The sequence below is a fragment of the Pan troglodytes genome, chromosome 16 (genome assembly GCF_028858775.2).
Source record: "Pan troglodytes isolate AG18354 chromosome 16, NHGRI_mPanTro3-v2.0_pri, whole genome shotgun sequence".
Taxonomy (NCBI): domain Eukaryota; kingdom Metazoa; phylum Chordata; class Mammalia; order Primates; family Hominidae; genus Pan; species Pan troglodytes.
This window is the reverse complement of record NC_072414.2, coordinates 18,706,055-18,778,143: the sequence shown is the minus strand read 5'-3', so window position 1 is coordinate 18,778,143 and position 72,089 is coordinate 18,706,055. Positions and strand designations below refer to the sequence as shown.

The window sequence follows — 72,089 nt, the reverse complement described above, 5'->3', positions numbered from 1 at the left end:
GCCTTGAAAAGTCTTATATCACCTGGGTGATAATTGCAGGGATATGTCACAAAGCACCCTGTAGGCAGATCCTAGAGAAGAGTTATATTACCTGGGTGATCAGTGCAGAGATATGTCAAAAGCCCCCTGTAGGCAGAGCCTAGACAAGAGTTATATCACCTGGGTCAGTAGTGCAGTGATATGTCAAAATGCCGTGTAGCCAGAGCCTAGAATAAAGTTACAGCACCTGTGAGATCAGTGCAGAGATAAGTCACAATGCCTCCATGGGCAGAGCCTAGACAAGTTACATAATACGGGTGATCCGTGAAGAGTGATGTCACAATGTCCTCTGTAGGCAGAGACTAGAAAAGAGTTACATCACCTGGGTGATCAGTGCAGAGATATGTCACAATGCCACTGTAGGCAGGGCCTAGACAAGAGTTACGTGACCTAGGTGATCAGTACAGAGATACATTGCAATGTCCCTGTAGGCAGAGCCTTGACAAGTGGTACATCACCTGGGTGATCATTGCTGGGATATGTCACAAAGAACCCCGTAGGCAGATCTTAGAAAAGAGTTACATCCCCTGGGTGATCAGTGCAGACATTTCCCAAATTCCCTATAGGCAGTGCTTATAAAAGTGTCACATCACCAAAGTGACCAGTGCAGACATATGTCACAAAGCTCCTGTACGCAGAACTTAGATTAGTTACATCACCTGCGTGATCAGTGCAAAGTTATGTCACAAAGCCCCCTGTAGGCAAAGCCTAGAGAATAGTTACATCACTTGGGTGATCAGTGGAGAGATCTCTCACAATTCCCCTGTAGGCAGAGCTTATACAACATTTACATCACCTGGGTTATCAGTGCAGAGATATGTCAGAATGCCCCCACAGGCTGACGCAAGACAAGAGTCCATCACCTGGGTGATCAGTGCAGAAATATGTAACAATGCCCCCTTAAGCAGAGCCTAGACAAAAGCCCCATCACGTGGATGATCATTGCAGAGTAATGTAAGAAAGTCCCCTTAGGCAGATCCTAGACAGGTGTTACATCAATTAGATGATCAGTGCTGAGTTATGTAACAGTGCCAGTGTAGGCAGAGCCCAGACAAGAGTTACATGACCTAGGAGATCAGTGCAGAGATACATCACAATGTCCCTGTAGGCAGAGCCTTGACAAGCGGTACATCAACTGGGTGATCATTGCAGAGATGTGTCACAAAGCACCCTGTAGGCAGATCCTAGAAAAATGTTACATCGCCTGGGTGATCAGTGCAGAGATACGTCAAAATGCCAGTGTAGGCAGAGACCAGGCATGAGTTGGATCACCTCGGGATCAGTGCAGAGATATGTCTCAATCCTCCTGTGGGCACAGCCTAGACAAGAGTTACATCACCTCTGATAACAGTGCAGAGATATGTCAAAATGCCCCTGTAGGCAGAGTCTACACAAGTGTTACATCCCTTAGGTGATCAGTGCTGAGATATGTCACAATGTCCCCTGTAGGCAGAGCATAGAGAAGAGTTGCATCACCTGGGTGATCAGTGCAGAGATATGTCACAATGTCCCCTCTAGGCAAAGCCTAGGCAAGAGTTACATCACCTTTGTCACCAGTACAGGGATATGTGAAAACGCACAAGTAGGGAGAGCCTAGACAAGAGTTACATCACCCAGTTGATCAGTGCAGCGATATTTCACAATACCCCCTGGACGCAGATCCTAGAGAAGAGTTGAATCACCTTGGTGATCAGTGCATAGATATTTCACAATGCCCCCTTTGGGCAGAGGGTAGACAAGAGTTACATCACCCAGGTGATCAGTGCTGACATTTATCAAAATTCCCTGTAGGCAGTGCTTATAAAAGTGTTACATCACCTAAGTGATCAGTGCAGAGGTATGTCACAAAGCTCCTGTAGGCAGAATTTAGATGAGTTATATCACCTGTGTGATCTGTGCAAAGGTATGTCACAAAGCCCCCTGTAGGCAAAGCCTAGACAATAGTTACATCACTTGGGTGATCAGTGGCGAGATCTCTCACAATTCCCCTGTCGGCAGAGCTTATACAACAGTTACATCACCTGGATGATCAGTGCAGAGATATGTCACAATATCCATGTAGGCAGATGTAAGACAAGAGTCCATCACCTGGGTGATCAGTGCAGAGATACGTACCAATGTCCCCTGTAGGCAGTGCCTAGACAACAGTTGCAGCACCTCAGAGATCAGTGCATAGATATGTCACAAAGCCTTCTGTAGGCAAAGCCCATACAAGGCTTACATCACCTAGGTAATTAGTGCAGTGATATGTCACAAAAATCCCTGTAGACAGAGCCTAGAAAAGAGTTACATCACCTGGGTGATCAGTGCAGATATTTGACACAATGCCCCCGTAGACAGAGCCTTGACAAGACTTCCATCACCTGGGTGATCAGTGCAGAGATATGTCACAAACCCCCCTCTCGGCCGAGTATGGAGAAGAGTCCCATCACCTGGGTGATCAGTGCAGAGATATTTCACAATGCGCCTGTAGGCAGAGAGTGGACAAGAGTTACATAACCTAGGTGATCTGTGCAGAGCTATGTCAAAACGCCCCTTTAGGCAGAGCCTAGATAAACGTTACATCACCTGGGTTATCAGTGCAGAGATACGTCACAATACCCCCTGTGGGTTGAGCCAAGACAAGAGTTACATCACCTGTGTGATCAGTGCACAGATACGTCATAATACCCCCTGTACTTGCGGCCTAGACAAGAGTTACATCACCTGGGTGATCAGTACAGAAATATGTCACAAAGCCCCTGTAGGCAGACCCTAGAAAAGAGTTACATGACCTAGTTGATCAGTGCAGAGATATTTCACAATGTCCCCTGTAGGCAATGCCTAGGCATGGGTTACATCACCTTTGTCATCAGTTCAGGGATATGTGAAAACACCTCTGTGGGGAGAGCCTAGACAAGAATTCCATCACCTAGGTGATCAGTGCAGAGATATTTCACAATACCTCCTGTAGGCAGATCCTAGACAAGAATTGAATAACCTGGGTGATCAGGGCAGAGATATTTCACAATGCCCCCTTTGGGCAGAGGGTAGACAAGATTCACATCACCTAGGTGATCAGTGCAGAAATTTGTCAATATTCCCTGTTGGCAGTGCTTATAAAATTCTTATATCACCTAAGCGATCAGTGCAGAGATATGTCACAAAGTTGCTGTAGGCAGAACTTACATGAGTTACATCACCTGGGTGATCAGTGCAAAGGTATGTCACAAAGCCCCCTGTAGGAAAAGCCTAGACAATAGTTACATCACTTGGGTGATCAGTGGCGAGATCTCTCACAATTCCCCTGTTGGCAGAGCTTATACAACAGTTACATCACCTGGATGATCAGTGCAGAGATATGTCACAATATCCATGTAGGCAGATGTAAGACGAGAGTCCATCACCTGGGTGATCAGTGCAGAGATACGTACCAATGTCCCCTGTAGGCAGTGCCTAGACAACAGTTGCAGCACCTCAGAGATCAGTGCATAGATATGTCACAAAGCCTTCTGTAGGCAAAGCCCATACAAGGCTTACATCACCTAGGTAAGTAGTGCAGTGATATGTCACAAAAATCCCTGTAGACAGAGCCTAGAAAAGAGTTACATCACCTGGGTGATCAGTGCAGATATTTGACACAATACCCCCATAGACAGAGCCTTGACAAGACTTCCATCACCTGGGTGATCCGTGCAGAGATATGTCACAAACCCCCCTCTCGGCCGAGTATGGAGAAGAGTCCCATCACCTGGGTGATCAGTGCAGAGATATTTCACAATGCGCCTGTAGGCAGAGAGTGGACAAGAGTTACATAACCTAGGTGATCTGCGCAGAGCTATGTCAAAACGCCCCTTTAGGCAGAGCCTAGATAAACGTTACATCACCTGGGTTATCAGTGCAGAGATACGTCACAATACCCCCTGTGGGTTGAGCCAAGACAAGAGTTATATCACCTGTGTGATCAGTGCAGAGATACGTCATAATACCCCCTGTACTTGCGGCCTAGACAAGAGTTACATCACCTGGGTGATCAGTACAGAAATATGTCACAAAGCCCCTGAAGGCAGAGCCTAGAAAAGAGTTACATGACCTAGTTGATCAGTGCAGAGATATTTCACAATGTCCCCTGTAGGCAATGCCTAGGCATGGGTTACATCACCTTTGTCATCAGTTCAGGGATATGTGAAAACACCTCTGTGGGGAGAGCCTAGACAAGAATTCCATCACCTAGGTGATCAGTGCAGAGATATTTCACAATACCTCCTGTAGGCAGATCCTAGACAAGAATTGAATAACCTGGGTGATCAGGGCAGAGATATTTCACAATGCCCCCTTTGGGCAGAGGGTAGACAAGATTCACATCACCTAGGTGATCAGTGCAGAAATTTGTCAATATTCCCTGTAGGCAGTGCTTATAAAATTCTTATATCACCTAAGTGATCAGTGCAGAGATATGTCACAAAGTTGCTGTAGGCAGAACTTACATGAGTTACATCACCTGGGTGATCAGTGCAAAGGTATGTCACAAAGCCCCCTGTAGGCAAAGCCTAGACAATATTTACATCACTTGGGTGATCAGTGGTGAGATCTCTCACAATTCCCCTGTAGGCAGAGCTTATAGAACAGTTACATCACCTGGGTGATCATTGCAGAGATATGTCACAATGCCCCCATAGACAGATCCAAGACAAGAGTCCGTCACCTGGATGATCAGTGCAGAAATATGTCACAATGCCCCCTTAAGCAGAGCCTAGACAAAAGCCCCATCACCTGGATGATCAGTGCATAATTATGTCACTAAGTCCCTTTAGGCAGATCCTAGACAAGAGTCGCATCACTTGGATGATCAGTGCAGAGATATGTCACAAAGACACTGTAGGCAGAGCCTAGACAAGAGTTACATGACCTAGGTGATCAGTGCAGAGATACAGCGCAATGTCCCTGTAGGCAGAGCCTTGACAAGTGGTATATCACCTGGGTGATCATTGCATGGATATGTCACAAAGCACCCTGTAGGCAGATCCTAGAGAAGATTTATATCACCTGGGTGATCAGTGCAGAGATATGTCACAAGCCCCTGTAGGCAGATCCTAGACAAGAGTTATATCACCTGGGTGATCAGTGCAATGATATGTCACAATGCCGTGTAGCCAGAACCTAGACTAACGTAACAGCACCTGGGAGATCAGTGCAGAGATATGTCACAATTTCCCCAGTGGGCAGAGACCAGGCAAGAGTTGGATCACCTCGGTATCAATGCAGAGATACGTCTCAATCCCCCTGTGGGCACAGCCTTGACAAGAGTTACATCACCTCGGGTAAAAGTGCAGAGACATGTCAAAATGCCCCTGTAGGCAGAGCATACACAATTGTTACATCACTTAGGTTATCAGTGCAGAGATGTGTCACAATATCCCCTGTAAGGAGAGCCTAGAAAAGAGTTACGTCACCTGGGTGATCAGTGTAGAGATATGTGACAAGGCCCCTTTAAGCAGAGACTAGACAATAGTTACGTCACCTGAGAGATCAGTGCAGAGATCTGTCACAATGCCCATTTAGGCAGAGCTGATACCAGAGTTACATCACCTGAGTGATCAGTGCAGAGATATGTCACAATGCCCCCATAGGCAAATCCAAGACAAGAGTCCGTCACCTGGGTGATCAGTGCAGAAATATGTGACAATGCCCCCAGTAGGCAGAGCCTAGAGAATAGTCCGATCACCTCTGTGATAAGTGCAGAGATATTTCACAATGCCTCTGCAGGCAGAGCATAAGCAAGCTTTACATCACCTAGATGATCAGTGCAGAGATATGTCACAAGCCCCACAATAGGCAGAGCCTGGACAAGAGTTACATCACCTCGGTGATCAATGCAGTGATATGTCACTATGCCCCCTAGGCAGAGCCTAGTCAAGCATTACATCACCTGGGTGATCCGTGCAGAGTGATGTCACAACGCCCTATGTAGGCAGAGACTAGAAAAGAGTTGAATCACCTTGGTGATCAATGCGGAGATATGTCACAATGTCTCCAGTAGGCAGAGCCTACACAAGAGTTATATCACCTGAGTGATCAGGGCAGAGATATGTCACAATGCCCCCTGTAAGCAGATCCCAGACAAGAGTTGCATCACCTCGGTGATAAGTGCAGAGATATGTCTCAATGCCCCCTGTTGGCGAAGCCTATACAAGAGTTACATCATCTCGGTGATCAGTGCAGCGATATGTTAAAATGCCCCTGTAGGCAGAGCCTAGACAAGAGTTACATCACCTGGGTGATCAGTGCAGATATATCTCACAATACCCCCTGTAAGCAGAGCCTAGAAATGAGTTACATCACCTGGGTGATCAGCGCAGAGATATGTCATAAATCCCACTGTAGGCAAAACCTAGACAACTTTTACATCACCTCAGGAATCAGTGCAGCGATATGTCCCAATGTCCCCCTAGGCAGAGGTTAGACAAGAGGCACATCTCCTGCGTGATCAGTGCAGTGCTAAGTCACAATGCCCCCATAGGCAGAACCTATTCAAGAGTTACATAACCCGGGTGACCCGTGCAGAGCAATATCACAACACCCTCTGTAGGCAGAGACTAGAAAGGAGTTACATCACCTGGGTGATCAGTGCAGAGATATGTCACAATTCCCCCTGTAGGCAGAGTATAGAGAAGAGTTGCATCACCTGGGTGATCAGTGCAGAGATATGTCACAATATCCCCTGTAGGCAGAGCATAGAGAAGAGTTACATCACCTCGGTGATCAGTGCAGAGGTATGTCACAATGTCCTCTGTAGGCAAAGCCTAGGCAAGAGTTACATCACATTTGTCATCAGTTCAGGGATATGTGAAAACGCCCTGTAGGCAGAGCCTAGACAAGAGTTACATTCCCTAGTTGATGATTGCAGAGATATTACACTATACCCTCTGTAGGCAGATCCTAGACAATAGTAGAGTCATCTCGGTGATCAGTGAAGAGACATTTCACAATGCCCACTTTGGGCAGAGGGTAGACAAGGGTTACATCACCTAGGTGATCAGTGCTGAAATTTGTCAAAATTCCCTGTAGGCAGTGCTTATAAAAGTGTTACATCACCTAAGTGATCAGTGCGGAGATATGTCACAAAGCTCCTGTAGGCAGAACTCAGATGAGTTACATCACCTGGGTGATCAGGGCAAATGTATGTCACAAAGCCCCCTGTAGGCAAAGCCTAAACAATAGTTACTTCTCTTGGGTGATCAGTGGCGAGATCTCTCACAGTTCCCCTGTAGGCCCAGCTTATACAACAGTAACATCACCTGGGTGATCAGTGCAGAAATGTGTTACAATGCCCCCATAGGGAGATCCAAGACAAGAGTCCGTCACCTGGGTGATCATTGCAGAAATATTTCACAATGCCACCTTAGGCAGAGCCTAGACAAAAGCCCCTTCACCTGGATGATGAGTGAAGAGTTATGTCACAAAGTCCCTTTAGGCAGATCCTAGACAAGAGTTACATCATTTGGATGATCAGTGCAGAGATATGTCACAATGCCACTGCAGGCAGAGCCTAGACAAGAGTTACACGGCTCAGGTGATCAGTGCAGAGATACATCGCAATGTCCCTGTAGGCCTAGCATTGACATGTGTTACATCACATGGGTGAACATTGCAGGGATATGTCACAAAGCAACCGGTAGGCAGATCCTAGAAAAGAGTTACATCACCTGGGTGATCACTGTAGAGATTTGTCAAAATTCCCTTTAGGCAGTGCTTATAAAATTGTTACATCACCCAAGTGAACAGTGCAGAGATATGTCACAAAGCTCCTGTAGGCAGAACTTAGATGAGTTACATCACCTGCCTGGTCAGTGCAAATTTATATCACAAAGCCCCCTGTAGGCAAAGCCTGGATATTTGTTACATCACCTGGGTGATCAGTGGCGAGATCTCTCACAATTCCCCTGTAGGCAGAGCTTAAACAACAGTTACATCACCTGGGTGATCATTGCAGAGATATGTCACAATGCCCCCATAGACAGATCCAAGACAAGAGTCCGTCACCTGGATGATCAGTGCAGAAATATGTCACAATGCCCCCTTAAGCAGAGCCTAGACAAAAGCCCCATCACCTGGATGATCAGTGCATAATTATGTCACTAAGTCCCTTTAGGCAGATCCTAGACAAGAGTTGCATCACTTGGATGATCAGTGCAGAGATATGTCACAAAGACACTGTAGGCAGAGCCTAGACAAGAGTTACATGACCTAGGTGATCAGTGCAGAGATACAGCGCAATGTCCCTGTAGGCAGAGCCTTGAGAAGTGGTACATCACCTGGGTGATCATTGCAGGGATATGTCATAAGCTCCCTGTAGGCAGAGCCTAGACAACGTTTATATCACCTGGGTTATCAGTGCAGTGATATGTCACAATGCCATGTAGCCAGAGCCTAGACTAAAGTTACAGCACCTGGGAGATCATTGCGGAGATATATCAAAATGTCCCCAGTAGGCAGAGACCAGGCAAGAGTTGGATCACTTCGGGATCAGCGCAGAGATATGTCTCAATCCCCCTGTGGGCACAGCCTAGACAAGAGTTACATCACCTCGCTTAACAGTGCAGAGATATGTCAAAATGCCCCTGTAGGCAGAGCCTACACAAGAGTTACCTCACTTAGGAGATCAATGAAGAGATATGTCACAATACCCCCTGTAAGCAGAGCGTAGGCAAGAGTTACATCACCTGGGTGATCAGTGCAGAGATTTGTGACAAGGACCCTTTAAGCAGAGCCTAGACAATAGTTACATCACCTGAGTGATCAGTGCAGAGATCTGTCACAATGCCCCTTTAGGCAGAGCTTAGACCAGACTTACATGACCAGCGTGATCAGTGCAGAGATGTGTCACAAAGCCCCTGTAATCAGAGCCTATACAAGAGTTTCATCACTTGGTTGATCAGTTCAGAGATGTGTCACAATGTCCACGTAGGCAGATCTAAGACTAGAGTCCATCACCTGGGTGATCACTGCAGAGATATGTACCATTGTCCCCTGTAGGCAGTGCCTAGAGAAGAGTTGCATCACCTCAGAGTTCAGTGAATAGATATGTCACAAAGCCTTCTGTAGGCAAAGCGCATACATGGCTTACATCACCTAGGTGATCAGTGCAGTTATATATCACAAAAATCCCTGTAGACAGAGCCTAGAAAAGAGTTACATCACCTGGGTTATCAGTGCAGATATTTGACACAATGCCCGCATAGACAGAGCCTAGACAAGACTTCCATAACCTGGGTGATCAGTGCAGAGATATGTCACAAATGCCCCTCTAGGCAGTGTATAGAGAAGAGTCCCATCACCTGGGTGATCAGTGCAGGGATATTTTACAATGTCCCTTGTAGGCAGAGAATGGGCAAGAGTTACATAACCTAGGTGATCTGTGCAGAGCTATGTCAAAACGCCACAGTAGGCAGAGCCTAGATAATTGTTACATCACCTGGGTGATCAGTGCAGAGATATGTTACAATGCCCCCATAGGCAAATCCAAGACAAGAGTCCGTCACCTGGGTGATCAGTGCAGAAATATGTGACAATGCCCCCAGGAGGCACAGCCTAGAGAAGAGTCCCATCACCTGGGTGATCAGTACAGAAATATTTCACAATGCCCCTGCAGACAGAGCGTAAGCAATAGTTACATCACCTACATGATCAGTGCAGAGATGTGTCACAAGGCCCCCTATAGGCAGAGCCTAGAAAAGAGTTACATCACCTCAGTGATCAATGCAGTGACATGTCACTATGTCCCGCAGGCAGAACATAGTCAAGCGTTACATCATGTGGGTGATCCGTGCAGAGATATGTCACAAATCCCCCATACACAGAGCCTAGACAGTAGTCCCATCTCCTGGGTGATCAGTGCAGAAATATGTCACAATGCCCCCATAGGCAGATCCACCACAAGTGTTACATCACCTGGGTGATCAGTGTAGAGATATGTCACAGTGCCCCCATAGGCAGAGGCTAGACAAAAGTCCCATCACCTGGGTGATCAGTGCAGAGATATGTCACAAAGCCCCTGTAGGCAGAGCCTAGACAAGGATTACATCACTTTGTTGATCAGTTCAGAGATGTGTCATGCTGACTGTTTGCTCCCGGAGCTCTGCGGGCACCCGGAAACGTGCAGGGAAGGGTGGAAGACCGGCATGGTGCCTTTACTCTCCTTACCAGTTTCCAAACCGGCCACACTGCAGACTCCCCATGTTGCCGCACACGGGAATCCATCGGCAGGCCATCACGCCGGGGAGGCATCTTCTCTATGGGGTCTTGCTCTGGTCTCCTACGTGGAAATGAATGAAAGCCACACGTCTGTGTGTGTGAGACTGTCCCGGCAATGGCGACACCCACAGGCACTGCCTCCTTCACGGAGAGAGGGCCTGGAACACTCAAGACTTCCACAGAGGTTCAGTTTCACACTCCCCTCCACCCTCCCAGACCGGTTTCTCACTGCTGAAGACGCGTAGGAGCCCAGAAAGTGGCTTCCAGTTCCCGAGGGATTCCTGGAGATGTCCAGAGAGCCAGCCCCCGAAACTAGCCCCCCTCACCCCTTCCCCCTCGCCCCCTTCCTCTTCGTCACTCCCGCCCCACCACCACCTTCACCACGCCCCCCCCCACCCCACCACCCCCTGGCCGCAGGCCTCGACGCCCTGGGAACCTTCCTGTATGGGGTGGGATGTCCCAGGACTCACCGCCATTCATGAAGGGGTGGAGTCTGCCTGCCTGCGGGCCTTTATAAGAGCCGCTGGCTGCCTGTCTGGGCAGGCCTCCTGGCTGCACCTGCTGCAGTGAACAGGCTGGCTGAGGTGTACGGGAGAATGCCGGCCTCTCTCTGCCCCTTTCCGTCTGTGAAATTCCGGCCGGGGCTCCCTGCGATGGCCCTCCCAACACCTTCGGACCGCACCCTCTTCGCGGAAGCCCGGGGACGGTGACGGCGAAGGAGACTCGTTTGGAACCCGAGCCTAAGAGAGGCTCTGAGAGCCTGCTTTGAGCGGAACCCGTACCCGGGCATCGCCACCAGAGAACGGCTGGCCCAGGCCATCGGCATTCTGGAGCCCAGTGTCTAGATTTGGTTTCAGAATGAGAGGTCACACCAGCTGAGGCAGCACCGGCGTAAATCTTGGCCCTGGCCCGGGAGACGCGGCCCACAAGAAAGCAGGCGAGAGCGGACCGCCGTCACCGGATCCCAGATCGCACTGCTCCTCCGAGCCTTTGAGAAGGATCGCATTCCAGGCATCGCCGCCAAGGAAGAGCTGGCCAGAGAGACGGGCCTCCTGGAGTCCAGGATTCAGATCTGGTTACAGAATCGAAAGGCCAGGCACCGGGGTCAGGCTGGCATGGTGCCCGGGCAGTCACGTGGCCTGTGCAACGTGGCCCCCGGCGGGTGTCACCCTGCTCACTCGTGGGTCACCTTCGCCCACATCGGCGCGTGGCGAACAGGTTGTGGGGGTGGGGAGGGGTTGTCAGGCTGTGGTGGGGTGGTGGAAAGGCAAGAGAGCTCTGCCCGGGCTGCTTCGACAGCCCAGGTGGCTGCCGGCAAACCCGCGCGTGCGCAGTAGGCGGCCAACCTCCTGGTACCTGGGCTGGCTCTGTGATCCCCGGGATGCCCAGGAAAGAATGGCAGTTTTCCGCTGTGTGGAGTCTCTCACCAGGCCTAGCCCTAGAAGGCAGGAATCCCAGGCCGGTGAGACCTGTGGAGGTGGCGGAGGGAAGACATGCCCCTCCATAGCCAGCCAGGTGTTCCCCGCGAAAGAGAGGCCACCGCATTGCCCCGACCCTACCCCGTCCCAACCCCGCCTCCTAAAGTTCCTCCAGCAGAGAACAGTATTCTTCCTCGCTGAGGGGTGCTTCCGGCGAGGCGGCCTCTTCCAATGCCTCCAGCTCCCCCGGGGCCTCCGTTTCTAGGAAAGGTTGCACCTGCTGCTGAAACTCCGGGCTCTCCAGGAGCTCATCCAGCAGCAGGCCGGAGGGGAGTGCAGACGAGCGCCCCGGCTGCTGGAGCGCCTGGGAGGGTGCCGGGATGCCTTGCATCTGCCCCTTCTTCGTGGAGGCCTCCGGGGGCAAGGGCTGGCGAGGTGGATCTGCCCCGGCTTGGGGTTCCCACGCCGCCCCGGCGACCTGGGGACCCCGGCCCCAGCCCAAACATGGACTCCCCTGGGACGCAGGTGGGGCAAGCACACCTTGGCCCTGTGGCCCCGCTTGAGCAGGCTCAGGCTGTCCCACCGTGCAAGGGCCTGGCAGGTTGTCGCGCTGCGCGTCCCAGTCCTCCTGGCTTTTGTCCGTGTGTGGAGGCCACTGAGGAGCCTGAGGCTGGGAGAGCGCCCCTTCCGGAGGAGCCGGGGCAGCGTAGGCAAAATCCCCGCCTGCCGCGGCAGTTTGGGAGATCCCCTCTGCCGGCATGGCCTGGCTGGGCTGGAGCATGGGGACGGCCTTCGCTCCCTGGCTCACAAAAGCCCCCTGTGGGAGAGCCCCAGTCGCGCAGGGCACTTGGGGCGCACGAAGCCCCGTTCCCCACGTGCTGTTGTGGGCGAAGGCTACCCACAAGGGAGCAGGGTGACACCCGCCGGGGGCCGCGTTGCACAGGCCGCCTGCCTGCTTGGGCGCCCTGCCAGCCTGTCCCGGGTGCCTGGCCCTTCGATTCTGAAACCAGATCTGAACCCTGGACTCCGGGAGGCCCGTCTCTGGCCAGCTCTTCCCTGGCGGTGATGCCTGGAAAGCGATCCTTCTCAAAGGCTCGGAGGAGAAGGGCCGTCTGGGATCAGGTGATGGGGTCCGATTTCACGGACGGTCACGGGCAGAGAGAGACTGGCAGGCTCCCATGCACCTCAGCCGGCCTGTGCACTGTGGCAGGTGCAACCAGGAGGCCTGCCAGGACAGCCAGCCAGCGGCTCTTATGAAGGCCCTCAGGCAGGCAGGCTCCACCACTTCATGAATGGCGGTGAGCCCTGAGACAGCGCGCCACACCCGGAAGGGTCCCAGGGCGTCCATGCCTGCGGCCAGTGGGTGGTGGGGTTGGTGGGAGGGCGTGGTGATGGTGGTGGTGGCGCCAGAGACACGAAGAGGAAGGGGGCGAGGGGGAAGGGGTGAGGGGGGCGCGTTTCAGGGGCTGGCTCTCCCGACCTATCCAGGAATCCCGCGGGAACTGGAGGCTGTTCTCTGGGCTCCCACGCGTCTTCAGCAGTGAGAAACTGGCCTGGGAGGGTGGAGGGGAGTTTGGAACTGAACCTCCGTGGAAGTCTTGAGTGTTCCAGGCCCTCTCTCCGTGAAGGAGGCAGTGCCTGTGGGTGTCGCCATTGCCAGGACAGTCTCACACAAGCAGGCGTGTGGCTCTCGTTCATTTCCACGTAGGAGACCAGAGTGAGACCCCAGAGAGAAGATGCCTGCCCGGTGTGATGGCCTGACGATGAATTCCCATGTGCGGCCACAGGGGGAGTCTGCAGTGTGGCCGGTTTGAAAACTGGCAAGGAGAGCAAAGGCACCATGGCGGTCTTCCTCCCTTCCCTGCATATTTCCGGGTGCCCGCAGAGCTCCGGGAGCAAACAGTCAGCATGACACATCTCTGAGCTGATCAACAAAGTGATATAAATCTTGTCTAGACTCTGCCTACAGGGGCCTAGTGACATATCTCTGCACTGATCACCCAGGTGATGGGACTTTTGTCTAGGCTCTGTGTATGGGGGCTTTGTGACATATCTCTGCACTGATCACCCAGGTGATGTAATGCTTGACTAGGCTCTGCCTACGGGGCGTATTGACATATCACTGCATTGATCACCGAGGTGATGTAACTCTTGTCCAGTCTCTGCCTATAGGGGGCCTTGTGACATATCTCTGCACTGATCATCTAGGTGATGTAACTCTTGATTACGGTCTGCCTGCAGGGCAGAGATATTGTGAAATATCTCTGCACTGATCACCTAGGTGATGGGACTCTTCTCTAGGCTCTGTCTAATGGGGGCATTGTCAAATATTTCTGCACTGATCACCCAGGTGATAGACTCTTGTCTTTGATTTGCCTGTGGGGGCATTGTGACATATCTCTGCACTGATCACCCAGTTGATGAAACTCTGGTCTAAACTCTGCCTAAAGGGGCATTGTGACAAATCTCTGCACTGATTACTCAGGTGATGTAAATAATGTCTAGGCTCTGCTTAAAGGGGCCTTGTCACATATCTCTGCACTGATCACCCAGGTGATGTAACACTTGTCTAGGCTCTGCTTACAGGTGTATTGTGACATATTTCTGCACTGATCACCCAGGTGATCTTGTCTTGTATCTGCCTATGGGTGCATTGTGACATATCTCTGCCATGATCACCCAGATGATGTAACTGTTGTATAAGCTCTGCCTTCGGGGGAATTGTGAGAGATCTCGCCACTGATCCCCCAAGTGTTGTAACTATTGTCTAGGCTTTGCCAACAGGGGACTTTGTGACATACCATTGCAATGATCACCTAGGGGATGTAACTCATCTAAGTTCTGCCTACAGGAACTTTGTGACATATCTCTGCACTGATCACTTAGGTGATGTAACAGTTTTATAAGCACTGCCTAAAGGGTATTTTGACAAATCTCTGCACTGATCACCTAGGTGATGTAAATCATGTCTACCCTCTGCACAAAGGGGGCATTGTGAAATATCTCTGCACCGATCACCCAGGTGATTCAACTCTTGCCTAGGATCTGCCTAAAGGGGGTATTGTGAAATATCTCTGCACTAATCAACTAGGTGATGTAACTCTTGTCTAAGCTCTGCCTACAGGTGCGTTTTCACATATCCCTGAACTGATGACAAAGATGATGTAACTCTTGCCAAGGCTTTCCCTACAGGGGACATTGTGTCATATGTCTGCACTGATCACCCAGGTGATGCAACTCTTCCCTATGCTTTGCCTACAGGAGACATTGTGACATATCTCAGCACTGATCACCCAGGTGATGCAACTCTTCTCTAGGCTCTGCCTACTGGGGGCATTGTGACATATCTCTGCACTGATCACCAAGGTGATGTAACTCTTTTCTAGTCTCTGCCTACAGAGGGCATTGTGACATCACTCTGCACTGATCACCCGGGTTATGTAACTCTTGTCTAGGCTCTGCCTACGGGGGCATTGTGAATTATCTCTGCACTGATCATCCAGGAGATGTGACTCTTGTCTAAGCTCTGCCTAGAGGGACTTTGGGACATATCTCTGCACTGATCGCTGAGGTGACGTAAAACTTTTCTATGCTTTGCCTACACTGGGATTTATGACATATCTGTGCACTAATCACCCAGGTGATGTAACTCTTGTCTAGACTGAACTTACAGGGCGTATTGTGAGATATCTCTGCACTAATCACCGAGGTGATGTAACTCTTGTCTAGGATCCACCTACAAGTGGTATTGAGACGTATCTCTGCACTGATCACCCAGGTGATGCAACTCTTCTCTATGCTCTGCCTACAGGGGACATTGTGACATATCTCTTCACTGATCACCCAGGTGATGTAACGCTTTTCTAGTCTCTGCCTAAAGAGGGCGTTGTGACATCACTCTGCACAGATCACCCGGTTATGTAATTCTTGTCTAGGGTCTGCCTACGGGGGCATTGTGACTTATCGCTGCACTGATGACCCAGTAGAATTGACTCTTGTCTAAGCTCTGCCTAGAGGGACATTGGGACATATCTCTGCACTGATCGCTGAGGTGATGTAAAACTTGTCTAGGCTCTGCTTACAGGGGGTATTGTGAGATATCTCTGCAATGATCACCCAGGTAGAGGTATGCCACCCTACATACATTCGAAGATCCCGTATACATAAAATCTAGACAAAAAAGGAAGGAATCGAACCCCCTAAAGCTGGTTTCAAGCCAACCCCATGGCCTCCATGACTTTTTCAAAAAGATATTAGAAAAAACATTTCATAACTTTGTCAAAGTTAAATTACAGGTTAAACCCCGTATATCTTAATGGCACATGCAGCACAAGTAGGTCTACAAGACGCTACTTCCCCTATCATAGAAGAACTTATCATCTTTCATGATCATGCCCTCATAATCATTTTTCTCATCTGCTTCCTAGTCCTGTATGCCCTTTTCCTAACACTCACAACAAAACTAACTAATACTAGTATTTCAGACGCCCAGGAAATAGAAACCGTCTGAACTTTCCTGCCCGCCATCATCCTAGTCCTTATCGCTCTCCCATCCCTACGTATCCTTTACATAACAGACGAGGTCAACGACCCCTCCTTTACTATCAAGTCAATCGGCCATCAATGATATTGAACCTACGAATACACCGACTATGGCGGACTAATCTTCAACTCCTACATACTCCCCCCATTATTCCTGGAACCAGGTGACCTATGACTCCTTGACTTTGACAATCGGGTGGTCCTCCCAGTTGAAGCCCCCGTTCGTATAATAATTACATCACAAGATTTCTTACACTCATGAGCTGTTCCCACATTAGGCCTAAAAAGAGACGCAATTCCCAGACGCCTAAACCAAACCACTTTTACCGCCACACGACCAGGGGTATACTATGGCCAATGCTCAGAAATCTGTGGAGCAAACCACAGTTTTATACCTATCGTCCTAGAATTAATCCCTCTAAAAATCTTTGAAATAGGACCCGTATTCACCCTATAGCACCTTCTTTACCCCTCTCCAGAGCTCACTGTAAAGCTAACCTAGCATTAACCTTTTAAGTTAAAGATTAAGAGAACCGACACCTCTTTACAGTGAAATGCCCCAACTAAATACCACCGTATGACCCACCATAATTACCCCAATACTCCTTGCACTATTTCGCATCACCCAGCTAAAAATATTAAATACAAATTACCATCTACCTCCCTCACCAAAACCCATAAAAATAAAAAACTACAATAAACCCTGAGAGCCAAAATGAACGAAAATCTATTTGCTTCATTCATTGCCCCCACAATCCTAGGTCTGCCCGCCGCAGTACTGATCATTCTATTCCCCCCTTTACTGGTCCCCACCTCTAAATACCTCATCAACAACCGACTACCACCCAACAATGACTAATTCAACTGACCTCAAAACAAATAATAACCATACACAACACTAAAGGATGAACCTGATCTCTTATACTAATATCCTTAATTACTTTTATTGCCACAACCAATATTCTCGGGCTTCTACCCCACTCATTCACACCAACCACCCAACTATCTATAAACCTAGCCATGGCCATCCCCTTATGAGCAGGCGCAGTAGCTATAGGCTTTCGCTCTAAGACTAAAAATGCCCTAGCCCACTTCCTACCACAAGGCACACCTACACCACTTATCCCCATACTAATCATTATCGAAACTATCAGCCTACTCATTCAGCCAATAGCCTTAGCCGTACGTCTAACCGCTAACATTACTGCAGGCCACCTACTCATGCACCTAATTGGAAGCGCCACACTAGCAATATCAACTATTAATCTACCCTCTACACTCATCATCTTCATAGTTCTAATTCTACTGACTATTCTGGAAATCGCCATCACCTTAATTCAAGCCTACGTCTTTACACTTCTAGTGAGCCTCTACCTGCACGACAACACATAATGGCCCACCAATCACATGCCTATCATATAGTAAAACCCAGCCCATGACCCCTAACAGGGGCCCTCTTAGCCCTTCTAATAACCTCCGGCCTAGCCATATGATTCCACTTCTACTCCACAACCCTACTCACACTAGGCCTACTAACTAACACACTAACCATGTACCAATGATGACGTGATGTAACACGAGAAAGCACATACCAAGGCCATCACACACCACCCGTCCAAAAAGTCCTCCGATATGGGATAATCCTATTTATTACCTCAGAAATTTTTTTCTTCGCAGAATTTTTCTGAGCTTTCTACCACTCCAGCCTAGCCCCCACCCCCCAACTGGGAGGGCATCAGTGCATCACCCCACTGAATCCTCTCGAAGTCCCACTCCTAAACACATCTGTATGACTCGCATCAGGAGTATCAATTACTTGAGCCCACCACAGCCTGATAGAAAATAACCGAAACCAAATAATTCAAGCACTGCTTATTACGATTTTACTGGGTCTCTACTTCACCCTCCTACAAGCCTCAGAGTACTTCGAATCCCCTTTTACCATTTCCGATGGCATCTACAGCTCAACATTTTTTGTAGCCACAGGCTTCCACGGACTCCACGTCATCATTGGGTCAACTTTCCTCACTATCTGCTTCATCCGCCAACTAATATTTCACTTTACATCTAAACATCACTTCGGCTTTGAAGCCGCTGCCTGGTACTGGCACTTCGTAGATGTGGTCTGACTATTTCTATACGTCTCCATCTACTGATGAGGGTCTTACTCTTTTAGTATAAATAGTACCGTTAACTTCCAATTAACTAGTTTTGACAACACTCAAGAAAGAGTAATAAACTTCGTCCTGATTTTAATAGTCAATACCCTTCTAGCCCTACTACTAATAATTATTACATTCTGACTACCACAACTCAACGGCTACATAGAAAAATCTAACCCTTACGAATGTGGTTTCGACCCTATATCCCCTGCCGGCATTCCTTTCTCCATAAAATTCTTCCTAGTAGCCATCACCTTCCTATTATTTGACCTAGAAATTGCTCTCCTATTGCCCTTGCCATGAGCCCTACAAACAACCAATTTACCACTAATAGTTACATCGTCCCTCTTATTAATCATTATCCTGGACCTAAGCCAGGCCTACGAATGATTACAAAAGGGGTTAGACTGAGCCGAATTGGTACATAGTTTAAATAAAAAGAATGATTTTGACTCATTAAATTATGATAATCATATTTACCAAATGCCTCTTATTTATATAAATATTATACTAGAATTTACCATCTCACTTCTAGGAATACTAGTATACTGCTCACATCTGATATCTTCCCTACTATGCCTAGAAGGAATCTGGACCCTGGGCTCTGGAATGCCGTTCTCTGGTGGCGATGTCCGGGTATGGGTTCCGCTCAAAGCAGGCTCCCAGGGCCATGCTTTGGCTCGGGGTCCAAAAGAGTCTCCTTCGCCGTCCCCATCCCCGGACTTCCGCAGGGAGGGTGCCGTCCGAAGGTTTCGGGAGGGCCATCGCGGGGAGCCCCGGCTGGAATTTCACGGACGGACATGGGCCGAGAGAGGCCAGCTGGCTCCCGTGCACCTCAGCCGGCATCTGCACTGCGTCAGGTGCAGCCAGGAGGCCTGCCTGGAAAGCCAGCCAGAGGCTCTTATAAAGGCCCACAGGGAGGCAGGCTCCACCCCTTCATGAATGGCAGTGAGTCCTGGGACAGCCAGCCCCACCCTGGAAGGGTGCCAGGGCTTCAAGGCCTGCGGACGGGTGGAGGAGGGGTGGGGTGGAAGGGCATGGTGATGGTGGTGATGGGGCCGGAGAGACGAAAAGGAAGGGGGCGCGGGGGAAGGGGTGAGGGGGTCGCGTTTCGGGGGCTGGCTCACCGGACCTCTCCAGGAATCCTGCGGGAACTGGAAGCTGCTCTCCGGGCTCCCACGCGTATTCAGCACAGAGAAACCGCCCTGGCAGAGTGGAGGGGAGTGTGGAACTGAACCTCCGTGGGAGTCTTGAGAGTTCCAGACCATCTCTCAGTGAAGGAGGCAGTGCCTGTGGGGGTCGCCGTTGCCAGGACAGTCTCACACGTGCAGGCGTGTGGCTCTCATTCATTTCCACGTAGGAGACCAGAGCGAGACCCCAGAGAGAAGATGCCTCCCAGGCGTGACGATGGATTCCCGTGTGCGGCAACATGGGGAGTCTGCAGTGTGGCCGGTTTGGAAACTGACAAGGACAGCGAAGGGACCACGCCGGTATTCCACCCTTCCCTGCATGTTTCCCGGTGCCCGCAGAGCTCCGGGAGCAAACAGTCAGCCTGACACATCTCTGAACTGATCAACAAAGAGATGTAACCCTTGTCTAGGCTCTGCCTACAGGGAATTTGTGACATATCTCTACACTGATCACCCACGTGATGGGACTTTTGTCTAGGCTCTGCCTATGGGGGCATTGTGACATATCTCTACACTGATCACCCAGGTGATGAAACTCGTGTTGGATCTGCCTATGGGGGAATTGTGACATATTTCTGCACTGATCATCTAGGTGATGGGACTCCTGTCTAGGCTCTGTGTATGGGGGCTTTGTGACATAACTCTGCACTGATTACCCAGCTGATGTAACGCTTGACTAGGCTCTACCTACGAGGCATAGTGACATATCACTGCATAGATCACCGAGGTGATGTAACACTTCTCCAGGCTCTGCGTATAGGGGGTCTTGTGACATATCTCTGCACTGATCATCTAGGTGATGTAACTCTTGCTTACACTCTGCCTGAAAGGGCACTGAGAAATATCTCTGCACTGATCACCCAGGTGTGGGACTCTTCTCTAGTCTCTGCCTACTGGGGGCATTGCCACATATTTTTGCACTGATCACCCAGGTGACACTATCTTTTATTGGATTTGCCTATAGGGGCATTTTGAGATATCTCTACCCTCATCACCCAGGTGATGTAACTCTGGTCTAAGCTCTGCCTAAAGGGGCATTGTGACAGATATCTGCACTGATCACTCAGGTGATGGAACAATTGTCCAGGCTCTGCTTAAAGGGGCATTGTCACATACCTCTGCACTGATCACCCAGGAGATGTAACTCTTGTCTAGGCTCTGCTTACAGGGGGTATTGTGACATATCTCTGCATTGATCACCTAAGTGAGGTAACACTTGTGTAGGCTCTGCCTGCAGGGGCATTTTGACATATCTCTGCACTGTCAACCGAGGTGGTGTAACTCTTGTCTAGGCTGTGCCTACAAGGGGATTGAGACATATCTCTGCACTGATTCCTAGGTGATCCAACTCTTGACTGGTCTCTGCATACTGGGGATATTGTGACATATCTCTGCAATGATCTCCCAGGTGCTGCAACTTTAGTCTAGGATCTGGCTACAGGGCATTGTGACATATCACTGCACTTATCACCCAGGTGATATAACACTTGTTTAGGCTCTGCCTACAGTGGCATTGTGACATATCACTGCACTGATCACCCAGGTGATGTAACTCTTTTCTAGGATCTACCTACAGGGTGCTTTGTGAAATATCCCTGCAATGATCACCCAGGTGATGTACCAGTTGTCAAGGCTCTGCCTACAGGGACATTGCGACGTACCTCTCCACTGATCATATAGGTCATGTAACCCTTGTCTAGGCTCTGCCTACAGTGTCAATGTGATATATCTCTGCACTGATCATCCAAGTGATGTAACACTTGTCTAGGATCTGCCTAAAGGGACTTTGTGACGTAACTACACTGATCATCCTGGTGATGGGGCTTTTGTCTACGCTCTGCCTAAGGGGGCATTGTGACATATCTCTGCACTGATCACCCAGGTGATGTAACTGTTGTATAAGCTCTGCCTTCAGGCGAATTGTGAGGGATCTCGCCACTGATCACACAAGTGATGTAACTATTGTCTAGGCTTTGCCTACAGGGGGCTTTGTGACATACATTTGCACTGATCACCCAGTTGATGTAACTCATCTAAGTTCTGCCTAAAGGAGCTTTGTGACATATATCTGCACTGATCACTAAGGTGAAGTAACACTTTTATAAGAACTGCCTACAGGGAATTTTGTCAAATCTCTGCACTGATCACCTAGGTGATGTAACTCTTGTCTACCCTCTGCCCAAAGGGGGCATTGTGAAATATCTCTGCACTGATCACCCAGGTGATTCAACTCTTGTCTAGGATCTGCCTCCAAGGGGTATTGTGAAATATCTCTGCACTGATCAACTAGGTGATGTAACTCTCGTCTGGTCTCTGCCTACAGGGGCGTTTTAAAATATCCCTGAACTGATGACAAATGTGATGTAACTCTTGCCTAGGCTTTGCCTACAGGGGACATTGTGACATATCTCAGCACTGATCACCCAGGTGATGCGAGTCTTCTGTATGCTCTGCCTACAGCGGACATTGTGACATATCTCTTCACTGATCACCCAGGTGGTGCAGCTCTTCTCTATGCTCTGCCTCCAGGGGGCATTGTGACATATCTCTGCAGTGATCACCCAGTTGATGTAACTCTTGTCTAGGCTCTGCCTACAGGGGCATTTTAGCATATCACTGCACTGATCACCGAGGCGATGCAACTCTTGTCTGGGATCTGCTTACAGGGGGCATTGTGGCATATCTCTGCCCTGATCACCCAGGTTATGTAACTATACTCTAGGCTCTGCCTACTTGAGGTATTGTGACATATCTCCGCACTGATCACCCAGGTGATGTCACTTTTGTCAAGGATATGGCTGTAGGGACATTGTGACATGTTACTGCACTGATCACATAGCTGATGTAACTCTCGTCTGGGCTATGGCTACAGGGGGCTTCTAACACATCTCTGCACTGATCATCCAGGTGATGTAACACTTGTCTAGGCTCTGCCAAAAGGGGGCATTGGGATATAACTCTGCACTGATCATCCAGGTGATGGAACACTTTTCTAGGCTCTGCCTACAGGGGAATTGTGACATATCTCTGCAGTGATCACGCAGGTGATGTAACCCTTATCTATATCTGCCTACTGCCGGCATTGTGGCTTATTTCTGCACTGATCATCCAGGTGATGGACTCTTGTCTTGGATCTGCCTATGGGGGCATAGTGACATATCTCTCCAGTGATCACTCATGTGATGTAACGCTTGTATAAGCTGCGCCTAAAGGGGAATTGTGACAGATATCTCCACTGATCACCCAGGTGATGTAACAATTTTCTGGGATTTGTCTACAGGGGGCTTTGTGACATATCTTTGCACTGATCACCCAGAAGATGTAACTCTTTTCTAGGCTCGGCCTACAGGGGCTTTGTGACATTTCTGCACTGATCACCTTGGAGATGTAACTGTTGTATAGGCTCTGCCTACAGGGGCTTTTTGACATATCTCTGCACTGACCCCCCAGATGATGTAACTCTTGTCTAGTCTCCACCTATAGGGGGTATTGTGACATACCTCTGCACTGATCGCCCAGATGATGTAACATTTATCTAGGCTCAGCCTACATGGGCGTTTTGACATAGCTCTGCACAGATCACCTAGGTTATGTAACTCTTGTCCACTCTCTGCCTACAGGGGGCATTGTGAAATGTCTCTGGACTCTTCTCTATACTCTTCCTAGAGGGGGATTTGTGACATATCTCTGCACTGATAACCCAGGTGATGGAAGACTTGTCTAGGCGGTGTCTTTGGGGGCATTGTGTCAAATATCTGCCCTGATCACCCAGGTGATGTAACTCTTTTATAGGCTGTGTCTGCAGGGATTTTTGTGACATATCACTGCACTGATCACCTACGTGATGTAAGGCTTGTATGGGCTTTGCATTCAGAAGGCTTTGTGACATATCTATGCACTGATCTCTGAGGTGATGCAACTCTTGTCTAGGCACTGCCTACAGGGGACATTGGTACATATCTCTGCACTGATCACCCAGGTGATTGACTCTTGTCTTAGATCTGCCTACATGGACATTGTGACACATCTCTGAACTGATCAACCAAGTGATGAAACTCTTTTCTAGGCTCTGCCTACAGGTGCTTTGTGACACATCTGTTCACTGATCACCCTGGGGAGGGAACTCTTGTCTACACTCTGCCTACAGGAGGCTTTATGACTTATCCCTGCAGTGATAACCTAGGTGATGTAACACTTGTCGAGACTCGGCCTACACGGGAATTCTCATATATGTCTGCACTGATCACCCGGGTGATGGAACTCCTGTCTAGGTTCAGCCTATAGGAGTGTTTTGATATATCTCTGCACTGATCACCCAGGTGATGTAACCCTTGTCTAAGCTCTGCCTACAGGGGCATTGTGACAGATCTCTCCTCTGCTCCCCCAGGTGATGTAACAATTGTCTGGGCTTTTCCTACAGGGGGCTTTGTGATATACATTTCCACTGATCAAACAGGTGATGTAACCCTTGTCAATGTTCTGCTTACAGGGGCTTTGTGACATATCTCTGCACTGATCACCCCATGGAGGAAACACTTTTCTACACTCTGCCTACAGGGCGCTTTACGACTTGTCCCTGCACTGATCACTAGGTGATGTAACACTTGTCTAGGCTCTGTCTACACGGGAATTTTCACATATCTCTACACTGATCACCTAAGTGATGTAACCCTTGTCTCCGTTCAGCCTAGTGGGGATTTCTGACATACCTATGCACTGATCACCGAGGTGATGTAAATCATTTCCAGGCTTTTTTTCCTGGGGACATTGTGATATATCTCTCCACTGATCACCCAAATGATGCAAATCTTCTCTAGGCTCCGCAGGGAGGGGACATTGTGACATACTTCTGAACTGATCATCCAGGAGATGTAACTATTCTACAGGCTTTGACCAAAGAGAGTTGGAAGGTGTTGGGAGAGCCTCAGCTGGAATTTCACAGACAGACAAGGGCACAGAGAGGACAGCTGGCTCCCTTGCACGTCAGCCGGGGTGCGCAATGAGCGCAGGTCTACCTAGGATGCTGGCAAAGAGATCTGGAGGTCTGCGTTCCGCCGCCAGGATCTCCATGGAGGCAGCTGGGAGGCTGCAGGGGCACGGAAGGGCTGGCGACGGTGGCATGGAGGTGCAGAGGAGGCGAGCCGCTGGAGGGGTGTCAGGCCTGGACGCTGCATGGGCCCGGTGTTTCACGGGACAGGGGACTCCACCCAGCCCAGGGGAGGACACATTTTCCGGGGGTGGGGGTTGGGGGTGGGGAGGGGGTAGTCAGGCGGGAGTGGGGTGGTGGAAAGGCATGAGAGCTCTGCCCGGGCTGCTCCCTCAGCCCAAGCGGCTGCCCGCAAACCTGCGCGTGCGCAGTGGGCGGCCCACCTGCTGGTACCTGGGCCGGACCTGGGATCCCCGGGATGACCAGGAAAGAATGGCAGTTCTGTGCTGTTTGGAGTCTCTCACCGGGCCTAGACCTGGAAGGCAGGAATCCCATGCCGGTCACCCCGGTGGAGGGGGTGGGGGGAAGACATGCCCTTCCATAGCCAGCCAGGTTTTCCCCGCGAAAGAGAGGCCACCGCCCTGCCCCGAGCCGACCCCGTCCAAACCTCGCGTCCTAAATCTCCTGCAGCAGAGCCCGGTATTCTTCCTCGCTGAGGGGTGCTTCTAGCAAGGCGGCCTCTTCCAAGGCCTCCAACTCCCCCGGGTCCTCCGTTTCAAGGAAAGGTTGTGCCTGCTGCAGAAACTCCAGGCTCGCCAGGAGCTCATCCAGCAGCAGGCCTGAGGGGAGAGCAGACGAGCGCCCCAGCTCCTGGAACGCCTGGGAGGGCGCCGGGATGCCTTGCATCTGCCCCTGCCACGCGGAGGCCTCCGGGGGCGTGGGCTGGTGAAGTGGAGCTGCCCCAGCTTGGGGTTCCCATGCCGCCCCAGCGACCTTGGGACCCCGGCCCCAGCCCCACCATGGACTCCCTTGGGAAATGGGTGGCACAAGCACACCTTCACCCTGTGGCACCCCTTGAGCGTGCCCTGTCTGTCCCACCACGCAAGGGCCCGGCAGGCCATTGCGCTGTGGGTCCTGGTCCTCCTGGCTTTTGCCTGGGTGCGGAAGCCGCCAAGCAGCCTGAGGGTGGGAGAGCACCCCTTCCGGAGGAGACTGGGTGGTGTAGGCAATATCCCTGCGTGCCGGGGTTGTTTGGGAGATCCCCTCTGCCAGCGCGGCCTGGCCGGGCTGGAGCACGGTGATGGCCCTCGCTCACTGGCTCACAAAAGTCCCCTGTGTGAGAGCCCCAGGCGCGCAGGGAACGTGGGGTGGGGGAAGCGCCTTTCCTCATGCGCCGGTGTGCACGAAGGTGACCCACGAGGGAGCAGGGTGACACCCGCCAGGGGCCGGGTTGCACCGGCCGCCAGCCTGCGCGGGCACCCTGCCAGCCTGTCCCGGGTGCCTGGCCCTTCGATTCTGAAACCAGACCTGAATTCTGGACTCTGGGGAGCCCGTCTCTCTGGCCAGCTCTTCCCTGGCGGCGATGCCTGGAAAGCGATCCTTCTCAAAGGCTTAGAGGAGCAGGGCTGTCTGGGATCCGTTGACGGTGGTACGCTTTCGCCTGCCTTCTTGCGGGCCGCGTCTCCCGGGCCAGAGCCGAGATTCCCACTGGTGCTGCCTTAGATGGCGTGACCTCTAATTCTGAAACCAAATCTGGACACTGGGCTCCTCAATGGCAATGGCCTAGGCCTGCCGTTCTCTGGCAGCTATGCCCAGGTACGGGTTCCACTCAAAGCAGGCTCGCAGGGCCTCGCTTTGGCTCGGGGACCAAATGAGTCTCCTTCACCATCCCCGTCCCCGGGCTTCCGCGGTGAGTGTGCCGTCCAAAGATGTCGGTAGGGCCATCACGGGGAGCCCTGGCCGGAAATTCTCAGACGGACACAGGCAGAGAGAGGCCGGCGGGCTCCCGTGCACCTCAGCCGGCCTGTGCAGTGCGGCAGGTGCAGCCTGGAAGCCTGCCCGGACAGCCAGCCAGCGGCTCTTATAACGGCCCGCAGGCAGGCAGGCTCCACCCCTTCATGAATGGCGGTGAGCCCAGCGACATTTCTGGACCTCTCCAGAAATCCCGCCGGAACTGGAAGCCGCTCTCTGGGCTGCCACGCGTCATCAGCAGGGAGAATCCGAAGTGGGAGGGTGGAGGGGAGTGTGGAACTGAACCTCCGTGGGAGTCATGAGTGTTCCAGGCCCTCTCTCCATGAAGGAGGCAGTGCCTGTGGGTGTCGCCATTGCCCCGACAGTCTCACACACGCAGTCGTGTGGCTCTCGTTCATTTCCACGTAGAAGACCAGAGCGAGACACCAGAGAGAAGATGCCTCTCCAGCGTGATAGCCTGACGATGGATTTCCGTGTGCGGCAACATGGGGAGTCTGCAGTGTGGCCGGTTTGGAAACTGGCAAGGACAGCGAAGGCACCATGACGGTCTTCCACCCTTCCCTGCATGTTTCCGGGTGCCCGCAGAGCTCTGGGAGCAAACAGTCAGCATGACACATCTCTGAACTGATCAACAAAGTGATGTAACTCTTGTCTAGCCTCTGCCTACAGGGGCTTTGTGACATATATCTGCACTGATCACCCAGGTGATGGGACTCTTGTCTAGGCTCTGCCTATGGGGGCATTGTGACATATCTCTACACTGATCACCCAGTTGATGTAACTCTTGTCTATATCTGCCTACTGGCGGCATTGTGGCATGTTTCTGCACTGATCACCCAGGTGATGGACTCTTGTCTTGGATCTGCCTTTGGGGGCATAGTGACATATCTCTGCACTGATCACTCATGTGATGTAACGCTTGTCTAAGCTGCGCCTAAAGGGGAATTGTGACAGATATCTTCACTGATAACCCAGGTGTTGTAACAATTTTATGGGATTTGTCTACAGGGGGCTTTGTGAAATATCTTTGCACTGATCACCCCGGAGATGTAACTCTTGTCTAGGATCGGTCTACAGGGGCTTTGTGTCATATTTCTGCACTGATCACCCAGGTGATGAAACTCTTGTTTAGTCTCTGCCTACAGGGGCTTGTGACATATCTCTGCACTGATCACTCCGGTGATATAACTCTTCTCTAGGATCTGCCTACAGGGTGCTTTGTGACATATCCCTGCTATGGTCACCCAGGTGATATACCACTTGTCAAAGCTCTGCCTACAGGGGCATTGCGGTGTATCTCTGCACTGATCACCTGGGTCAGGTAACTCTTGTCTAGGCTTTGCCTACAGTGGCATTGTGACATATCTCTGCACTGATCACCCAGGTGATGTAACTCTTTTCTAATATCTGCCTACAGGGTGCTTTGTGACATATCCCTGCAATGATCACCCAGTTGATGTAACACATGTCAAGGCTCTGCCTACAGGTACATTGTGATGTATCTCTGCACTGATCACCTAGGTCATGTAACTCTTGTCTATGCTCTGCCTACAGTGGCATTGTGACATATCTCTGCACTGATACCCAGGGGACATAACGCTTGACTAAGCTCTGCCTACGGGGCATAGTGACATATCACTGCATTGATCACTGAGGTGATGTAACTCTTCTCCAGGCTCTGACTATATGGGGCCTTGTGACACATCTCTGCACTGATCATCTAGGTTATGTAACTCTTGCTTACGTTCTGCCTGCACAGGCATTGTGAAATATCTCTGCACTGATCACCCAGGTGATGGGACTCTTCTCCAGGCTCCGCCTACTGGGGGCATTTTCACATATTTCTGCACTGATCACCCAGGTGACGGACTCTTGTCTTGGATCTGCCTATGGGGGCACTGTTACATACCTCCGCACTGATCACCCAGGTGATGTAACTGTTGTATAAGCTCTGCCTAAAGGGGAATTGTGAGAGATCTCGCCACTGATCACCCAAGTGATGTAAGTATTATTTAGGCTTTGCCTACAGGGGGCTTTGTGACATACATTTGCACTGATCACACATGTGATGCAGCTCATCTAAGTTTTGCCTACAGGAGTTTTGTGACATATCTCTGCACTGATCACGTAGGTGATGTAACAGTTTTATAAGCACTGCCTACTGGGAACTTTGACAAATCTCTGCACTGATCACCTAGGTGATGTAACTCTTCTCTACCCTCTGCCCAAAGTAGGCATTGTGAAATATCTCTGCACTGATCACCCAGGTGATTCAACTCTTGTGTAGGATCTGCCTAAAGTGGGTATTGTGAAATATCTCTGCACTGATCAACTTGGTGATGTAACTCTCGTCTAGGCTCTGCCTACAGGGGCATTTTCACATATCCCTGAACTGATGACAAAGGTATTGTAACTCTTGCCTAGGCTTTGCCTACAGGGGACATAGTGACATATCTCTGCACTGCTAATCCAGGTGATGCAACTCTTCTCTATGTTCTGCCTTCAGGGGTCATTGTGACATATCTCTGCGCTGATCACCCAGGTGATGCAACTCTTCTCTATGCTCTGCCTACAGGGGGAATTGTGACATCACTCTGCAGGGATCACCCGGGTTATGTAACTCTTGTCTAGGCTCTGCCTAGAGGGGCATTGTGACATATCTCTGCACTGATCGTTGAGGTCATTTAAAACTTGTCTAGGCTTTGCCTGCTGTGGGATTTATGACATATGTCTGCACTGATCACCCAGGTGATGCGACTATTCTCTATGCTCTGCCTACGGGGGACATTGTGACATATCTCTGCATTGATCAACAAGGGGATGCAACTCTTCTCTATTCTCTGCCTACAGGGGGCATTGTGACATAACTCTGCACTGATCACCCAGGTGATGTAACTCTTTTGTAGTCTCTGCCTACAGAAGGCATTGTGACATCACTCTGCAAGGATCACCCGGGTTATGTAACACTCGTCTAGCCTCTGCCTACGGGGGCATTGTGACTTACCTCTGCAATGATCACCCAGGAGATGTGACACTTTTCGAAGTTCTGCCTCGAGGGGCATTGGGACATAACTGTGCACTGATCGCTGAGGTGATGTAAAATTGTCTAGGCTTTTCCTACAGTGGGATTTATGACATATCTCTGCACTGATCACCCAGGTGATGTAACTCTTGTCTAGGCTCTGCTTACAGGGGGTATTGTGAGATATCTATGCACTGATCACCCAGGTGATGTAACCCTTGTCTAGCCTCTGACTACAGGGGTATTTTAACATATCACTGCACTGATCACCGAGATGATGTAACTCTTGTATAGGCTTCGCCGACAGGGGGCATTGAGACATATCTCTGCAATGATCACCTAGGTGATGCAACTCTTGTCTGGTATCTGCTTACAGGGGGCATTGGGATATATCTCTGCCCTGATCACCCAGGTGATGTAACTCTTGTCTAGGCTCTGCCTATCGGAGACATTGTGACATATCTCCGCACTCATCACCCAGGTGATGTCACTTTTGTCAAGGATACGGCTACAGGGACATTGTGTCATGTCACTGCACTGATCACACAGCTGATGTAACTCTTGTCAAGGCTCTGGCTACAGGGGGCTTGTGACACATCTCTGCACTGATCACCCAGGTGATTTCACCCTTGTCTAGGCTCTTCCAAAAGGGGGCATTGTGACATAACATCACCCAGGTGATGGGACTCGTGTCTAGGCTCTGCCTACAGGGGCATTGTGACATATCTCTGCAGTGATCATGCAGGTGATGTAACTCCTGTCTCTGTCTGCCTAATGGCAGCATTGTGTTATATTTCTGCACTGATCACCCAGGTGATGGACACTTGTCTTGGATCTGCTTATGGGGGCATAGTGACATATCTCTGCACTGATCACTCATGTGATATAACGCTTGTCTAAGCTGCGCCTAAAGGCGAATTGTGACAGATATCTCCACTGAACACCCAGGTGATGTAACAATTTTCTGGGATTTGTCTACAGGGGGCTTTGTGACATATCTTCGCACTGATCACCCAGGAGATGTAACTCTTGCCTACGCTCGGCCTACAGGGGCTTTGTGACATATTTCTGCACTGATCACCCAGGTGATGTAACTCTTGTTTAGGCTCTGCGTACAGGGGCTTTGTGACATATCTCTGCACTGATCACCCAGGTGATGTAACTCTTGTCTAGACTCCACCTACAAGGGGTATTGTGATGAATCTCTGCGCTGATCACCCAGGTGATCTAACATTTATCTAGGCTCTGCCTACAGGGGCGTTTTGACAAAGCTCTGCCCAGATCACCTAGGTTAAGAAACTCTGGTCCACTATCTGCCTACAGGGGTCATTGTGAAATATCTCTGCACTGATCATCCAGGTGATGGGACTCTTCTCTATTCGCTGCCTATAGGGGGATTTGAGACATATCTCTGCACTGATAACCCAGGTGATGGAAGTCTTCTCTAGGCTCTTTCTATGGAGGCATTGTGTCAAATATCTGCACTGATCACCCAGGTGATGTAACTGCTTTCTAGGCTCTGTCTACAGGGATTTTTGTGACATATCACTGCACTGATCACCTACGTGATGTAAGCCTTGTATGGGCTTTGCCTACAGAAGGCTTTGTGACATATCTATGCACTGATCTCTTAGGTGATGCAACTGTTGTCTAGGCACTGCCTACAGGGGACATTGGTACATATCTCTGCACTGATCACCCAGGTGATGGATCTTGTCTTAGATCTGCCTACATGGACATTGTGACACATCTCTGAACTGATCAATCAAGTGATGAAACTCTTGTCTAGGCTCTGCCTACAGGGGCTTTGTGACACATCTCTGCACTGGTCACCCTGGAGTGGGAACTCTTGTCTACACTCTGCCTACAGGAGGCTTTATGACTTATACCTGCTCTGATACCCTAAGTGATGTAACACTTGTCTAGGCTCTGCCTACACGGGAAATCTCGCATTTCTCTGCACTGATCACCCGGGTGATGTATCTCCTGTGTAGGTTCAGCCTACAGGAGCGTTTTGGCATATCACTACACTGATCACCCAGGTGATGTAACCCTTGTCTAAGCTCTGCCTACAGGGGCATTGTGACAGATCTCTCCACTGCTCACCCAGGTGATGTAACAGTTGTCTGGGCTTTGCCTACAGGGGGCTTTGTGATATACATTTCCACTGATCAAACAGGTGATGTAACCCTTGTCAAGGTTCTGTTTACAGGGGCTTTGTGACATATCACTGCACTGATCACCATAGGGAGGAAACACTTGTCTACACTCTGCCTACTGGAGGCTTTATGACCTATCCTTGCACTGATCTCTAGGTGTTGTAACACTTGTCTAGGCTCTGTCTACACGGGAATTTTCACATATCTCTACACTGATCACCTAAGTGATGTAACCCTTGTCTAGGTTCAGCCTACTGGGGATTTCTGACTTACCTATGCACTGATCACTGAAGTGATATAAATAATTTCCAGGCTTTTTGTACAGGGGACATTGTGGTATATCTCTGCACTGATCTCCCAAATGATGCAAATCTTCTCTAGGCTCCGCAGGGAAGGAGCACTGTGACACGTTTCCGAACTGATCATCCAGGAGATGTAACTATTCTCCAGGCTTTGACGAAAGAGCGTCGGAAGGTGTTGCGAGAAACTCAGCCAGAATTTCATGGATGGACAAGGGCACAGAGAGGCCAGCGATCTCCCTTGCACGACAGCCTGGGTGCGCAATGAGTGCAGGTCAGGCCAGGAGGCCAGAAAAGAGAGCTAGAGGTTTGCGTTCCGCCGCCAGGTGCTCCATGGTGGCAGCTGGGAGGCTGCAGGGGCATGGAGAGTTCCGGAGAGCCAGCTCCCGAAACACGCACCCCTCACCCCTTCCCCCTCGCCCCTTTCCTCTTAGTGTCTCTGGCCCCATCACCGCCATCACGACACCCTCACCACCCAAACCACCATCACTCCGCCGCAGGTCTCAACGCCCTGGGACACTTCCGGGGTGGGGTGGGATGTCCCAGGGCTCACCGCCATTCATGAAGTGGTGGAGCCTGCCTGCATGCGGGCCTTTATAAGAGCCGCTGGCTCTCTGTCCCGGCAGGCCTCCTGGCTTCACCTTCTGCAGTGCAAAGGCAGGCTGAGGTGCATGGGAGCCCGCCGGCCTCTCTCTGCCCGTGTCTGTCCGTGAAATTCCGACCGGGGCTCCCCGCGATGCCCCTCCCGACACCTTCAGACGGCACCCTCCCCGCGGAAGCCCGGGGACAGGGAAGGCGAAGGAGACTCGTTTGGACCCGAAGCCAAAGGGAGTCCCTGTGAGCCTGGTTTGAGCGGAACCCGTACCCGCGCATCGCCACCAGAGAATGACTGACCCAGGCCATCAGCATTCCGGAGCCCTGGGTCCAGATTTGGTTTCAGCATGAGAGGTCACATCAACTGAGGCAGCACCGGTGGGAATCTCGGCCCTGGCCTGGGAGACGAGGCCCGCAGGAAGGCAGGCAAAAGCGGACCACCGTCACCGGATCCCAGACAGCCCTGCTCCTCTGAGCCTTTGGGAAGGATCGTTTTCCAGGCATCGATGCCAGGGAAGAGCTGGCCAGAGAGACTGGCCTCCCGGAGTCCAGGATTCAGATCTGGTTTCATAATCGAAGGGCCAGGTGACCAGGATAGGCTGGCAGGGCGCCCGTGCAGGCAGGCGGCCTGTGCAACACTGCCCCTGGTGGGTGTCACCCAGCTCTCTCGTGGGTCGCCTTCGCCAACACCGGCGTGTGGGGAAAGAGGCTTCATGCATGCCTCGTGCCCTGCGCGCCTGGGGCTCTCCCACAGGGGGCTTTCTTGAGCCAGGGAGCAAGGGCCGTCCCCGTGCTCCAGCCCAGACAGGCCGCGCCGGCAGAGGGGATCTCCCACCATGCCCCGACACGCAGGGATTTTGTGTACGTTGCCCCGGCTCGTACAGAAGGGGCGCTCTCCCACCCTCAGGCTCTTCGGTGGCCTCCGCACCCAGGCATAAGCCAGGATGACCGGGAACCACAGCGCGATGGCCTGCTGGGCCCTTGCGTGGTGGATCAGCCTGGGCCCGCTCAAGTGGAGCCACAGGACCAAGGTGTGCTTGTGCCACCCGCATCCCAGCGGATTCTGTGGTGTGGCTGGGGCTGGGGTCTCCAGGTCGCCGGGGCGGCGTGGGAACCCCAAGCCAGGGCAGCTCCACCTCACCAGCCCGCGCCCCCGGAAACATCCGCGCGGCAGGGGCAGACGCAAGGCATCCCGGGGCCCACACAGACGCTCCAGGAGCTGGGGCGCTCATCTGCACTCCCCTCCGGCCTGCTGCTGGATGAGCTCCTGGCGAGCCCGGAGTTTCTGCAGCAGGCGCAACATTTCCTAGAAACGGAGGCCCCAGGGGAGCTGGAGGCCTTGGAAGAGGCCGCTTCACTGGAAGCACCCCTCAGCGAGGAAGAATACCGGGCTCTGCTGGAGGAGTTTAGGACGCGGGTTTGGGACAGGGTAGGGTCGGGTCGGGAAAGGGTGGTGGCCTCCATTTTGCGGAGAACAACTGCCTGGCTATGGAGGGGTGTGTCCTCCCCCCACCCTCCACCAGGCTGACCGGCCTGGGATTCCTGCCTTCTAGGTCCAGGCCTGGTGAGAGACTCCACACAGTGGAGAACTGCCATTCTTTCCTGGGCATCCCAGGTATCACAGAGCCGGCCCAGGTACGAACAGGTGGGCCCCTTACTGCGCACGCGTGGGTTTGTGGGCAGCTGCCTGGGCTGTGGGAGCTGCCCGGGTAGAGCTCTCATGCCTTTCCCCCACCCCACCCCCGCCTGACCACCCCTCCCCACCCCCACACCCCCTGGAAAATGCATCCTCCCCTGGGCTGGGTGGAGACCCTCATCCCGCAAAATACTGGGCCCGCGCAGTGTCCAGGCCTGACACACCTCCGGAGGCTCGCCTCCGCTGTGCCTCCGCGTCACCGTCGCCGGCCTGCCCGTGCCCCTGCAGCCTCCCAGCTGACACCATGGGGCGAATGGCGGCAGAACACACACCTCTTGCTCTCTTTGCCATCCTCCTGGCTAGACCTGTGCTCATTGCGCACCGTGGCTGACGTTTAAGGGAGCCCGCTGGCCTCTGTGTGCCCTTGTCCGTCCGTGAAATTCCAGCTGAGGCTCTCCCAACACCTTCCAACGCTCTTTAGTCAAAGCCTGGAGAATAGTTACATCTCCTGGATGATCCATTCAGAAATATGTCACAATGCCCCCTCCCTGCAGAGCCTAGAGAAGATTTGCATCATTTGGGTGATCAGTGCAGAGATATATCACAATGTCCCCTGTACAAAAAGCCTGGAAATTATTTACTTCACCTCGGTGATCAGTGCATAGGTATGTCAGAAATCCCCAGTAGGCTGAATCTAGACAAGGGTTACATCACTTAGGTGATCAGTGTAGAGATATGTGAAAATTCCCTTAGACAGAGGCTAGACAAATGTCACATCTCCTAGTGATCAGTGCAGGGATAAGTCATTAAGCCTCCTATAGGCAGAGTGTAGACAAACCTTTCCTCCCTGGGGTGATCAGTGCAGAGATATGTCACAAAGCCCCTGTAAGCAGAACCTTGAAAACGGTTCATCACCTGTTTGATCAGTGGAAATGTATATCACAAAGCCCCCTGTAGGCATAGCCCAGACAATTGTTACATCACCTGGGTGAGCAGTGGAGAGATCTGTCACAATGCCCCTGTAGGCAGAGCTTAGACAAGGGTTACATCACCTGGGTGATCAGTGCAGAGATATGTCAAAATGCTCCTGTAGGCTGAACCTAGACAGGAGTTACATCAACTGGGTGATCAGTGCAGAGATATGTGAGTATTCCCCTGTAAGCAGAGTCTAGACAAGTGTTACATCACCTAGGGTATCAGTGCAGGTATAAGTCATAAAGCCTCCTGTAGGCAGAGCGTAGACAAGAGTTCCCTCCCCAGGGTGATCAGTGCAGAGATGTGTCACAAAGCCCCTGTAGGCAGAGCCTAGACAAGAGTTTCATCACTTGGTTGATCAGATCAGAGATGTGTCACAATGTCCATGTAGGCAGATCTAAGACAAGTGTCCATCACCTGGGTGATCAGTGCAGAGATATGTACCATGGTTTCCTGTAGGCAGTGCCTAGACATGAGTTGCATCACCTCAGAGATCAATGCATGAACGTGTCACAAAGACTTCTGCAGGCAAAGCCCATACGAGGCTTACATCACCTAGGTGATTAGTGAAGTGATATGTCACAAAAATCCATGTAGACAGAGCCTAGAAAAGAGTTACATCACCTGGGTGATCAGTGCAGATATTTGACACAATGCCCTCATAGACAGAGCCTAGACAAGACTTCCATCACCTCGGTGATCAGTGCAGAGATATGTTACAAATCCCCCTGTAGGCAGAGTATAGAGAAGAGTCCCATTACCTGGGTGATCAGTGCAGAGATATTTCACAATGCCCCCTATAGCAGAGAGTGGACAAGTGTTACATAACCCAGGTGATCTGTGCAGAGCTATGTCAAAACTCCCCAGTAGGCAGAGCCTAGATAAACGTTACATCACCTGGGTGATCAGTGCAGGGATACGTCACAATACACCCTGTAGGTTCAGCCTAGAAAAGAGTTACATCGTATGGGTGATTAGTACAGAAATATATCACAAAGCCCCTGTAGGCAGAGCCTAAACAAGAGTTACATCACCTAAGGGATCAGTGCAGAAATATGTCACAAAGACCCTGTAGGCCGAGCCTAGACAAGAGTTACATCTCCTGGGCGATCAGTGCAAAGATATGTCACAAAGCCCCCTGTACACAAATCCCAGAAAATGGTTACATCACCTGGGTGTTCAGTGGAGATATCTGTTACAATTCCCCTTTAGGTGCAGCTTAGACAAGCGTTACATCACATGAGTGACCAGTGCAGAGATATTCCACTATGCCCCCATAGACAGATCCAAGACAAGAGTCCATCACCTGGGTGATCAGTGGAGATATCTGTCACAATTCCCCTTTAGGCGCAGGTTAGACAAGCGTTACATCACATGAGTGATCAGTGCAGATATATGTCACTGTGCCCCGATACACAGATCCAAGACAAGAGTCAATCACCTGGGTGATCAGTGGAGATATCTGTCGCAATTCCCCTTTAGGCGCAGCTTAGACAAGAGTTACATCACATGAGTGATCAGTGCAGATATATGTCATTATGCCCCCATAGGCAGATCCAAGACAAGAGTCCATCACCTGGGTGATCAGTGAAGAAATATGCCATAATGCCACCAGTAGACAGATATAGACAAGTGTTACATCACCTGTGTGATCAGTGCAGAGATATGTCTCAATGCCCCTGTAGACAGAGCCTAGACAAGATTCCCATCACCTGGGTGATCACTGCAGAGTTATGTCGCAATGCCCCCTTTTGGCAGAGCCTAGACAAGTGTTACATCACCTGGGTGATCAGTGCAGAGACGTGTCACAAGCCCCTGTAGCCAGAGCCTAGACAAGTGTTACATCAGCTGTGTGAGCAGTGCAGTGACATGTCACAATATCCCTGTAGCCATATCCTTGACAAAAGTGACATCACCTGGGTGATCAGTGCGAAGATATGTCACAACGTCTCCAGTAGGCAGAGCTTAGACAAGAGTTACATCACCTGTGTGATCAGGGCAGAGATATGTCACAATGCCCCCTGTAAGCAGATCCAAGAGCAGAGTTGCATCACCTTGGTGATCAGTGCACAGATATGTCTCAATGCCCCCTGTCGTCGAAGGCTATACAAGAGTTACGTCATCTCGGTGATCAGTGCAGTCATATGTGAAAATGCCCCTGTAGGCAGAGACTAGACAAGAGTTACCTGACCTGGGTGATCAGTGCAGAGATATCTCACAATACCCCCTGTAGGCCGAGCCTAGACAAGAGTTGCATCACCTCGGTGATCAGTGCAGAGATATGTCATAAAACCCACTGTAGGCAAAGCCTAGACAAATTTTAAGTCACTTCAGCAATCAGTGCAGAGATATGTCCCCATATCCCTCTAGGCAGAGCTTAGACAAGAATCACATCTCCTGGGTGATCAGCGCAGATATAAGTCACAATGACCCCATAGGCAGAGCCTAGACAAGAGTTACATAACCCGGGAGATCGTGCAGAGTGATGTCACAACGCCGTCTGTAGGCAGAGACTAGAATAGAGGTACATCAACCGGGTGATCAGTGCAGAGATATGTCAGAATGCCCCCTGTAGGCAGAGCATAGAGAAGAGTTGCCTCACCTGTGTGATCAGTGCAGAGATATGTCACAATGTCCCCTGTAGACAGAGTATAGAGAAGAGTTGCATCACCTGGGTGATCATTGCAGAGATATGTCACAATGTCCCATGTAGGCAAAGACCAGGGAAGAGTTACATCACCTTTGTCATCAGTTCAGGGATATGTGAAAACGCCCCTGTAGGCAGAGCCTAGACAAGTGTTACATCCCCTAGTTGATCAGTGCAGAGATATTTCACAATACCCCCTGTGGGCAGATCCTAGAGAAGAGTTGAATCACCTGGGTGATCAGTGCAGAGATATGTCACAATGCCCCCATAGGCAGCTACAAGACAAGAGTCCGTCACCTGGGTGATCAGTGCAGAAGTATGTCACAATGCCCCCTTAGGCAGAGCCTAGACAAAAGCCCCATCACCTGGATGATCAGTGCAGAGTTATGTCACAAAGTCCCTTTAGGCAGATCCTAGACAAGAGTTACATCATTTGGATGATCAGTGCAGATACATGTCACAATGCCACTGCAGGCAGAGCCTAGACAAGAGTTACATGACCTAGGTGATCAGTGCAGAGATACTTCACAACGTCCCTGTAGGCAGAGCCTTGAAAAGTGGTACATCACCTGGGTGATCATTGCAGGGATATGTCACAAAGCATGCTATAGGCAGATCCTAGAAAATAGTTACATCACCTGGGTGATCAGTGCAGAGATATGTCACAATGCCACTGTTGGCAGAGCGTAGACAAGAGTTCCATCAGCTGGGTGATCAGTGCAGAGTTATGTCACAATGCCCCCGTAGGCAGAGCCTTGTCAAGTGGTATATCACCTGGGTGATCATTGCAGGGATATGTCACAAAGCACCCTGTAGGCAGATCCTAGAGAAGAGTTAAATCACCTGGGTGACGAGTGCAGAGATGTGTCACAAGCCCCCTGTAGGCAGAGCCTAGACAAGTGTTATATCACCTGGGTGATCAGTGCAGTGACATGTCACAGTGCCGTGTAGCCAGAGCCTAGACTAAAGTTACAGCACCTGGGAGATCAGTGCAGAGATATGTCACAATGTCCCTAGTAGGCAGAGACCAGGCAAGAGTTGGATCACCTCGGGATCAGTGCAGAGATATGTCTCAATCCCCCTGTGGGCACAGCCTAGACAAGAGTTACATCACCTCGGTTAACAGTGCAGGGATATGTCAAAATGCCCCTGTAGACAGAGCCTACCCAAGTGTTACATCACTTAGGTTATCAGTGCAGAGATATGTCACAATACCCCCTGTAAGCAGAGCCTAGACAAGAGTTACATCACCTTGGTGATCAGTGCAGAGATATTTCACAATGCCCTCTGTAGGCAGAGAGTGGAAGAGAGTTACGTAGCTTAGGTGATCTGTGCAGAGCTATGTCAAAATGCCCCAGTAGGCAGAGCCTAGATAAATGTTACTTCACCTGGGTGATCAGTGCAGAGGTACGTCACAATACACCCCGTAGGTGGAGCCTAGACTAGAGTTACATCCCCTGGGTGATCAGTGTAGAGATAAGTCACAGTGCCCGCATAGGCAGAGCCTAGACAAAATCTCTTCACCTGGGTGATCAGTGCAGAGATATGTCAAAAAGCCCCCGTTGGCACATCCTAGACAAGAGTTGAATCACTTTGTTGATCACTTCAGAGATGTTTCATGCTGACTGTTTTCTCCCGGAGCTCTTCGGGCACCCGGAAACATGCAGGGAAGGGTGGAAGACCCGCATGGTGCCATTGCTCTACTTGCCAGTTTCCAAACCACCCACACTGCAGACTCCCCATGTTGCCACACACGGGAATCCATCGTTAGGCCATCATGCCGGGGAGGTTTCTTCTCTCTGGGGTCTCGCTCTGGTCTCCTACGTGGAAAAGAACGACAGCCACACGCCTGCGTGTGTGAGACTGTCTCGGCAATGGCCACACCCACAGGCACTGACTCCTTCACGGAGAGAGGGCCTGGAACACTCAAGACTCCCACGGAGGTTCCGTTCCACACTCCCCTCCACCCTCCCCAGCCGGTTTCTGCCTCCTGAAGACACGTGGGAGCCCAGAGAGTGGCTTCCAGTTCCCGCGGGATTCCTAGAGAGGTCCAGAGAGCCAGCTCCCGAAACGCGCACCCCTCACCCCTTCCCCCTCGCCCCCTTCCTCTTTGTCTCTCCGGCCCCAACACCGCCATCAACCCGCCCTCCCCCTCACCCCACCACCCCCCAGCCGCAGGCCTTGAAGCCCTGTGACCATTCTGGTGTGTGGCAGGCTGTCCCAGGGGTCACCGCCATTCATGAAGGGGTGGAGCCTGCCTGTCTGCTGGCCTTTATAAGAGCTGCTGGCTGGGTGTCCGGGCAGGCCTCCTGGATGCACCTGCCACAGTGCACAGGCCGGCTGAGGTGCACAGGAGCCCGCCGGTCTCTCTCTGCCCGTGTCCGTCCGTGAAATTCCGGCTGGGACTCCCCACGATGGCCCTCCCGGCACCTTCGGACGGCACCCTCCCCTCGGAAGCCCAGGGACGGGGACGGCGAAGTAGACTCGTTTGGACCCAGAGCCAATGCTAGGCCTTGCAAGAATGCTTTGAGCGGAACCCGTAACCGGGCATTGCCATCAGAGAAGGGCTGGCCCAGGTCATCGGTATTCCGGAGCCCAGGGTCCAGATTTGGTTTCAGAATGAGAGGTCATGCCAGCTCAGGCAGCACCGGGGGGAATCTCGGCCCTGGCCCGGGAGACGCAGTCCGCAAGAAGGCTGGTGAAAGCAGACCGCCGTCACCGGATCCCAGACCGCCCTTCTCCTCCAGGCCTTTGAGAAGGATCGCCTTCCAGGCATCGCCGCCAGGGAAGAGCTTGCCAGAGAGACGGGCCTACCGGAGTCCAGGATTCAGATCTGGTTTCAGAATCGAAGGGCCAGGCACCGGGTACAGGGAGGCAGGGCGCCCACGCAGGCAGGCGGCCTGTGCAACGCGGCCCCCAGCGGGTGTCTCCCTGCTCCCTCTTGGGTCGCCTTCGCCCACACCGGAGCGTGGGGAACGGTGCTTCCCGCACCCCACATGCCCTGCGCACCTGGGGCTCTCCCACAGGGGGCTTTCGTGAGCCAGGGATGGAGGGCTGTCCACGTGCTCCAGTCCAGCCAGGCCGGGCCGGCAGAGTGGATATCCCAACCTTCCCCGGCATGCGGAGATTTTGCCTAAGCCTCCCCTGCTCCCCCGGAAGGGGTGCTCTCCCACCCTCTGGATCCTTGGTGGCCTCCGCACCCGGGCAAAAACCGGGCGGACTGGGACCCGCAGCGCAACGGCCTGCTGGGCCCTCACGTGGTGGGACAGCCTGGGCCCACTCAAGCAGGGCCAAAAGGCCAAGGTGAGCTTGCGCCACCCGCGTCCCAGGGGAGTCCGTGGTGGGGCTGGGTCTGGGGTCCCCAGGTCACCGGGACGGCATGGGAACCCCAAGCCAGGGCAGCTCCACCTCGCCAACCCACGACCCCGGACGCCTCCGCTCGGCAGGGGCAGATGCAAGGCATCCAAGCGCTCTCCCAGGTGCTCCAGGAGCCGGGGATCTCGTCTGCACTCCCCTCCTGCCTGCTGCTGGATGAGCTCCTGGCGAGCCAGGACTTTCTGCAGCAGGCACAACCTTTCCTAGAAACGGAGGCCATGGGGGACATTGAGGCATTGGAAGAGGCCGCCTCGCTGGAAGAACCCCTCAGCGAGGAAGATTACCGGGCTCTACTGGAGGAGATTTAGGACTCGGGGTTGGGACGGGGTCAAGTCGGGGCAGGGCTGTGGCCTCTCTTTTGCGGGGAACACTTGGCTTGCTATGGAGGGAGGTGTCTTCCCCCCGCCCCCTCCACCGTGCTGACAGGCCTCAGATTCCTGCCTTCTAGGTCTAGGCCCGGTGAGAGACTCCACACAGCAGAGAACTGCCATTCTTTCCTGGGCATCCCGGGGATCCTAGAGCCAGCCCAGGTACCAGCAGGTGGGCCGCCTACAGTACACGCGCGGGTTTGTGGGCAGCCGCCTGGGCTTTGGGAGCAGCCCGGGCAGAGCTCTCATGTCTTTCCAACCCATCCTCGCCTGACAATTCAATCCCCACCCCCACCCCCCACCCCCGAAAAATGCATCCTTCCCTGGGCTGGGTGGAGACCCCCGTCCCGCGAAACACCGGGCCCGTGCATCGTCCAGGCTTGACACCCCTCCTGCAGCTCGCCTCCTCTGCGCCTCTGTGTCAGCGTCGTCGGCCCGCCCGTGGCCCAGCAGCCTCCCAGCTGCCACGATGGAGCACCTGGCGGCGGAACACAGACCTCTAGCTCTCTTTGCTGGCCTCCTGGCTAGACTTGCGCTCATTGTGCACACCGGATGACGTGCAAGGGAGACCGCTTTCCCCTCTTTGCCCTTGTCTGTCCGTGAAATTCCGGCAGAGGCTCTCCCAACACCTAGTGACGCTCTTAAGTCAAAGCCTGGAGAATACTTAAATCTCGTGGATGATCAGTTCAGAAGTATGTCACAATGTCCTCTCCCTGCAGAGCCTAGGGAAGATTTGCAACATTTGGGTGATCAGTGCAGAGATATATCACAAGGTCCCCTGTACAAAAAGCCTGCAAATGATTTACATCACCTCAGTGATCAGTGCATAGGTATGTCAGAAATCCCCAGTAGGCTGAACCTAGACAAGGGTTACATCACTTAGGTGATCAGTGTAGAGATATGTGAAAATTCCCGTGTAGACAGAGGCTAGACAAGTGTTACATCACCTAGTGATCAGTGCAGGGGTAAGTCATAAAGCCTCCTGTAGGCAGAGTGTAGACAAGAGTTTCCTCCCTGGGGTGATCAGTGCAGAGATATGTCCCAAAGTCCCTGTAAGCAGAACATTGACAAGGGTTACATCAACTGTTTGATCAGTAGAAATGTATATCCCAAAGCCCCCTGTAGGCAAAGCCCAGACAATTGTTACATCATCTGGGTGAGCAGTGGAGAGATCTGTCACAATGCCCCTGTAGGCAGAGCTTAGAAAAGGGTTACATCACCCGGGGATCAGTGCAGAGATATGTCAAAACGCTCCTGTAGGCTGAACCAAGACAGTAGTTACATCACCCGGGTGATCTGTGCAGAGATATGTGAGAATTCCCGTGTAGGCAGAGCCAAGACAAGTGTTACATCACCTAGGTTATCAGTGCAGGTATAAGTCATAAAGCCTCCTGTGGGCAGAGCGTAGACAAGAGTTCCCTCCCCAGGATGTTCAGTGCAGAGATGTGTCACAAAGCCCCTGCAGGCAGAGCCTAGACAAGAGTTTCATCACTTGGTTGATCAGTTCAGATATGTGGCATAATCTCCATGTAGGCAGATCTAAGACAAGAGTCCATCACCTGGGTGATCAGTGAAGAGATATGTACCGATGTCCCCTGTAGGCAGTGCCTAGACAAGAGTTGCATCACCTCAGAGATCAGTGAATAGATATGTCACAAAGCCTTCTGTAGGCAAAGCCCATACAATGCTTACATCACGTGGGTGATCAGTGCAGTGATATGTCACGCAAATCCCTGTAGACAGAGCCTAGACAAGAGTTACATCACCTGAGTGATCGGTGCAGATATTTGACCCAATGCCCCCATAGAAAGAGCCTAGACAGGACTTCCATCACCAGGGTGATCAGTGCAGAGATATGTCACAAATCTCCCTCTAGGCAGAGTATAGAGAAGAGTCCCAACATCTGGGAGATCAGTGCAGAGATATTTCACAATGTCCCCTGTAGGCAGAGAGTGGTCAAGAGTTACATAACCTAGTTGATCTGTGCAGAGCTATGTCAAAAGCCCCCTGTAGGCAGAGCCTAGATAAATGTTACATCACCTGGGTGATCAGTGCAGAGATACGTCACAATACAAAGTGTAGGTAGAGCCTAGAAAAGAGTTACATCAACTGGTTGATCAGTGCAGAGATATTTCACAAAACCCCTGTAGGCAGAGCCTAAACAAGAGTTACATCACCTGGGTGATCAGTGCAGAATTATGTCACAAAGCCCCTGTAGGCAGAGCCTAAACAAGAGTTACATCTCCTGGGTGATCAGTGCAAGGATATGTCAAAAAACACCCTATAGACAAATCCCAGAAAATTGTTACATCACCTGGGTGATCAGTGGAGATATCTGTCACAATTCCCCTTTAGGCGCAGCTTATACTAGTGTTACATCACATGAGTGATCAGTGCAGAGATATGTCACTATTCCCCCACAGTGAGATCCAAGACAAGTGTCCATCACCTGGGTGATCAGTGAAGAAATATGCCACAATGCCACTAGAAGGCAGATATAGACAAGAGTTACATCACCTGCGTGATCACTGCAGAGTTATGTCACAATGCCCCTGCAGGCAGAGCCAAGACAAGTGTCCCTTCACCTGGGTGATCAGTGCAGAGTTATGTCACAATGCCCCCTTTTGGCAGAGCCTAGACAAGGGTTACATCACCTGGATTATCAGTGCAGAGATGTGTCCCAAGCCCCTGTAGCCACAGCCTAGACAAGAGTTACATCAGCTGTGTGATCAGTGCAGTTACATTTCACAACGTCCCTGTAGCCATATCCTTGACAAAAGTGACATCACCTGGGTGATCAGTGCGGAGATATGTCACAATGTCTCCGATAGGCAGAGCCTAGACAAGAGTTACATCACCTGGGTGATCAGGGCAGAGATATGTCACAATGCCCCCTGTAAGCAGACCCCAGACAAGAGTTGAATCACCTCGGTGATCAGTCCAGAGATATGTCTCAATGCCACCTGTCAGTGCAGCCTATACAAGAGTTACATCACCTCGGTGATCAGTGCAGTGATATGTGAAAACGCCCCTGTAGGCAGAGCCTAGACAAGAGTTACATCACCTGTGTGATCAGTGTAGATATATCACACAATACACCCTGTAAGCAGATCCTAGACAAGAGTTACATCACCTGGGTGATCAGTGAAGAGATATATCATAAATCCCACTGTAGGCAAAGCCAAGACAAGTTTTACATCACCTCAGCGACCAGTGCAGACATATGTCCCAATGTCCTTCTAGGCAGAGCTTAGACAAGAGTCACATCTCCTGGGTGATCAGTGCAGAGATAAGTCACAATGCCCCCATAGCCAGCGCCTAGACAAGAGTTACATAACCTTTGTGATACATGCACAGTGATGTCAAAACGCCCTCTGTAGGCAGAGACTAGAAAAGAGTTACATCACCTGGGTGATCAGTGCAGAGATATGTCACAAAGTCCCCTGTAGGCAGAGCATAGAGAAGAGTTGCATCACCAGGGTGATCAGTGCAGAGATATGTCACAATGTCCCCTGTAGGCAAAGTCTAGGCAAGAGTTACATCACCTTTGTCATCAGTTTAGAGATATGTGAAATCCCCCCTGTATGTAGAGCCCACACAATAGTTACATCACCTAGTTGATCAGTGCAGAGATATTTCACAATACCCCCTGTAGGCAGATCCTAAACAAGAGTTGAATCACCTGGGTGATCAGTGCAGAGATATTTCACAATGCGCCGTGTAGGCAGAGAGTGGACAAGAGTTACATAACCTAGTTGATCTGTGCAGAGCTATGTCAAAACGTCCCTGTACACAGACCTAGATAAATGTTACATCACCTGGGTGATCAGTGCAGAAATACGTCACAATACCCCCTGTAGTTGGAGCCTAGAAAAGAGCTACATCACCTGGGTGTTCAGTGCAGAGATACGTCACAGTATCCCCTGTAGGTGGAGCCTAGAGAAGAGTTACATCACCTGGATGATCAGTACAGAAATACGTCACAAAGACCCTGTAGGCAGAACCTAAACAAGAGTTACATCACCTGGGTGATCAGTGCAGAAATATGTCACAAAGCTCCTGTAAGCCAAGCCTAGACAAGTGTTACATCTCCTCGGGGATCAGTGCAAAGATACGTCACAAAGCCCCCGTAGACAAATCCTAGAATATTGTTACATCACCTGGGTGATCAGTGGAGATATCTGTGACAATTCCCCTTTAGGCGCAGCTTAGACAAACGTTACATCACATGAGTGATCAGTGCAGAGATATGTTACAATGCCCCTGTAGGCAGAACCTAGACAAGAGTCCCATCACCCAGGTGATCAGTGCAGAGTTATGTCACAATGCTCCCTTTTGGCAGAGCCTAGACAAGGGTTACATCGCATGGGTGATCAGTGCAGAGATGTGTCACAAGCCCCCTGTAGCCAGAGCCTAGCCCAGTGTTACATAAGCTGTGTGATCAGTGCAGTGACATGTCACAATGTCCCTCTGGCCATATCCTTGACAAAACTGACATCACCTGGGTGATCAGTGCGGAGATATGTCACAATGTCTCCAGTAGGCTGAGCCTAGACAAGAGTTACATCACCTGGGTGATCAGGGCAGATATGTGTCACAATGCCCCCTGTAAGCAGATCCCAGACAAGAGTTCCATCACCTAGTTGATCAGTGCAGAGATATTTCCCAGTACGCCCTGTAGGCAGAACCTAGACAAGAGTTTAATCACCTGGGTGACCAGTGCAGAGATATTTCCCAATGCCCCCTTTGGGCAGAGTGTAGGAAAGAGTTACATCACCTAGGTGATCAGTGCAGAGATTTGTCAAAATTCCCTGTAGGCAGTGCTTATAGAAGTGTTAAATCACCTAAGTGATCAGTGCAGAGATATGTCACTAAGCTCCTGTAGGCAGAACTTAGATGTGTTACATCACCTGAGTGATCAGTGCAAAGATATGTCACAATGCCCCCATAGGCAGATCCAAGACAAGAGTCCGTCACCTGGGTGATCAGTGCAGAAATATGTCACAATGCCATCTTAGGCAGAGCCTAGACAAAAGCCCCATCACCTGGATAATCAGTGAAGAGTTATATCACAAACTCCCTTTAGGAAGATCCTAGACAAGTGTTACATCGCTTAGATGATCAGTGCAGAGATATGTCACAATGCCACTGTAAGCAGAGCCTAGACAAGTGTTACATGACTTAGGTGATGAGTGCAGAGATACATCGCAATGTCCCTGTAGGCAGAGCCTTGACAAGTGGTACATCATCTGGGTGATCATTGCAGGGATATGTCACAAAGCACACTGTAGCAGATCCTAGAAAAGAGTTACATCACCTAGGTGATCAGTGCAGAGATTTGTCAAAATTCCCTGTAGGCAGTGATTATAAAAATGTTACATCACCTAAGAGATCAGTGCAGAGATAAGTCACAAAGCTCCTGTAGGCAGAACTTAGATGAGTTACACCACCTGGGTGATCAGTTCAGAGATATGTCAGAAGCCCCCTGTACGCAGAGCCCAGACAAGAGTTATATCACCTGGGTGATCAGTGCACTGATGTGTCACAATGCCGTGTAGCCAGCGCCTTGACTAAAGTTACAGCACGTGGGAAATCAGTGCAGAAACATGTCACAATGTCTCCAATAGGCAGAGACAAGGCAAGAATTGGATCACCTCGGGATCAGTGCAGAGATACATCTCAATCCCCCTGTGGGCACAGCCTAGAAAAGAGTTACATCACCTCGGTTAACAGTGCAGAGATATGTCAAAATGCCCCAGTAGGCAGAGCCTACACAAGTGTTACATCACTTAAGTGATCAGTGCAGAGATAAGTCAGAAAACCCACTGTAAGCAGAGCCTAGACAAGTGTTACATCAGCTGTGTGATCAGTGCAGTGACATGTCACAATGTCCCTGTAGCCATATCCTTGACAAAAGTGACATCACCTGGGTGATCAGTGCAGAGATATTTCATAAATCCCACTGAAGGCAAAGCCTAGACAAGTTGTACATCACCTCAGCGATCAGTGCAGAGATATGTCCCAATGTCCCTCCAGGCAGAGCTCAGACAAGAGACACATCTCCTGGGTGATCAGTGCAGAGCTAAGTCACAATGCCCCTGTAGGCAGAGCATAGAGAAGAGTTGCATCATCTGGGTGATCAGTGCAGAGATATGTCACAATGTCCCCTGTAGGCAGAGCATAGAGAAGTGTTGCATCACCTGGGTGATCAGTGCAGAGGTATGTCACAATGTCCCCTGTAGGCAAAGCCTATGCAAAGGTTACATCACCTTTGTCGTCAGTTCAGGGATATGTGAAAACGTCCCTTAAACAGAGCTTAGAAAAGAGTCAAATCACCTAGTTGATCGGTGCAGATATATTTCACAATATCCCCTGTAGGCAGATCCTACACAAAAGTTGAATCTCCTGGGTGATCAGTGCAGAGATATTTCACCATGCCCCCTTTGGGCAGAGGGTAGACAAGAGTTACATCACCTAGTTGATCAGTGCAGAGATTTGTTAAAATTCCCTGTAGGCAGTGCTTATAAAAGTGTTACATCACCTAAGTGATCAGTGCAGAGATAAGTCACAAAGCTCCTGTAGGCAGAACTTAGATGAGTTAATTCACCTGGGTGATCAGTGCAAATGTATGTCACAAAGCCCCTTGTTGGCAAAGCCTAGACAATAGTTACATCACTTGGGTGATCACTGGTGAGATCTCTCACAGTTCCCCTGTAGGCAGAGCTTATACAACGATTACATCACCTGGGTGATCAGGGCAGAGATATGTCACAATGCCCCCATAGGCAGATCCAAGACAAGAGTCTGTCACCTGGGTGATCGGTGCAGAAATATGTCACAATGCACCCTTAAACAGAGCCTAGACAAAAGCCCCATCACCTTGATGATCAGTGCAGAGTTATGTCATACAGTCCCTTTAGACAGATCCTAGGCAAGAGTTACATCACTTGGATGATCAGTGCAGAGATATGTCACAATGCCACTGTAGGCAGAGCCTAGACAAGAGTTACATGACCAAGGTGATCAGTGCAGAGATACATCGCAATGTCCCTGTAGGCAGAGGCTTGACAAGAGGTACATCACCTGGGTGATCATTGCAGTGATATATCAAAAAGAACCCAGTAGGCAGATCCTAGAAAAGAGTTACATCACCTGGGTGATCGGTGCAGAGATTTGTCAAACTTCTCTGTAGGCAGTGCTTATAAAAGCGTTACATCACCCAAGTGAACCGTGCAGATATGTCACAAAGCTCCTGTAGGCAGAACTCAGATGAGTTACATCATATTCGTGATCAGTGCAAAGTTGTGTCACAAAGCCCCCTGTAGGCAAAGCCTAGACAATAGTTACATCACTTGGGTGATCAGTGGCAAGATCTCTCACAATTCCCCTGTAGGCATAGCTTATACAAAAGTTACATCACCTGGGCGATCATTGCAGAGATATGTCCCAATGCCTCCATAGGCAGATCCAAGACAAGAGTCCGTCACCTGGGTGATCAGTGCAGAAATATGTCACAATGCCCCCTTAGCAGAGCCTAGACAAAAGCCCCATCACCTGGATGATCAGTGAAGAGTTATGTCTCAAAGTCCCTTTAGGCAGATCCTAGAGAAGTGTTACATCAATTGGATGATCAGTGCAGAGATATGTCACAATGCCGCTGCAGGCAGAGCCTAGACAAGAGTTACATGACCTTGGTAATCAGTACAGAGATAGATCGCAATGTCACTGTAGGCAGAGCCTTGACAAGCGGTACATCACCTGGGTGATCATTGCAGGTATATGTCACAAAGCACCCTGTAGGCAGATCCTAGACAATAGTTACATCACCTGTTTGACCAGTGCAGAGATATGTCACAATGCCACTGTAGGCAGAGCCTAGACAAGAGTTACATGAACCAGGTGATCAGTGCAGAGATACATCGCAATGCCCCTGTAGGCAGAGCCTTGAAAACTGGTATATCACCTGGGTGATCATTGCAGGGATATGTCACAAAGCACCCTGTAGGCAGGTCATAGAGAAGAGTTATGTCACCTGGGAGATCAGTGCAGAGATATAACACAAGCCCCCTGTAGGCAGAGTCTAGACAACATTTATATCACCTGGGTGATCAGTGCAGTGACATGTCACAATGCCGTGTAGCCAGAGCCTAGACTAAATTTACAGCACCTGGGAGATCAGTGCAGAGATATGTCACAATGTCCCCAGTAGGCAGAGACCAGGCAAGAGTTGGATCAACTCGAGATCAGTGCAGAGATATGTCTCAATCCCCCTGTGGGCGCAGCCTAGGCAACAGTTGCATCACCTTGGTTAACAGTGGAGAGATATGTCAAAATGCACCTGTAGGCAGAGCCTACACAAGTGTTACATCACTTAGGTTATCAGTGCAGAGATATGTCACAACACCCCCTGTAAGCAGAGCCTAAACAAGGGTTACATCACCTGGGTGATCAGTGCAGAGATATGTGACAAGGCCCCTTTAAGCAGAGCCTAGACAATAGTTACATCACCTGAGTGATCAGTGCAGAGTTCTGTCACAATGCTCCTTTAGGCAGAGCTTAGACCAGAGTTAAACCCCCTAGGTGATCAGTGCAGAGATATGTCACAATGCCCCTATAGGCAAATCCAAGACAAGAGTCCTCCACCTGGGTGATCGGTGCAGAAATATGTGACAATGCCCCCAGTAGGCAGGGCCTAGAGTAGAGTCCCATCACCTGGGTGATCAGTGCAGATATATTTCACAATGCCCCTGCAGGCAGAGCATAAGTAAGAGTTACATCACCTAGATGATCAGTGCAGAGATATGTCACAAGGCCCCCTATAGACAGAGCCTGGACAAGAGTTACATCACCTCGGTGATCAATGCAGTGATATGTCACTATGCCCCGTAGGCAGAGCCTAGTCAAGCTTTAAATCACCTGCATGATCAGTGCAGAGATATGTTACAAAGGAACCATACACAGAGCCTAGACAAGAGTCCCATCACCTGGGTGATCAGTGCAGAAATATGTCACAATGCCCCCATAGGCAGATCCAACACAATAGTTACATCACCTGGGTGATCAGTGTAGAGATAAGTCAAAATCCCCCCATAGGCAGAGCCTAGAGAACAGTCCCATCACCTGGGTGGTCAGTGCAGAGATATGTCACGAAGCCCCGGTAGGCAGAGCCTAGACAAGTGTCACATCACTTTTTTGATCAGTTCAGAAATGTGTCATGCTGACTGCTTTTTCCCGGAGCTCTGCAGGCACCCGGAAACATGCAGGTAAGGGTGGAAGACCGGCATGATGCCTTTGCTCTCCTTACCGTTATCCAAACCGGTCTCAATGCAGACTCCCCATGTTGCTGCACATGGGAATCCATCGTCAGGCCATCACGCCGGGGAGCCATCTTTTCTCTGGGGTCTCGCTCTTGTCTCATACCTGGAAATGAACGAGAGCCACACGCCTGTGCCTGTGAGACAGTCCCGGCAATGGCGACACCCACAGGCACCGCCTCCTTCACGGAGAGAGGGCCTGGAACACTCGACTCCCACGGAGGTTCAGTTCCACTCTCCCCTCCACCCTCCCAGGCCGGTTTGTGCCTGCTGAAGATGCGTGGGAGCCCAGAGAGGGGCTTCCAGTTCCCACAGGATTCCTGGAAAGGTCCGAAGAGCCAGCCCCCGAAACGCGCCAGCGTCACCCCCTCCCCCTCGCCCCCTTCCTCTTTGTTTCTCTGGCCCCATCACCACCATCATCATGCTGTCCGCCCCAACCCACCATCCCCTGGCCGCAGGCCTCGATGCCCTGGGACCCTTCCAGGGTGAGGCAGGCTGTCCCAGGTCTCACCGCCATTCATGGAGGGATGGAGGCTGCCTGCCTGCTGGCCTTAATAAGAGCCGCTGGATGGGTGTCTGGGCAGGCCTCCTGGCTGCACCTGCCGCAGTGCACAGGCCGGCTGAGGTGCACGGGATCCTGCCAGCCTCTCTCTGCCGGTGTCCATCTCTGAAATTCCGGCTGGGGCTCCCCGCGGTGGCCCTCCCCAAAACTTCAGACAGTACCCTCACCACGGAAGCCCGGGTACGGTGAAGACGAAGGAGACTCTTTTGGACCCCATCCCAAAGCGAGGCCATACGAGGCTTCTTTGAGTGCAACCCGTACTCGGGCATTGCCACCAGAGAACGGCTCGTTCAGGCGATCGGCATTCCGGAGCCCAGGGTCCAGATTTGGATTCAGAATAAGAGGTCATGCCAGCTGAGGCAGCACCGGAGGGAATCTCGGCCGTGGCCCGGGAGACGAGGCCTGCAAGAAGGCAGGTGAAAGCGGACCGCCATCACCGGATCCCAGAACGCCCTGCTCCTCCAAGGCTTTGAGAAGGATCGCTTTCCAGGCATCGCCACCAGGGAAGAGCTGGCCTAGGAGACGGGCCTCCCGGAGTCCAGGATTCAGATCTGGTTTCAGAATCGAAGGGCCAGGCACCGGGGACAGGGAGGCAGGGCGCCCACGCAGGCAGGCGGCCTGTGCATCACGGCCCCTGGCGGGTGTCACCCAGATCCCTCGTGGGTTGCCTTCGCCCACACCAGCGCGTGGGTAACGGGGCTTCCCACACCCCACGTGCCCTGCGCACCTGGGGCTCACCCACAGGGGGCTTTCATGAGCCAGGGAGCGATGGCCATCACCGTGCTCCAGCCCAGCCAGGCCGCGCCAGCAGAGGAGATCTCCCAACCTGCCCTGGCACGCGGGGATTCTCCCTACGCCGTGCCGGCTCCTCCAGAAGGGTCGCTCTTCCACACTCAGGCTCCTTGGTGGCCTCTGCACCCGGTCAAAACCCGGGAGGACCAGGACCCGCAGCGCGACGGCCTGCCGGGCCCTTGCACGGTGGGACAGCCTGGGCCCACTCAAGCGGGGCCACAGGGCCAAGGTGTGCTTGCGCTGCCCGAGTCCCAGGGGAGTGTGTGGTGGGGCTGGGCCCGGGGTCCCCATTTCGCCAGGGCGGCATGGGAACCCCAAGCTGGGGCATCTCCACCTCGCCTGCCCATGCCCCCTGAGACCTCCATGCAGCAGGGTCAGATGTAAGGCATCCTGGTGCCCCCCTAGGCGCTCCAGGAGCCGGGGCGCTCGTCTGCACTCCCCTCCAGCCGGCTGCTGGATGAGGTCCTGGCGAGCCCAGAGTTTCTTCAGCAGGCTCAAACATTCCTAGAAACGGAGGTCCTGGGGGAGCTGGAGGCCTTGGAAGAGGTCGCCTCACTGGAAGCACCCCTCAGCTAGGAAGAATACCGGGCTCTGCTGGAGGAGCTTTAGGACGTCAGGTTGGGACAGGGTACGGTTGGGTCGGGTCAGGGCGGTGGCCTCTCTTTCGCGGGGAACACCTGGCTGGTTATGCAGGGGCGTGTCTTCCCAACGCCCCCTCCACCAGCCTGACTGGCATGGGATTCCTGCAATCTAGGTCTACGCCCAGTGAGAGACTCCACACAGCGGAGAACTGCCATTCTTTCCTGGGCATCCTGGGGATCCCTGAGCCGGCCCAGGTACCAGCAGTTGGGCAGACCACTGCACACTCGTGGGTTTGGTGGCAGCCGCCTGGGCTGTGGGAGAGGCACAGGCAGAGATCTAAGGCCTTTCCACCACCTGACCACGGCCTGACCAACCCGTCCCCACCCCCACACCCCACCCACGTAAAATGGATCCTCCCCTGCGATGGGTGGAGACCCACGTCCCGCGAAACACCGGGCCCATGCAGCGTCCAGGCCTGACACGCCTCCGGCGGCTCGCCTCCTCTGTGCCTCCGCGCCACCGTCGCTGGCCCGCCCGTGCCCCTGCAGCCTCCCAGCTGCCACCATGGAGCACCTGGCGGCGGAACGCAGACCTCTAGCTCTCTTTGTTGGCCTCCTGGCTACACCTGCACTCATTGCGCACCCCAGCTGACATGCAAGGGAGACCACTGGCCTCTCTGTGCCCTTGTCCATCAGTGAAATTCCGGCTAAGGCTCTCCCAACACCTTCAGACACTCTTTATTCAAAGCCTGGAGAGTAGTTACATCTCCTGGATGATCACTTCAGAAATATGTCACAATGCCCCTCCCTGCGGAGCCAAGAGAAAATTTCCATCATTTGGGTGATCAGTGCAGAGATATATCACAATGTCCCTTGTACAAAAAGCCTGGAAATGATTTACATCACCTCGGTGATCAGTGCATTGGTATTTCAGAAATCCCCAGTAGGCTGAACCTAGACAAGGGTTACATCACTTAGGTGATCAGTGTAGAAATATGTGAAAATTCCCGTGTAGACAGAGCCTACACAAGTGTTACATCACCTAGTGATCAGTGCAGGGATAAGACATAAAGCCTCCAGTAGACAGAGTGTAGACAAGTGTTTCCACCCTGGGGTGATCAGTGCAGAGATATGTCACGAAGCCCCTGTAGGCAGAACCTTGAAAAGTGTTACATCACCTGTTTGATCAGTGGAAATGTATATATCACAAAGGCCCCTGTAGGCAAAGCCCAGACAATTATTACATCACCTGGGTGAGCAGTTGAGAGATCTGTCACAATGCCCATGTTGGCAGAGCTTAGACAAGGGTTACATCACCTGGGTCATCAGTGCAGAGATGTGTCACAATGCGACCATAGGCAGATCCAAGACAAGAGTCTGTCACCTGGGCGATCAATGCAGAGATATGTGAGAATTCCCGTGTAGGCAGAGCCTAGACAAGTGTTACATCACCTAGGTTATCAGTGCAGGTATAAGTCATAAAGCCTCCTGTAGGCAGAGCATAGACAAGAGTTCCCTCCCAGGGTGATCAATGCAGAGAGGTGTCGCAAAGACCCTGTAGGCAGAGCCAAGACAAGAGTTTCATCACTTGGTTGATCAGTTCAGAGATGTGTCACAATGTCCATGTAGGCAGATCTAAGACAAGAGTCCATCATCTGGGTGATCAGTGCAGAGATATATACCAATGTCCCCTGTAGGCAGTTCCTAGACAAGAGTTGCATCACCTCAGAGATCAGTGCATAGATATGACACAAAGCCTTCTGTAGGCAAAGCACATACAAGGATTACATCACCTAGGTGATCAGTGCAGTGATATGTCACACAAATCCCTGTAGACAGGTCCTAGACAAGAGTTACATCACCTGGGTGATCAGTGCAGATATTTGACACAATGCCCACATAGACAGAGACTTGACAAGACTTCCATCACCTGGGTGATCAGTGCAGAGATATCTCACAAATCCCCCTCTAGGCAGAGTATAGAGAAGAGTCCCATCACCTGGGTGATCAGTGCAGGGATATTTTACAATGCCCGCTGTAGGCAGAGAGTGGACAAGAGTTACATAACCTAGGTGATCTGTGCAGAGCTATGTCAAAACGCCCCTGTAGGCAGAGCCTAGGTAAATGTTACATCACCTGGGTGATCAGTGCAGAAATAGGTCGCAAAGCCCCTGTATTCAGAGCCTAAACAAGAGTTACATCACCTGGGTGGTCAGTGCAGAAATATGGCCCAAAGCCCCTGTAGGCCAAGCCTAGACACGAGTTACATCTCCTGGGTGATCAGTGCAGAAATATGTCACAATGCCCCCATAGGCAGATCCAACACAAGAGTTACATCACCTAGGTGATCAGCGTAGAGATATGTCACAAAGTCCCCATAGGCAGAGCCTATACAAAAGTCCCATCACCTGGGTGATCAGTGAAAAGATATGTCACAAAGACCCTGTAGGCAGATCGTAGACAAGAGTTACATCACTTTGTTGATCAGTTCAGAGATGTGTCATGCTGACTGTTTGCTCCCAGAGCTCTCCGGGCACCCGGAAACATGCAGGAAAGGGTGGAAGACCCGCATGGTGCCAACGCTCTCCTTGCCAGTTTCCAAACCAGCCACACTGCAGACTCCCCATGTTGCCGCACATGGGTATCCATCGTCAGGCCATCACGCCGGGGAGGCATCTTATCTCTGGGGTCTCGCCGTGGTTACCTACGTGGAAATGAATGAGAGCCACAGGCCTGCGTGTGTGAGACTGTCTCGGCAATGGCGACAACCACAGGCACTGCCTCCTTCACGGAGAGAGGGCCTGGAACACTCCAGACTCCCACGGAGGTTCAGTTCCACACTCCCCTCCAACTTCCCAGGCCGGTTTCTCCCTGCTGAAGATGCGTGGGAGCCCAGAGAGCGGATTCCAGTTCCCGCGGATTTCCTAGAGAGGTCCAGAAAGCCAGCCCCCAAAACGCACCCCCCTCACCACTTCCCCCTGGCCCCCTTCCTTTTCGTCTCTCCGGCCCCACCACCGCCATCACCACGCCCTCTTCCCACACCCCACCACCCCTTGATGCCCTGGGACCCTTCGGTGTGGGGCGTGCTGTCCCAGGGCTTACCGCCATTCATGAAGGGGTGGAGCCTGCCTGCCTGAGGGCCTTTATAAGAGCCACTGGCTGGCTGTCTCAGCAGGCCTCCTGGCTGCACCTGCCACAGTGCACAGGCTGGCTGAGGTGCACCGGAGCCTGCCAGTCTCTCTCTGCCCCTGTCCGTGCGAGAAATTCTGGCTGGGGCTCCCCGCGATGGCCCTTCTGACACCTTCGGACGGCACCCTCCCCGCAGAAGCCCGGGGATGGGGATGGCGACAGAGACTCGTTTAGACCCAGAGCCAAAGCTAGGCCCTGCGAGCCTGCTTTGAGTGGAACCCGTACCCGGGCATCGCCACCAGAGAACGGCTGACCCAGGCCATCAGCATTCTGGAGCCCAGGGTCCAGATTTGGTTTCAGAATGAGAGGTCACGCCAGCTGAGACAGCACCGGCGGGAATCTTGGCCCTGGCCTGGGAGATGTGGCCCACAAGAAGGCAGGCAAAAGCGGACCACCGTCACCAGATCTCAGACTGCCCTGCTCCTCCGAGCCTTTGAGAAGGATCGCTTTCCAGGCATCACTGCCAGGGAAGAGCTGGCCAGAGAGACGGGCCTCCCAGAGTACAGGATTCAGATCTGGTTTCAGAATCGAAGGGCCAGGCACCCGGGACAGGCTGGCAGGGCGCCAGTGCAGGTAGGCGGCCTGTGCATCGTGGCCCCCGTCGGGTGTCACCCTGCTCCCTCGTGGGTCGACTTCGCCCACACTGGCGAGTGGGGAACGGGGCTTCCCGCACCCCACGTGCCCTGTGCGCCTGGGGCTCTCCCACAGGGGGCTTTCGTGAGCCAGGGAGCGTGGGCCGTCACCGTGCTCAAGAACAGCCAGGCCTCGTCGGCAGAGGGGATATCCCAACCTTCCCCGGCAAGCAGGTATTTTCCCTAGGCAGCCCCGTCTCCTGCGGAAGGGTCGCTCTCCCACCCTCAGGCTCCTCGGTGGCCTCCGCACCCAGGCAAAACCCGGGATGACCCGGACTCGCAGCCTGACATCCTGCCGGGCCCATGCACGGTGGGAAAGCCTGGGCCCGCTCAAGCGGGGCCACAGGGTCAAGGTGTGCTTGCGCCACCCGCATCCCAGGGGAGTCTGTGGTGGGGCTGGGGCCGGGGTCCCCAGGTCACCAGGACGGTGTGGGTACCCCAAGCCGGGGCATCTCCAACTCGCCTGCCTGCGTCCCCTGAGGCCTTCACGCGGTAAGGTCAGATGCAAGGCTTCCGGCGCCCCCCCAGGAGCTCCAGGAGCCAGTGCGCTCGTCTGCACACCCCTCCAGCTGGGTGCTGGATGGGCTCCTGGCGAGCCTGGAGTTTCTGCAGCAGGCGCAACCTTTCCTAGAAACGGAGGCCCCGGGGGAGCTGGAGGCCTTGGAAGAGGCCGCCTCGCTGGAAGCACCCCTCAGTGAGGAAGAATACCGGGCTCTGCTGGAGGAGCTTTAAGACGCGGGGTTGGGACGGGGTTGGGCACGGGAAGGGTGGTGGCCTCTCTTTCATTGGGAAGACATGGCTGGCTATGGAGATCGTGTCTTATCCCTGCCCCGTCCACCGGGCTGACGGGCCTGGGATTCCTGCCTTCTTGGTCTAGGCCCAGTGAGAGACTCCACACGGCGGAGAACTGCCATTCGTTCCTGGGCATCCTGGGGATCCCAGAGCCGGCGCAGGTACCAGCAGGTGGTCAACCTTCTGTGCTCGCGCGGGTTTGCGGGCTGCTGCCTGGGCTGTGGGAGGAGCCCAGGCAGAGCTCTCATACCTTTCCAAAACCCCACCACCGCCTGACCATCCCCTCCCCACCCCACCCCCCACCCCCTGAATAGGCCTCCTCAGCTGTGCTGGTTGGAGACCCCTGTCCTGTAAAACACCCGGCCCGCGCAGTACCTAGGCCTGACACCCCTCCAGCGACTCGCCTCCTCTGTGCCTCCGCGCCACTGTCGCCGGCCCGCACGTGTCACTGCAGCCTCCTAGCTGCCACCATGGAGCTCCTGGCGGTGGAATGCAGACCTATAGCTCTCTTTACCGGCCTCCTGGCTAGACCTGCGCTCATTGAGCACCACGGCTCACATGCAAGGGAGCCCGCTGGCCTCTCTGTGCCCTTGTCCATCCGTGAAATTCTGGCTGAGGCTCTCCCAACACCTTCCGACGCTCTTTATTCAAAGCCTGGAGAATAGTTTCATCCCCTGGATGATCAGTTCAGAAATATGTCAAAATGCCCCCTCCCTGCGGAGCCTAGAGAAGATTTGCATCATTTGGGTGATCAGTGCAGAGATATATCACAATGTCCCCTGTACAAAAAGCCTGGAAATGATTTACCTCACCTCGGTGATCAGTGCATAGGTATGTCAGAAATCCCCAGTATGCTGAACCTAGACAAGGGTTACATCACTTAGGTGATCAGTCGAGAGATATGGGAAAATTCCCGTGTAGACAGAGCCTAGACAAGTGTTCCATCACCTAGTGATCAGTGCAGAGATAAGTCGTAATGCCTCCTATAGGCAGAGTGTAGACAAATGTTTCATCCCTGGGGTGATCAGTGCAGAGACATGTCACAAAGCCACTGAAAGCAGAACCTTGACAAGGGTTCCATCACCTGTTTGATCACTGGAAATGTATATCACAAAGCCCCCTGTAGGCAAAGCCCATACAATTTTTACAGCACCTGGGTGAGCAGTGGAGTGATCTGTCACAATGCCCCTGTAGGCAGAGCTTAGACAAGGGTTACATCACCTGGGTGATCAGTGCAGAGATATGTCAAAACACTCCTGTAGGCTGAACCTAGACAGCAGTTACACCAAAGGGCGATCAGTGCAGAGATATGTGAGAATTCCCGTGTAGGCAAAGCCTAGACAAGTGTTACATCACCTAGGTTATCAGTGCAGGTATAAGTCATAAAGCCTCCTGTAGGCAGAGCATAGATAAAAGTTCCCTACCCAGGGTGATTAGTGCAGAGAAGTGTCACAAATCCCCTGTAGGCAGAGCCTAGACAAGAGATTCATCACTTGTTTGATCAGTTCAGAGATGTGTCACAATGTACATGTAGGCAGATCCAAGTCAAGAGTCCATCATCTGGGTGATCAGTGCAACATATATACCAATGTCCCCTGTAGGCAGTGCCTAGACAAGAGTTGCATCACCTCACAGGTCAGCGTCTGGATATGTCATAAAGCCTTCTATAGCCAAATCCCATAGAAGGCTTACATCACTTAGGTGATCAGTGCAGTGATATATCACACAAATCTCTGTAGACAGAGCGTAGACAAGACTTCCATCACCTGGGTGATCAGTGCAGAGATATTTCACAATGACCCCTGTAGGTACAGAGTGGACATGAGTTACATAACTTAGGTGATCTGTGTAGAGATACTTCACAATCCCCCCTGTAGGTGGAGCCTAGACAAGAGTGACATCACCTGGGTGATCAGTGCAGAAATACGTCACAAAGCCCCTGTAGGCAGAGACTACATAAGAGTTACATCACCTGGGTGATCAGTGCAGAAATAAGTCACAAAGCCCCTGTAGGCAGAGCCTAGACAAGAGTTATATCTCCTGGGTTATCAGTGCAAAGATATATCACAAAGCCCCCTGTAGAAACATCCCAGAAAATTGTTACATCACCTGGGTGATCAGTGGAGATATCTGTCACAATTCCCCTTTAGGCGCAGCTTACGCAAGCGTTACATCACATCAGTGATCAGTGCAGAGATATGTCACTATGCCCCCATAGGCAGATCCAAGACAAGAGTCCATCACCTGGGTGATCAGTGCAGAAATATGCCATAATGCCGCCAGTAGGCAGATATAGACAAGTGTTACATCACCTGCATGATCACTGCAGAGATATGTCACAAAGCCCCTGTAGGCAGAGCCTAGAAAAGAGTCCCATCAACTGGGTGATCAGTGCAGAGTTATGTCACAATGCTCTCTTTTGGCGGAGCCAAGACAAGGGTAACATCACCTGGGTGATCAGTGCAGAGATGAGTCACAAGCCCCCTGTAGCCAGAGCCTAGACAAGAGTTACATCAGCTGTGTGATCAGTGCAGTGACATGTCACAATGTCACTGTAGCCATATCCTTGACAAAAGTGACATCACCTGGGTGATCAGTGCGGAGATATGTCACAATGTCTCCAGTAGGCAGAGCCTAGACAAGAGTTACATCACCGGGGTGATCAGGGCAGAGATATGTCACAATGCCCCCTGTAAGCAGATCCCAGACAAGAGTTGCGTCACCTCGGTGATCAGTGCAGAGATATCTCTCAATGCCCCCTGTCAGCAAAGCCTATACAAGAGTTACATCATCTCGGTGATCAGTGCAGTGATATGTTAAAATACCCCTGTAGGCAGAGCCTAGACAAGAGTTACATCACCTGGGTGATCAGTGCAGAGATATGTCACAATGCCCCCTGTAGGCAGTGCATAGAGAATAGTTGCATCACTTGAGTGATCAGTGCAGAGATATGTCTCAATGTCCTCTGTAGGCAGAGCATAGATAAGAGTTGCGTCACCTGGGTGATCAGTGCAGAGATATGTCACAATGTCCCCTGTAGGCAAAGACTAGGCAAGAGTTACAACACCATTGTCATCAGTTCAGGGATATGTGAAAACGCCCCTGTAGGCAGAGCCTAGACAAGAGTTACACCACCTAGTTGATCAGTGCAGTGATATTTCACAATCCCCCCTGTAGCAAGTTCCTAGAAAAGAGTTGAATCACCTGCGTGATCAGTGCAGAGATACGTAACAATGCCACTGTAGGCAGAGCCTAGACAATAGATACATGACCTAGGTGATCAGTGCAGAGATACATCGCAATGTCCCTGTAGGCAGAGCCTTGACAAGTGGTACATCACCTGCGTGATAATTGCTGGGTTATGTCACAAAGCACCCTGTAGGCAGATCCTAGAAAGGAGTTACATCACCTATGTGATCAGTGCAGAGATATGTCACAATTCCCTGTAGGCAGTGCTTATAAAATTTTTATATCACCTAAGTGATCAGTGCAGAGATATGTCACAAAACTCCTGTAGGCAGAACTTAGATGAGTTACATCACCTGGGTGATCAGTGCAAAGGTATGTCACAAAGCCCCCTGTAGGCAAAGCCTAGAAAATAGTTACATCACTTGGGTGATCAGTGGCGAGATCTCACAATTCCCCTGTAGGCAGAGCTTATACAGCAGTTATATCACCTGGGTGATCAGTGCAGACATATGTCACAATGCCCCCATAGGCAGATCCAAGACAAGAGTCTGTCACCTGGGTGATCAGTGAAGAAATACGTCACAATGCCCCATTATGCAGAGACAAACAAAAGCCCCATCACCTGGATGATCAGTGCAGAGTTATGTCACAAAGTCCCTTTAGGCGGATCCTAGACAAGTGTTGCATCACTTGTATGATCAGTGCAGAGATATGTCACAATGCCACTGTAGGCAGAGCCTAGACAAGGGTTACATGAGCTAGGTGATCAGTGCAGAGATACATCGCAATGACCCTGAAGGCAGAGCCTTGACAAGTTATATATCAATTGGGTAATCATTTCAGGGATATGTCACAAAGCACCCCGTAGGCAGACCCTAGGGAAGAGTTATATCACCTGGGTGATCAGTGCAGGGATATGTCACAAGCCCCCTTTAGGCAGAGCCTATACAAGGGTTATATCACCTGGGTGATCAGTGCAGTGATATGTCACAATGCCGTATATCCAGAGCCTAGACTAAAGTTACAGCACCTGGGAGATCAGTGCAGAGATGTGTCACAAGGTCCCCAGTAGGCAGAGACCAGGCATGAGTTGGATCAACTCGGTATCACTGCAGAGATATGTCTCAATCCCCCTGTGGGCATGGCCAAGACAAGAGTTACATCACCTGGGTGATCAGCGCAGAGATATGTGACAAGGCCCCATTAAGCAGAGCCTAGACAATAGTTACATCACCTGAATGATCAGTGTAGAGATCTCCCAACCTGCCCCGGCACGCGGGGATTTTGCGTACGCCACCCCGGCTCCTCCAGAAGGGATGCTGTCCCACCCTCAGGCTCCTCGGTGGTCTCTGCACCTGGGCAAAAGCCAGGAGGACCAGGACCCGCAGCGCGACGGCCTGCCGGGCCCTTGTGTGGTGGGACAGCCTGGGCCTGCTCTAGGGGGGCCACAGGGCCAAGGAGTGCTTGCGCCACCTGCGTCCCAGGGGAGTCCGTGGTGGGGCTGAGGCCAGGGTCCCCAGGTCACCAGGGCGGCGTGGGTACCCCAAGCCGGGGCAGCTGCAGCTCGCCAGCCCGCTCCCCCAGAAGCATCCGCATGGCAGGTGCAGATTCGAGGCATCCCGGCGCCTTCCCAGGCTCTCCAGGAGCTGGGGCGCTCGTCTGCACTCCCCTCTGGCCTGCTGCTGGATGAGCTCCTGGCGAGCCCGGAGTTTCTGCAGCAGACTCAACCTTTCCTAGAAACGGAGGCCCCGAGGGAGCTGGAGGCCTTGGAAGAGGCCGCCTCGCTGGAAGCACCCCTAAGCGAGGAAGAATACCGGGCTCTGCTGGAGGAGCTTTAGGACCCAGGGTTGGGACGGGGTTGGGTCGGGGCAGGGCGGTGGCCTCTCTTTCAAGAGGAACACCTGGCTGGCTATGGAGTGGCGTGTCTTCCCTCCACCACCTCCACCGGGCTGACAGACCTGGGATTCCTGCCTTCTAGGTCTAGGCCCAGTGAGAGACTCCACAGAGCGGAGAATTGCCATTCTTTCCTGGGCATCCTGGGGATCCCATAACAGGCCCAGGTACCAGCTGATGGGCCACCTACTGCGTACACGCAGGTTTGCGGGCAGCCACCTGGGCTGTGGGAGCAGCCCGGGCAGAGCTCTCATGCCTTTCCACCACTTCACCCCAGCCTGACCAACCCCTCCCCACACCCACCTCTGACACCCGGAAAATGTGTCCTCCCCTGGGCTGGGTGGAGACCCCCGTTCCGCGAAACACTGCACCCGCGCAGCGTCCAGGCCTCACACCCTTCTGGCGGCTCGTCTCCTCTGCGCCTCCGCGCCACCGTTGCCAGCCTGCCCGTAACCCTGCAGCCTCCCAGCTGCCACCATGGAGCGCCTGGTGTGGGAACGCAGACTTCTAGCTCTCTTTGCCAGCCTTCTGGCTACACCTGCGCTCATTGTGCACCCTGGCTGATGTGCAAGGGAGCCCACTGGCCTCTCTGTGCCCTTGTCCATCCGTGAAATTCCAGCTGAGTCTCTCCCAACACCTTCCGACGCTCTTTAGTCAAAGCCTGGAGAATAGTTACATCTCCTGGATGTTAAGTTCAGAAATCTGTCACAATGCCCCTCCCTGCGGAGCCTAGAGAAGACTTCCATCATTTGGGTAATCAGTGCAGAGATATTTCACAATGTCCCTTGTAAAAAAGCCTGGAAATGATTTATGTCACCTCGGTGATCAGTGCATAGGTATGTCAGAAATCCCCAGTAGGCTGAACCTAGACAAGGGTTACATCACTTAGGTGATCAGTGTAGAGATATGTGAAAATTCCCGTGTAGACAGAGCCTAGACAAGTGTTACATCACCTACTGATCAGTGCAGGCATAAGTCGTAAAGCCTCCGGTAGGCAGAGTGTAGAAAACTGTTTCCTACCTGGGGTGATCAGTGCAGAGATATGTCACAAAGCCCCTGTAAGCAGAACCTTGACAAGGGTTACATCACCTGTTTGATCAGTGGAAATGTACATCACAAAGCCCCCTGTAGGCAAAGCCCAGACAATTGTTACATCACTTGGGCAAGCAGTGGAGAGATCTGTCACAATGCCCCTGTAGGCAGAGCTTAGACAAGGGTTACATCACCTGGGTGATCCGTGCAGAGATATGTCAAAATGCTCCTGTAGGCTGAACTTAGACAGGAGTTACATCACCTGGTTGATCAGTGCAGAGATATGTGAGAATGCCCGTGTAGGCATAGACTAGACAAGTGTTACATCACCTAGGTTATCAGTGCAGGTATAAGTCATAAAGTCTCCTGTAGGCAGAGCATATACAAGAGTTCGCTCCCCACGGTGATCAGTGCAGAGATGTGTAAGAAAGCCCATGAAGGCAGAGCCTAGACAAGAGTTCATCACTAGGTTGATCTGTTCAGAGATGTGTCACAATTTCCATGATTGCAGATCTAAGACAAGAGTCCACCTGGGTGATCAGTGCAGAGATATATACCAATGTCCCCTGTAGGCAGTGCCTAGACAAGAGTTGCATCACCTCAGAAGTCAGTGCATAGATATGTCACAAAGCCTTCTGTAGGCAAAGCCCATACAAGGCTTACATCACCTGGGTGATCAGTGCTGTGATACGTCACAAAAATCCCTGTAGATAGAGCCAAGAAAAGAGTTACATCGCCTGGGTGGTCAGTGCAGATATTTGACACAATGGCCCCATAGACAGAGCCTAGACAAGACTTCCATCACCTGGGTGATCAGGCAAGAGATATGTCACAAATCGCCCTCTAGGAATACTATAGAGAACAGTCCCATCACCTGGGTGATCAGTGCAGAGATATTTCACAATGTCTCCTGTAGGCAGAGAGTGGACAAAGTTACATAACCTAGGTGATCTGTGTAGAGATATGTCACAATACAACCTGTAGGTTTAGTCTAGACGAGAGTTACATCACCTGGGAGATCAGTGCAGAGATATGTCACAATACCCCATCTAGGTGGAGCCTAGTCAATAGTTACATCACCTGGGTGATCAGTGCAGAGATATGTCACAAGCCCCCTGTAGGCAGAGCCTAGACAAGAGTTATATTACCTGGGTGATCAGTGCAGTGATATGTCACAATGTCGTGTAGCCAGAGCCTAGACTACAGTTACAGCACCCGGGAGATCAGTGCAGAGATATGTCACAACGTCCCCAGTAGGCAGAGACCAGGCAAGAGTTGGATCACCTCGGGATCAGTGCAGAAATATGTCTCAATCCCCCTGGTGGCACAACCTAGACAAGAGTTACATCACCTCGGTTAACAGTGCAGAGATATGTCAAAATGCCCCCGTAGGCAGAGCCTACACAAGTGTTACATCACTTAGGTGATCAGTGCAGAGACATGTCACAATACCCCCTGTAAGCAGAGCTTAGACAGGAGGTACATCACCTTGGTGATCAGTGCAGAGATGTGTGACAAGGCCCCTTTAAGCAGAGCCTAGACAATAGTTACACCACCTGAGTGATCAGTGCAGAGATCTGTCACAATGCCCCTTTAGGCAGAGCTTAGACCAGAGTTACATCACCTGGGTGATCAGTGCAGAGATATGTCACAATGCCACCATAGGCAAATCCAAGACAAGAGTCCATCACCTGTGTCATCAGTGCAGAATTATGTGACAATGCCCCCAGTAGGCAGACCCTAGAAAAGATTCCCTTCACCTGTGTGATCAGCGAAGAGATATTTCGCAATGCCCCTGCAGGCAGAGCGTAAGCAAGAGTTACATCACCTAGATGATCAGTGCAGAGATATGTCACAAGGCCCCCTATAGGCAGAGCCTGGACAAGAGTTATATCACCTCTGTGATCAATGCAGTGATATGTCTCTGTGCCCCATAGGCAGAGCCTAGTCAAGCGTTACATCACCTGGGTGATCAGTGCAGAGATATGTCACAAAGCCCCCATACACAGAGCCTAGACAAAGGTCCCATCACCTGGGTGATCAGTGCAGAGATATGTCACAAAGCCCCTGTAGACAGAGCCTAGACAAGTCTTACATCACTTTGTTGATCAATTCAGAGATGTGTCATCCTGACTGTTTGCTCCCAGAGCTCTGTGGACACCCAGTAACATGCATGGAAGGGTGGAAGACCAGCATGGTGCCTTCGCTCTCCTTGCCAGTTTCCAATCCGGCCACACTGCAGACTCCCAGTGTGGCCGAACACGGGAATCCATCGTCAGGCCATCACGCCTGGGAGGCATCTTCTGTCTGGGGTCTCGCTCTGGTCTCCTACGTGGAAATGAACGAGAGCCACACGCCTGCGTGTGTGAGACTGTCCTGGCAACGGCGACACCCACAGGCACTGCCTCCTTCACGGAGAGAGGGCCTGGAACACTCAAGACTCCCATGGAAGTTCAGTTCCACACTCCCCTCCACCCTCCCAGGCCAGTTTCTCCCTGCTGAAGATGCGTGGGAGCCCACAGATCGGCTTCCACTTCCCGCGGGATTCCTGGAGATGTCCCGAGAGCCAGCCCCGGAAAAGCGACCCCTCACCCCTTCCCCCTTGCCCCCTTTCTCTTCGTGCCTCCGTTGCCACCACCGCCATCACCACGCCCTCCCCCCCACCCCAAAACCCCCCGGCCGCAGGCCTCAACCCCTGGGACCCTTCCAGGGTTCGGCGGGATGTTCCAGGGCTCACCGCCATTCATGAAGTGGTGGAGCCTGCCTGTATGCGGTCCTTTATAAGAGCCGCTGGCTGGCTGTCCAGGCAGGCCTCCTGGCTGCACCTGCCGCAGTGCACAGGCAGGCTGAGGTGCACGGGAGCCCGCAGACCTCTCTTTGCCCATGTCCGTCCGTGAAATTCCGGCCCGGGCTCTCCGCGATTGCCCTCCCGATACCTTCGGACGGCACCCTCCCGGCAGAAGCCAAGGGATGGGGACGGCGAAGGAGACTCGCTTGGACCCCGAGCCAAGCGAGGTCCTGGGAGCCTGCTTTGAATGGAACCCATACCCAGCCATCACCACCAGAGAACGGCTGACCCAGGCCAAAGGCATTCCAGAGCCCAGGGTCCAGATTCGGTTTCAGAATGAGAGGGCACACAAGCTGAGGAAGCACCGGCGGGAATCTCTGCCCTGGCCCGGGAGACACGGCCTGCAAGAAGGCAGGTGAAAGCGGACCGCCGTCTCCGGATCCCAGACCACGCTTCTCCTCTGAGCCGTTGAGAAGGATCACTTTACAGGCATCGCCGCCAGGGAAGAGCTGGTGAGAGAGACGGGCCTCCCGGAGTCCAGGATTCAGAACTAGTTTCAGAATCGAAGGGCCAGGCACCCGGGACAGGCTGGCAGGGCGCCCGAGCAGGCAGGCGGCCTGTGCAACACCGCCCTGGGCACGTGTCACCCTGCTCCCTCGGGGGTCGCCTTCACCCACACCGGCGCGTGGGGAATGGGGCTTCCCGCACCACACGTGCCCTGTGCACCTGGGGCTCTACAACAGGGGGCTTTCTTGAGCCAGGGAGCGAGGGCCGTCCCTGTGCTCCAGCCCAGCCAGGTCGCGCCAGCAGACGGGATCTCCCAACCTGCCCCGGCAGGCGGGGATTTTGACTATGCCACCCCGGCTCCTCCGGAATGGGCACTCTCCCACCCTCAGTCCCCTCGGTGGCCTCTGCACCCCGGCAAAAGCCAGGAGAACCGGGACACACAGCGCGACGACCTGCCAGGCCCTTGCACGGTGGGACAGCCTGAGCCTGCTCAAGCCGGGCCCCAGGGACAAGGTGTGCTTGCGTCACCCGCGTCCCAGGGGAGTCCGTGGTGTGGCTGGGGCCGGGGTCCCCAGGTAGCCATGACGGCATGGGAACCCCAAGCCGGGGCATATCCACCTAGCCAGCCAGCGCCCCTGGAGGCATCCGAGAGGCAGGGGCAGATGCAATGCATCCCCGCGCCCTCTCAGGCGCTCCAGGAGCCGGGTGCTTGTCTGCACTCCCCTCCGGCCTGCTGCTGGATGAGCTATTGGCAAGCCTGGAGTTTCTGTAGCAGGTGCAACCTTTCCTAGAAAGGGAGGGCCCAGGGGAGCTGGAGGCCTTGGAAGAGGCTGCCTCGCTGGAAGCACCCCTCAGTGAGGAAGAATACCGGGATCTGCTGGAGGAGCTTTAGGACCCAGTGTTGGGATGGGGTCGGGTCGGCGCAGGGCGGTGGCCTCTCTTTCGCGGGGAACACCTGGCTGGCTATGGAGGGGTGTGTCTTCCCCCCACCCTCTCCACTGGGCTGAACGGCCTGGGATTCCTGCCTTCTAGGTCTAGGCTCGGTGAGAGACTCCACACAGAGGAGAACTGACATTCTTTCCTGGGCATCCCGGGTATTGCATAGCGGGCCCAGGTAACAGCAGGTGGCCCGCATAGTGTGGACACTTCTGTTTGCGCGCAGCCGCCTGGGCTGTGGGAGCAGCCCAGGCAGAGCTATCATGCCTTTCCACCACCCCACCCCCGCCTGAAGACCCCCTCACACCCCCACACCCCACTCCCGCAAAATGCATCCTCCCCTGGGCTGGTTGGAGACCCCCGTCCCGCGAAACACCGGGCCCACGCAGAGTCTAGGTCTGACAACCTTTCGGCGGCTCGCCACCTCTGCGTCTCCGTGCCACCGTCGCTGGTCCGCTCTTGCCCCTGCAGCTTCCCAGCTGCCACCATAGAGCGCCTGGCGGAGGAACGCAGACCTCTAGCTCTCTTTGCCGGCCACCTTGCTAGACCTGTGCTCATTGCACATCCCGGCTGACGTGCAACGGAGCCCGCTGGCCTCTCTGTGCCCTTGTCCATTAGTGAAATTCCGGCTGAGGCTCTCCCAACACCTTCCGACGCTCTTTAGTCAAAGCCTGGAGAATAGTTAGATCTCCTCAATGATCATTTCAGAAATATGTCACAATGCCCCCTCCCTGCGGAACCTAGAGAAGATTTGCATCATTTGGGTGATCAGTGCAGAGATAAATCACAATGTCCCCTGTACAAAAAGCCTGGAAATGATTTACATCACCTCAGTGATCAGTGCATAGGTATGTGAGAAATCACCAGTAGGCTGAACAAAGGAAAGGGTTACATCACTTAGGTGATCAGTGTAGAGATATGTGAAAATTCCCGTGCAGACAGAGGCTAGACACGTGTTACGTCACCTAGGGATCAATGCAGGGCTAAGTCGTAAAGCCTCCTGTAGGCAGAGTGTAGACAAGTGTTTCCTCCCTGGGGAGATCAGTGCAGAGACATGTCACAAAGCCCCAGTCAGCAGAACCTTGAGAAGGGTTACATCACCTGTTTGATCACTGGAAATGTATATCACAAAGCCCCCTGAAGGCAAAGCCCAGACAATTGTTACATCACCTGGGTGAGCAGTGGAGAGATCTGTCACAATGCCCCTGTAGGCAGAGCTTAGACAAGGGTTACATCACTTGGGTGATCAGTGCAGAGATAAGTCAAAACGCTCCTGTAGGCTGAACCTAGACAGTAGTTACATCACCCGGGTGATCAGTGCAGAGATATGTGAGAATTCCTGTGTAGGCAGAGCCTAGACAAGTGTTACATCACCTAGGTTATCAGTGCAGGTATAAGTCATGAAGCCTCCTGTAGGCAGAGCATAGACAAGAGTTCCCTCCCCAGGGTGATCAATGCAGAGATGTGTCACAAATCCCCTGTAGACAGAGCCTAGACAAGAGTTTCATCACTTGGTTCATCAGTTCAGAGATGTGTCACAATGTCTATGCAGACCGATCTAATACAAGAGTCCATCACCTGGGTGATCAGTGCAGAGATATGTACCAATGTCCCCTGTAGGCAGTGCCTAGACAAGAGTTGCACCACCTCAGAGATCAGTGCATAGATATGTCACAAAGCCTTCTGTAGGCAAAGCCCATACAAGGATTACATCACCTAGGTGATCAGTGCAGTGATATGTCACAAAAATCCCGGTAGACACAGCCTAGAAAAGAGTTACATCACTTGGGTGATCAGTGCAGATATTGGACACAATGCCACCATAGACAGAGCCTAGACAAGACTTCCATCACCTGGGAGATCATTGCAGAGATATGTCAGAAATCCCCCTCTAGGCAGAGTAGAGAGAAGAGTCCCATCACCTGGGTGCTCAGTGCAGAGATATTTCACAATGCCCCCTGTAGGCACAGAGTGGACAAGAGTTACATAACCTAGGTGATCTGTGCAGAGCTATGTCAAAACGCCCCTGTTGGCGGAGCTAGGTAAATATTACATCACCTGGGTGATCATTGCAGAGATACGTCACAATACTCCCTGTAGGTGGAGCCTAGACAAGAGTTACATCACCTGGGTGATCAGTGCAGAGATATGTCACAAAGCCCCTGTAGGCAGAGCCTAGACAGGAGTTACATCACCTGTATGATCACTGCAGATATATGTCACAATGCCACTGTAGGCAGAGCCTAGGCAAGAGTCCCATTACCTGGGTGATGAGTAGAGTTATGTCACAATGCCCCCTTTTGGCAGAGCCTAGACAAGGGTTATATCACCTGGGTGATCAGTGCAGAGATGTGTCACAAGCCCCCTGTATCCAGAGCCTAGACAAGTGTTTCATCAGCTGTGTGATCAGTGGAGTGACATGTCATAATGTCCCTGTAGGCATATCCTTGACAAAAGTGACATAACCTGGGTGATCAGTGCGGAGATATGTCACAATGACTCCAGTAGGCAGAGGCTAGACAAGAGTTACATCACCTGGGTTATCAGGGCAGAGATATGTCACAATGCCCCCTGTAAGCAGATCCCAGACAATAGTTGCATCACCGCGGTGATCAGTGCACAGATATGTCTCAATGCCCCTGTCGTCAATGCCTATACAAGAGTTACATCATCTCTGTTGTCAGTGGAGTGATATGTTAAAATGCCCCTGTAGGCAGAGCCTAGACAAGAGTTACATCACCTGGGTGATCAGTGCAGAGATATGTCGTAAATCCCACTGTAGGTAAAGCCTAGACAAGTTTTACATCACCTCAGCGATCAGTGCAGATATATGTCCCAATGTCCCTCTAGGCAGAGCATAGACAAGAGTCACACCTCCTGGGTGATCAGTGCAGAGATAAGTCACAATGCCCCCGTAGGCAGAGCCTAGACAAGAGTTACATAACCCGGGTGATCCGTGCAGAGTGATGTCACAACTCCGTCTGTAGGGTGAGACTAGAAAAGAGTTACATCACCTGGGTGATCAGTACGGAGATATGTCACAATGCCCGCTGTAGGCAGACCATAGAGAAGAGTTCCATCCCCTGGGTGATCAGTGCAGAGATATATCACAATGTCCCCTATAGGCAGATGGTAGACAAGAGTTGCATCACCTGGGTGATCAGTGCAGAGATATGTCACAAAGCCCCCATACACAGAGCCTAGACAAGAGTCCCATCACCTGGGTTATCAGTGCACAAATATGTCACAATGCCCCCATAGGCAGATCTAACACAAGAGTTACATCACCTGGGTGATCAGTGTAGAGATATGTCACAAAGCCCCTGTTGGCAGAGCCTAGACAAAATTTCATCACTTTGTTGTTCAGTTCAGAGATGTGTCATGCTGACTGTTTGCTCCCGGAGCTCTGTGGGCACCCGGAAACATGCAGGGAATAGGGGAAGACCAGCATGGTGCCTTTGCTCTCCTTGCCGGTTTCCAAATCGGCCACACTGCAGACTCCCCATGTTGCCGCACATGGGAATCCATCGTCAGGACATCACGCCGGGGTGGCATCATTTCTCTGGGGTCTCGCTCTGGTCTCCTATGTGGAAATGAACGAGAGCCACACGCCTGCGTGTGTGAGACTGAGCCGGCAATGGCGACACCCACAGGCACTGCCTCCTTCACGGAGAGAGGGCCTGGAACACTCAAGATTCCCACGGAGGTTCAGTTCGACACTCCCCTCCACCGTCCCAGGCTGGTTTCTCCCTGCTGAAGATGCGTGGGAGCCCAGAGAGGGGCTTCCAGTTCCCGCGGGATTCCTGGAGAGGTCCGGAGAGCCAGCCCCAGAAACGCACCCCCCTCACCCCTTCCCCCTTGCCCCCTTCCTCTTCATCTCTCCGGCCCCACCACCACCATCACCAAGTCACCCCCACAACCCACCACCCCACGACCGCAGGCCTTGATGCCCTGGCACCCTTCCCGAGTGGGGCGCGCTGTCCCAGGGGTCACCACCATTCATGAAGAGGTGGAGCCTCCCTGCCTGCGGGTCTTTATAAGAGCCGCGGGCTGGCTGTCCGGGCAGGCCTCCTGGCTGCACCTGCCGCAGTGCACAGGCTGGGTGAGGTGCACGGGAGCCCGCCCACCTCTCTCTGCCCATGTCCGTCCATGAAATTCCGGCCGGTTCTCCCCGCGATGGCCCTCCCGACACCTTCGGACTGCACCCTCCCTGCGGAAGCCTGGGGACAGTGACAGTGAATGAGACTCGTTTGGACCCTGAGCCAAAGCGCAGACATGCGAGCCTGCTTTGAGTGGAACCCGTACCCAGGCATAGACACCAGAGA

General features: G+C 52.2%; 6 pseudogenes; all 6 read left to right on the top strand.

The window, feature by feature from the left end:
- The first annotated feature begins 10,925 nt into the window (after window positions 1–10,925).
- LOC134808487 (double homeobox protein 1-like) lies at window positions 10,926–11,609 on the top strand (annotated as a pseudogene).
- A 4,351-nt stretch (window positions 11,610–15,960) lies between these two features.
- LOC129137120 (cytochrome c oxidase subunit 2-like) lies at window positions 15,961–16,715 on the top strand (annotated as a pseudogene).
- A 144-nt stretch (window positions 16,716–16,859) lies between these two features.
- Window positions 16,860–17,783, top strand: LOC129137121 (ATP synthase subunit a-like; annotated as a pseudogene).
- A 14,915-nt stretch (window positions 17,784–32,698) lies between these two features.
- LOC107972961 (double homeobox protein 4-like protein 4) lies at window positions 32,699–40,205 on the top strand (annotated as a pseudogene).
- A 23-nt stretch (window positions 40,206–40,228) lies between these two features.
- Window positions 40,229–41,497, top strand: LOC129137093 (double homeobox protein 4-like protein 4; annotated as a pseudogene).
- Window positions 41,498–56,091: 14,594 nt separating this feature from the next.
- On the top strand, window positions 56,092–62,446 carry LOC107972958 (double homeobox protein 4-like protein 4; annotated as a pseudogene).
- The last annotated feature ends 9,643 nt before the right edge of the window (window positions 62,447–72,089 follow it).